This window comes from Physella acuta, unplaced genomic scaffold (genome assembly GCF_028476545.2).
Source record: "Physella acuta isolate Inbredline_101_S28 unplaced genomic scaffold, ASM2847654v3 ptg001258l, whole genome shotgun sequence".
Taxonomy (NCBI): domain Eukaryota; kingdom Metazoa; phylum Mollusca; class Gastropoda; family Physidae; genus Physella; species Physella acuta.
In genome coordinates, this window is record NW_026732773.1 from 1 (window position 1) to 70,739 (window position 70,739).

The 70,739-nt window shown below is 35.3% G+C and overlaps 7 protein-coding genes and 1 pseudogene across 10 annotated transcripts in view; 5 read left to right on the forward strand and 3 right to left on the reverse strand.

Moving 5' to 3' along the window:
* The first annotated feature begins 710 nt into the window (after positions 1-710).
* Positions 711-11,246, forward strand: LOC131957698 (carbonyl reductase [NADPH] 1-like). The gene is made up of 8 exons (XM_059322442.1): positions 711-731; positions 4,491-4,572; positions 4,786-4,964; positions 6,059-6,171; positions 7,193-7,321; positions 8,275-8,416; positions 8,831-8,894; positions 11,012-11,246. The coding sequence occupies exons 1-8, from the start codon at positions 711-713 to the stop codon at positions 11,110-11,112; spliced, it is 831 nt and encodes a 276-aa protein (XP_059178425.1). The 3' UTR covers positions 11,113-11,246.
* A 2,282-nt stretch (positions 11,247-13,528) lies between these two features.
* LOC131957699 (transmembrane protein 165) lies at positions 13,529-17,123 on the reverse strand. 3 transcript variants are annotated; one of them, XM_059322444.1, is made up of 7 exons: positions 17,067-17,123; positions 16,410-16,614; positions 15,912-16,010; positions 14,531-14,607; positions 14,092-14,226; positions 13,843-13,948; positions 13,529-13,696 (listed from the first exon to the last, which is right to left on the reverse strand). In XM_059322444.1, the coding sequence occupies exons 2-7, from the start codon at positions 16,582-16,584 to the stop codon at positions 13,626-13,628; spliced, it is 663 nt and encodes a 220-aa protein (XP_059178427.1). In that variant the 5' UTR covers positions 16,585-16,614; positions 17,067-17,123; the 3' UTR covers positions 13,529-13,625. The 3 variants fall into 3 exon arrangements, with proteins under 3 accessions (XP_059178427.1, XP_059178428.1, XP_059178426.1); XM_059322445.1 differs by having other exon boundaries at positions 17,049-17,098; XM_059322443.1 differs by lacking the exon at positions 17,067-17,123 and adding an exon at positions 16,935-16,995.
* A 1,642-nt stretch (positions 17,124-18,765) lies between these two features.
* Positions 18,766-22,360, forward strand: LOC131957702 (carbonyl reductase [NADPH] 1-like; annotated as a pseudogene).
* Positions 22,361-23,848: 1,488 nt separating this feature from the next.
* Positions 23,849-28,679, forward strand: LOC131957697 (carbonyl reductase [NADPH] 1). Its single transcript, XM_059322441.1, has 8 exons — positions 23,849-24,023; positions 25,410-25,491; positions 26,059-26,237; positions 26,524-26,636; positions 26,803-26,931; positions 27,124-27,265; positions 27,678-27,741; positions 28,325-28,679. Exons 1-8 carry the CDS (start codon positions 24,003-24,005, stop codon positions 28,423-28,425), a joined length of 831 nt encoding a protein of 276 aa, XP_059178424.1. The 5' UTR covers positions 23,849-24,002; the 3' UTR covers positions 28,426-28,679.
* An 8,053-nt stretch (positions 28,680-36,732) lies between these two features.
* Positions 36,733-39,612, forward strand: LOC131957701 (carbonyl reductase [NADPH] 1). The gene is made up of 8 exons (XM_059322446.1): positions 36,733-36,753; positions 37,005-37,086; positions 37,339-37,517; positions 37,898-38,010; positions 38,153-38,281; positions 38,437-38,578; positions 38,836-38,899; positions 39,230-39,612. Exons 1-8 carry the CDS (start codon positions 36,733-36,735, stop codon positions 39,328-39,330), a joined length of 831 nt encoding a protein of 276 aa, XP_059178429.1. The 3' UTR covers positions 39,331-39,612.
* A 2,028-nt stretch (positions 39,613-41,640) lies between these two features.
* Positions 41,641-52,934, forward strand: LOC131957703 (carbonyl reductase [NADPH] 3). Of its 2 annotated transcripts, none has more exons than XM_059322449.1 (8): positions 41,641-41,853; positions 45,748-45,829; positions 49,008-49,186; positions 50,002-50,111; positions 50,606-50,734; positions 50,943-51,084; positions 51,636-51,699; positions 52,346-52,934. In XM_059322449.1, exons 1-8 carry the CDS (start codon positions 41,833-41,835, stop codon positions 52,483-52,485), a joined length of 867 nt encoding a protein of 288 aa, XP_059178432.1. In that variant the 5' UTR covers positions 41,641-41,832; the 3' UTR covers positions 52,486-52,934. The 2 variants fall into 2 exon arrangements, with proteins under 2 accessions (XP_059178432.1, XP_059178430.1); XM_059322447.1 differs by having other exon boundaries at positions 49,008-49,185; positions 49,998-50,111.
* Positions 52,935-53,044: 110 nt separating this feature from the next.
* Positions 53,045-59,733, reverse strand: LOC131957704 (carbonyl reductase [NADPH] 1). Its single transcript, XM_059322450.1, has 9 exons — positions 59,583-59,733; positions 58,533-58,629; positions 58,216-58,297; positions 57,553-57,737; positions 57,295-57,407; positions 56,927-57,055; positions 56,279-56,420; positions 55,604-55,664; positions 53,045-54,592 (listed from the first exon to the last, which is right to left on the reverse strand). The coding sequence occupies exons 2-9, from the start codon at positions 58,551-58,553 to the stop codon at positions 54,489-54,491; spliced, it is 837 nt and encodes a 278-aa protein (XP_059178433.1). The 5' UTR covers positions 58,554-58,629; positions 59,583-59,733; the 3' UTR covers positions 53,045-54,488.
* A 1,220-nt stretch (positions 59,734-60,953) lies between these two features.
* Positions 60,954-70,739, reverse strand: part of LOC131957696 (uncharacterized) — a 13,183-nt gene continuing 3,397 nt past the window's right edge. The window contains exons 3-8 of the mRNA XM_059322440.1: positions 68,912-69,002; positions 67,726-67,888; positions 65,524-65,677; positions 64,601-64,777; positions 62,721-62,882; positions 60,954-61,735 (exon numbers count right to left, since the gene is read on the reverse strand). Of these exons, the coding sequence (XP_059178423.1) occupies positions 61,335-61,735; positions 62,721-62,882; positions 64,601-64,777; positions 65,524-65,677; positions 67,726-67,888; positions 68,912-69,002 (1,148 nt within the window). The 3' untranslated portion in view covers positions 60,954-61,334. The remainder of the gene's footprint in view (positions 61,736-62,720; positions 62,883-64,600; positions 64,778-65,523; positions 65,678-67,725; positions 67,889-68,911; positions 69,003-70,739) is intronic.

Below are 70,739 nucleotides of genomic sequence, written 5' to 3' on the forward strand. Positions count from 1 at the left end.
ATATATATAAATTGATTATATGTATATATATATATAACATCTCACTATATATATATATATATAGTGTTATATATATATTATATATAATATATATATATATATATATATATATATATATATATATATATTATATATATAATATATATATAACACTATATATATATATATATAGTGTTATATATATATATATATATATATATATATATATATATATATATATATATATATATATATATATATATATATATATATATATATTATATATATTATATATATATATATATATATATACATATATATATATATATATATATATATATATATATATATATATATATATATATATATATATATATATATATATATATATATATATATACATATGGCGCCTTTTCTTGACTCGGCGCTCCCCCTAACCCGAAAACCTGTATACGACTCTGATCCTCCTCCGCACAGTGTAATAATCAATTACATAAGAAATACATAACAGCTGACCCATAATTTCTTTTATTTATCGTAGCCAATTAATTCTTTTTCATGCGTCATACAAAGTCTCATTAGAATGTTAACTAGCGGTATGTGTTGAGACATTTGGCTTAACACAAAGACGTGAGTTGCGTGTCAAAGCAGTGTTAGTTTTTTAACTGCCGCTGACGCTATTGGAAGTTATAAGACTTGCGAGGTCGGTCTATTTACCGTATCAAGAAACTATGTGTAAACGTGTGGCTGTGGTTGAGTATCTTTTTTATAATCTATATATACAATTCTCTTCTTGGTGACGTTAAAAACAAGCTGTAAGCGAGCCTTGCAGTCCCCTCTCTCTCCTTCTCTCTAGGCATATCACATGGTCTGGCGAGCTGTGGTTCACGCTAAATGTTTACAATCGTAGAGCCGGGTTTAGTGACGGCTATTTGGGGCAGACAATTTAGTTTGAAATGATTTTAAACTTAGGGGAGGTAACTAAGAGGGGGCTGCTTTCAGGGGGTAGGGGTTGGGCGAAAGGAGGGGGGGGTATCGTCCTTAACGAGCTACTGATAGTGTTTTAAAGCAAATATTTTCAGTGGCAGCATTGGTACTGTCGAATTCACAAATTATGAATTACTGTAAAAGTAGAAAAAACAACAACTAAATAGCGGCGGGTCGGCTCGTTTATTTTAATTTTGATTATAATTAAAAATAGTTCCACATCCAGTATTAGCTTAGAACTGAGTGTAGATTTAGCAGTAATTGCATCTACATCAATTGGAGAAGTACTCCACTTTTGTCAATGTCCTTCTTCTTCGGCATTGGAGAGGATTTCCTACATAATTAAATATTACGCATTAATAGGTTATGCGCCATATATTATATGACTCCGACTTCAGCCTGAGAGTTTTTTCTCGCTTTGCTTTGTAAGTACAATCTGCAAGGCAGTAGTTGTATGATGGTGGAATTTTCTCTCCTACCCGGATGCTCTATGTCCCTAGCGAACGAGCCGTAACAAAAAAACAATAGTGGAGACCATTAGGCGATAGGATTATCAACCCTGATTTCCTTTCGGCAGCTTCTGCAACCGAAGCTGGTACCAAAATTGTTGCATGTCTTTCTTTTGGACTATATCAGCAAAGCTCGAGAGAGTGAGTTCTGTATTTAATGCCGTGTTAGTGTTACACTAGTGTTACTCGCCAGTCGGATTTCTCTAGACCAGAGGTCTCCAAACTACGGCCCGCGGGGTCCTCTCAACCGGCCCGCGGTTATTTTTTGTCCAAGGAAAAAAATGTTTCAGGTGGCTGAGGAACTTTGCCCAGAAAATTCAAAACAATTTGAAAATGTAGCTTAGGGTGCAAATACCATTGCCCGCCGTGTTACAGACAGTGGTGAAAACGTTGTGACTCAAATAGTGAAAAATGCAAGCAAGGTTCGCCATTTTTCAATTGCAATGGATGAGTCGCTAGACAGCTGTTCCTCCACTCAACCTAGTGTGCTCATTAGAGGTTTGGATGAAGACATGAAAATAACACACTAGTTTGCTTCGCTACATTGCATGTATGGCGCTGTTACCTGAGAGAATATACTCAATGAGTAAACAAATTGCTGATTATAACTAGGACTGTTACCTGAATTTTGATGGAGGAAAGTACATGATTGGCGTTAAGAAAGGCTTGGTTGGAAAAGCGAATGAGAAAAACATTCTACAACCAATGTCCCTGCACTGTATTATTTGCCATCAAGCTTTGTGTACTAAATGCATGGACTATAGCAGTGTACTGAATCATGTGATGAAGATGGCGAATTCAATAAGCTCACAACCATCGATCCGCCACCCCGAAGAGGTGCCTGGAAGAAACTCTGGCCCCCGAACTGATATTTGGTAGTTAATGCAGCCCTCGGGCTGAAAAGTTTGGAGACCCCTGCTCTAGACCTTAAATCTGAGATATGTAACTCAGATCGAACTTAGCGCTAAACAAAAGGGAAGTTTTATAAACTCTAGTTGTGTTCGCAACATTTTCTTGGGGTTAGCGTTGTACCTCAGGGTAGGCGTCTTACTTAAGGGTTGGCGTCTCCCCCCAGGGATGGTGTCTTACCCAAGGGCAGTAGCGTTACAAGGTAGGGGGAGCTCAGGGTCCGCACCAGGGGACATGTAGGACGTATCACCAATGCGAAAAATGGTAACATTTATTGTCAAAACCATGGTTAATCTTGAAAAAATAAAATAAAATGGCAGGCCGAAATAGTTGACATCAAACCCAAAATTATTGGAGGGTGGGGCGCCAAACTTAGTTACTGCACTAGGTGACACCAGACTTAGTGACGCCACAGTCTCAGAGTTGGCGTCTTACCACAGAGTTTGCGCCTTACTCCAGTGTTGGCGCCTTACTGTTGTCGTCTTACTCCAGTGTTGGCGTCTTACCGAAGGGTTGGCGTCTTACTCCAGGGTTGGCGTCTTACTGTTGGCGTCTTACTCCAGGGTTGGCGTCTTACTCCAATGTTGGCGTCTTACTCCAGTGTTGGCGTCTTACTGTTGGCGTCTTACTCCAGTGTTGTCGTCTTACTGTTGGCGTCTTACTTCAGTGTTGTCGTCTTACTGTTGGCGTCTTACTCCAGTGTTGTCGTCTTACTTTTGGCGTCTTACTCTAGGTTTGTCGTGGGATCGGCGTGGTCGAGTCGGTAAAGCTCATGGCTGCTAAACCGAAAAGTCTCGAGTTCCAACCCTCGTGCAGATGAGGCTCGTTAGCTGGGGACAGCAACTCTTCTAGGAGAGACAACTCCAAAATCAAACAACTGTTGCCTTGTAGTTTGTTCTTGGTTGGACAAATGCTATGGAAGCAAATCCAAAAAGAAAAACTGCCTGAAATTGGAGTCAATGGCCTCAATGGCGCATAACCAGATGACACGTATCCTTAATTGTGTTGGAAAGGTGTCCCTTCCAACACTAAAATTAAGAACCAAGAAGAAGAAAAAGAAGTAGGGTTGTCGTCTAAATCAGGGTTGACGACTTAGTGTTGGCGTCTTACTCCAGGGTTGGCGTCTTACTCCAGGGTTGGCATTTTTACTCCAAGTTTGGCGTCTTACTCCAGGGTTGGCGTCTTACTCCAGGGTTGGCGTGTTACTCCAGGGTTGGCGTCTTGCTCCGGGGTTGGCGTGTTACTCCAGGGTTGGCGTCTTGCTCCGGGGTTGGCGTCTTATTCCAGGGTTGGCGTCTTACTCCAGGGTTGGCAGTTTACTCCAAGGTTGGCGTCTTGCCCCAGGGTTGGCGTCTTACCCCTGGGTGGCGTCTTACCCCTGGGTGGCGTCTTACTCCAAGGGTGGCGTCTTACCCCTGGGTGGCGTCTTACCCCTGGGTGGCGTCTTACCCCTGGGTGGCGTCTTACCCCTGGGTGGCGTCTTACCCCTGGGTGGCGTCTTACCCCTGGGTGGCGTCTTACCCCTGGGTGGCGTCTTACCCCTGGGTGGCGTCTTACCCCTGGGTGGCGTCTTACCCCTGGGTGGCGTCTTACTCCAAGGGTGGCGTCTTACCCCTGGGTGGCGTCTTACCCCTGGGTGGCGTCTTACTCCAAGGGTGGCGTCTTACTCCAAGGGTGGCGTCTTACCCCTGGGTGGCGTCTTACCCCTGGGTGGCGTCTTACCCCTGGGTGGCGTCTTACCCCTGGGTGGCGTCTTACTCCAAGGGTGGCGTCTTACCCCTGGGTGGCGTCTTACCCCTGGGTGGCGTCTTACCCCTGGGTGGCGTCTTACTCCAAGGGTGGCGTCTTACCCCTGGGTGGCGTCTTACCCCTGGGTGGCGTCTTACCCCTGGGTGGCGTCTTACTCCAAGGGTGGCGTCTTACCCCTGGGTGGCGTCTTACTCCAGGGTTGGCGTCTTACTCCAAGGGTGGCTTCTTACTCCAGATTTGGCGTCTTACGCCAGGGTTGGCTTCCTATTCCAGGGAAGGCTTTTTACTCCAGGTTAAAGAATCTAATGCTAAACCACCTAATTTGTATTCACGGATCATTCAAACTCAACTCATCAGGTAACAGGTGCCAACAAAGGCATCGGTTTCGCTATCGTTCGAGCCTTGTGTACACACTTTGACGGGGATGTTTTACTTACCGGTAGGTTGAACTTATACAATAATGTTGGCGTACAACTAAAGATAACTAGGAGAATTTCACGTCATACATTGCCAGGAAAATTTTTGGATAATTTAAATCAATTATTTGAGATGTTTAAAAGTCTTTAAAAGCGTACTATTATTAAGAGGAGGTGAAACTTACATAAACGTGTTTGTATATATTTACGTTAGGCTTATTTTTATATTTCTACAGCTCGTAATGTAGAGCGTGGTACCAAGGCAGTTTCAGATTTGGAGAAAGAAAATCTGCATCCTAAATTCCACCAGCTGGACATAGATGACCATAACAGTGTTGTAAGAATTCGTGACTTTCTGAAAGAAAACTATGGAGGTCTGGATATTCTTGTAAACAATGCTGCAATTATGTACAAGGTTATTTTTTTTCTTTCTTCCTTTTACTTTCTCATATATACAAATTATAGAGAAAGTCTTGTAATCGTGCCAAAAAAAAAATCGAGATTTTTGCAAATCTCGGCGTTTTACAGCTCCCTGAGTCGGAAAAACATAGTTTTGCAATGTTGTCCGTATGTCATTGTGTTGGATGTGTGTGTGGATGTGTGTCTGTGGTTGTATGTCTGTAAACATGATAACTTGAGTACCGTTACAGCTAGGATGATGAAATTTCATATATAAGTATTATATCAAAATCGTAGATCCGTGTCAACTTTTGAGCGATTTCCGATAATCGAAAGTGGAACTTTTTCTACTTTGAATTTTTCAAAAGCCTATAACTTCAGCACTATTTCAGATAGATAAATGAAATTTCACATGTAAGTAAAATATCTAATTCTCTTACTTCTATCAAATTTGAGTAATTTATGTTGACCGGAAGTAGTAATTTTCGCTATTTCCGATTTCTCGAAAAACGACGGTGTATTTATAAAGTACTAATAATATTCCGCACTATTATGCACTTTTTATTTGGCGTTCACGTAGTGTGCCATTCTTTTTTCTACGAGATTTTATTCTTTCTAAAAAAGTTTAAGTATGTAAAATGGATTAAAATGCATGTCAATATCCCGAGTTGCCATCCCCTGTTGTTTCATATAAGAATATTCGAGAAAGTTTAGGGGAGATCACTCCCGGTTTATTTTTCTTGTGCACTAAGCGTTTTTAGTTTTTTGCATACAAGTTGATTTAATGTTTCTTTTAAATTACATACAAGATTATTTTATTCTTTTGTCATCGTATACAAACTTACATAAGATGGGTGGCTGTCTATTGAAATATTACATAACTTTATATGCGGTTGGAGGGAGATCTTTTTTTCCTTCTAATATATCAGTCTAATCGCTTACACAGGATGATAGAGTATTAAATTGTCTATTCAAATGTGGTTTCATTGCATGGGAAGGTAAATCTGTATATTGTGTTTTTTAAGGAGCTATGCCGTCTTATGACGATAGGGTTAGGAAAATTTACAACTGCGTGACTCCATTGATGGTTGAGATCTTTATCTTCTACAGCCAGAATCAACCGCTCCATTCTCTGAACAAGCTGATGTCACAACAAAGACGAACTTCTTCAACACATTAAATGTTTGTCACGTTCTCTTCCCTTTACTTCGGACACAAGCTCGGTCAGTGAAGTTAAAATCCACAGTTCAAACTAAATTATTATGAATTTTATTTTTATTTTTTGTTTTTACTGTTACACAATCGAGTTTGAAAACAATTAAATCAGTAGGAATATCTTAAAGCCTTGCGTCCGTTTATTTTCTAAACGTTGTGTGAAATTCAATAATTCAGCTTAAAATTAGCTTTTCCAAAAATATTCTACCCATTTTTGCGTCTGCCTGCTGCCCTGCCTCCTTAGCTACGCCACTGTTGACTCTACTCCAGCGTACTTTTCCTTCTGGATTTGCATCCATAGCAGTGTTTATTCCAGACTTTTTTCTCCGGGGGGGAGGTGGGGCACTTGAAATTTTTTTTTTTGGGGGGGGGGGGGGCGGTAGACTTTCTTCGGGGGGGGGGGGCGGACACTGTTAAAAGTATATATTTTCTATATAAATTATATAAATATCATTTCGTTCGGGGAGGGGCGGTAAAAAATTTGCCTGGAAGAAACTCTGATCCATAGGCTGCGTCCATTCCACACCAACAACAAAAAAACGACAAGGCATCAGTTGTTTAATTTTGGTATTTTCCATTCTAGACGAGCTGCTGTCCCCAGCTAACGAGGCTCATCAGCCGGGGGTTTCAAACTCGGTTAAGTTAGCAATCTTACATTATCCCGCCCTACCAGGCCGTCCCCCAATAGCAACCAATAACCGCGCATTCATCCTGACAACGAAGTACTAAATCGGTTCCCAGAAAAATGCCCAAACGGGAAAAAAATGCGCATTCGAAAACTGCGTTAATAGAAGAATGCGCAAATACAAACTAACTATACTGATGCTTTTTCATTATGTCATATTTCGCAGGGGAGTGGGGGGGGTGTTTTCCTATGCTACAAGTGGTCACTTTTTTTTATTTTAGATTTTCTTGCGCACATTTTTGTGGGCAGTTTTCCGTTGCGTATTTTGGAGACATTAACAATTCGTCAAGAAGTATTTCTGTTGCTTCCCATACATCGCTGAAATATTTTTCTCTCTGCAAAAGGGTAGTGAATGTGTCCAGTCTTAAGTCATACACGGCTCTGTCAATGTGTTCAGAGGAAGTTAAAGCCAAGTTCACTGCCCCTGATATCACTATGGATGAGCTGACCTCAATCATCCAGTCATTTGTTCGGTAAGGAAATTACAATGCCATGCCATGTATCTCTCTTTTTAACTTTATCGTATACGAAGTATAGAGAAAGTATTGTAATCGTGCAAACATAAAATCGAGATTTTTTCAAATCTCGACGATTTACACCTCCCTGAGTCGGAAAAACATAGTTTTGCAATCTTGTCCGTATGTCTATGTGTGTGTGTATGTGTATATGTGTGTGTGTCTGTAAACACGATAACTTGAGTACCGTTACAGCTATGCTGATGGAATTTCATATATAAGTATTATATCAACTTTGTAGATCCGTATAAACTTTTGAGCGATTTCCGATAACTCGAGTACTATTTCAGATAGATAAATGAAATTTCACATATAAGTAAAAGATCTAATTCTTTGCCTTCAATCAAATTTTGAGTAATTTCGGTTGACCGGAAGTAGTAATTTAGGCTATTTCCGATTTCTCAAAAAACGCATGTGAATTTATAAAGTACTAATAATATTTCGCACTATTATACACATTTTATTTGGCGTTCACTTGGTGTGCAATTTTTTATACTACGAGATTCTATTCTAATTTTAAAAGTTTAAGTAATTAAAAATGGATTTAAAATATTATCCATATCCCGAGTTGTCATCCCCCGTAGTGTTATATAAGAATATTCGAGAAAGTTTAGGGGAGATCACTCCCGGTTTATTTGTTAAAGTTAACGCAAAGGCTTTGTTTACGGTTGTTTTGTTTATTTTTTAAACATATTTTGCAAGAATGCGCCTACTTCTGTAAGATGTTATGTAATAATTTAAACGAAAAACTGGAATCCCCAAAGAAAGAGGAAAGTAGGTAGGCTAAAACAAACATGGGAATGGTTTTAACTCTCGGCAATTTCCTTTCACATCTTCTAATTAAATACGTAATAACGACGAACTGTGAAAACTAGTGATGGTAATTACAACTGTTTCATTTAATTCGTTAGTTTGGCTCAGGACAACAAACACCAACAGGCAGGTTTTGCTGACACAGCTTATGGCATGTCAAAGGTCGGTGTCACTGTCATGTCAATGATTCAACAGAGGGAACTGGACAAGAAAGGCTGTCAAGATATTGTTGTCAATGCGGTAGATATGAATCTTCTCCTGTCCATTTTTTCCCGAGGGCCTCAAATATACATGCTCCTTAGCACAATTGAAAGTAATCAGAAATCTTCAGAGTGCAATTTGGACACTGTAAAATACCCTTTCGGACTGCCCCATAGGGCAGGTGAAGTAGAGTTCCCCTATTTCAGTGACCCCAGCACATGAAGGGATAGTGAGGTCATCAATATTCACAGCCAATACTTCAACCCAGGATTCGAACTCGAGACTTTCGGGTTAGCAGTCGAATGCTCTACCTACCGACCACGCCGTCCAACAATCCGGCTACTGTAAGATGCTTATATTTGGGTGGTGTGGAGCATAGGGCCCCGGCTACTGTAAGATGCTTATATTTGGGTGGTGTCAGTTGAGTGAAATAGAAAATATTTGATGTTCCAGTGCACGCCTGGCTACGTGGCTACCGATATGACCAGCTACCAAGGAAACCTGACTATTGACCAAGGTAGCCTCCCATTTTCTCTAAAGACAGTACTCATGCTCTCTATATATCTATCTGTCTGTCTGTCTGTCTGTCTGTCTGTCTGTCTGTCTGCCTGCCTGCCTGCCTGCCTGCCTGTCTGTCTGTCTGTCTGTCTGTCTGTCTGTCTGTCTGTCTATCTATATACTACTAAAACTCAAGTTTGTTATACATGTTTGAATTTTTTTTTTTTTTTTTTTTTTGTCCGTTTGGTTACAGGAGAGAATCTGCACTATGTGTAGAGTTGTAAAAATGGTAATAAGGGAGAGAACAATTTTTGTTTTCAGACAGACTGTTAATCACAAATGTATTTAAAGACGTTAATTAATGTATTGATTTATTCATTGGTAGATTAACCACATTAATTATAAAAGTTTAAAACAATGGCTTTACTTTGAGGGAATAGTGACGTCACATGATTTATTTACTTATTACATCAACAATGGCGGCTTCCATCGAAGATTTTGTTGCCTCTATTCAGATGTATAAACCATTATTCAGCTAAATTTCTGTCGGCTATAGCTTTAATGATACGTCAGTTTGCTATTTTTATTACGTTCCAACACTTATATCAATTTTTAACTGTCCTTTTCATTTTAGTATACAATAAATTTCTCTAGACATGTAGATTCTAGATCTAGAATCTAAATATCAGCTGTCGAAGAAAGTTATTTATAGAACTAGATCTAGAATCTAGGTAACGTTTCCCTTTCAAACCTGACGGTCTATGGGGCAAGTGAAGTAGAGTTCACTTGTTTCTGTGACCTCGGCATATGAAGAGATAGTGTGGTCAGCACTATGCCCAGCCGCCTTTACTTTCCCTAACGTGAGTTAGGTACCCAGCAGAGTTGGGTGGACTCAGGGACGGTCTACTGACTTGAACCCGGATTCGAACTCGAGACTTACAGGTTAGCAGTCCAGCTCTCTCCCTTTAGAATCTAGGTCAAATTTTGTTGGTTTGACCCGAGAATCTAGGTCAAACCAACAAAATTTGTTAAAAATACAATCCATTTAAAATCAGAATACATTTTTGAGTTTCTTTATTAAACTATTTTAATCCTTAAATATTTGATATAAATCGTTGCTTTTTAGCTTCAAGAATGAAAGTGATTTATCTATCTAGGGTCTAGATCTAGATCTAGCAAGAGTTACGGCAAAAACAAGACTTAATCAAACCAGTCGTAGAATCTAGATAATACATATCTAGATCTAGATAATAATGAGTTTCTATACTAAACTATTTGCGACCTTCATTAATTTCTATAAATCTTTGTTTGTTTTGCTATGCAATTGGCTAATTTAAGATAAAATTTAATTTGAAAGTTACTAATCTAGATCTATAGGGCCTATGTGCGTAAATCGTTTCATAAGGAGACTCAAAGAATATAGCACAAGAAAACGTCAATGACGTCACGTGTCTAGATAGCTAAGTTGTTAGTGTAATAGGTTTCCATGCGGGACGCGTGGGTTCTAGACACATCATGTCATTGAAAAAAAAATTATGTCTTTTTGAATGTGGGGTCTGGTTATTTTGTGATGATAAGTGACAGACCTGATGTCAATTATGGATGACCCCCGAAACCCACAGTTATCTAACTAGATAACTGGTAAACTAGTATTCTACTAAAACTCAAGTTTGTTTAATTGTTTGAATATTTATTTTTTTTGTCTGTTTGTTCGTTTGGTTACAAGAGAGAATCTGCACTATGTGTAGAGCTGTAAAATAGTATGTAGGTAGAAAACAATTTTCTTTTTCAGACAGACTGTTAATCACAAATTAATTTAAAGACGTTAATTAATTTGTTGATTTATTCATTGATAGATTAACCACATTAGTTATAAAAGTTCAGAACAATTACTTTACTTAGAGTGAATAGTGACGTCACGTGATTTATTTACACCGAAATCGGTGTTTTTAAAAGATAAGTGACAGACGTGATTACATTTATGGATTACCCCCGAAACCCACAGTTATCTATCTAGATAACGTGTAGTCTAGTCTAAGACTAAAACTCTGATTAGCTGATTTAACTGAATATTGACCAAAGTAGTCTATCCGTTCAGGTAAGTGTAGCTGAAGGTGTACCTTTGTTTCCACACAGGTGCTGAAACACCTGTCTATTGTGCGCTGCTGCCTCCAAACATTGACAGCCCCAGGGGATTTTTTATTAGCGAAAAACAAGTTATGGAATGGAAGGCTTGAAAATCACATGAATCTGCCTTTTAATTAACATTGTTTATTTGTAAAGGATTTTTAGCGCAATTTCCATTCTGGAGAATTGCTTTTATTAACTCGTCTTTTCTGGGAATGGATGGATGTGTGTTCGCAGCTTTAAGTCGTATCTCCTCCCCAACGAAGCAATATCGAGGACTAGTTCCAAAAGCAAATTTGTTAAGCAAGTTTCGAGGATGATAGTGGGCCCAAAAAAATTCCGGAATTCCTTCCTGGATTTCACAGAAAAGCCAAAAAAAACTCGAAAAATGCAGTTTTTGGCCCATATCTCGGCAACCAGACCACTTAGCGACTTGAAACATTTACCAATCGATTCCTGCCATAATTTAGAACAATATTGCCGAAGAAAGTTTTCAAAAATATCCTTTCGTTCGGTCACAAATTTTAAAATTACATAAACACCTACAAACCGATCGTTCTCCTAGCTTGAACGCACCCCAGCATTATACGTCAGAGCTATTTTTAGATAACTTAAGGAAGTTGCGCTAAAATTGTCACTAGACTTTTTAATTAACTTGTTTTTTCAGGAAAGGGTTAATAAAAATATTTAAATTACTTTTGGTTTGAAATGTTCTTTTACAATTTCATTTATTTATTTGATTGGTATCATTTCAATTGTACGTATTTTAAGTGGGCGTAGCACAAAATGCCGACACCCAAAGGCCTACAGGGACACAAGGCCGACACCCAAAAGGCAAGCTGGACATAAAAGCCGAAAGAACAAAACACCGATATAGACTCGGCGTGGTCGAGTCGGTAAAGCTCATGGTCGCTAAACCGAAAAGTCTCGATTTCGAACCCTCGGGCAGATGCGGCTCGTTAGCTGGGGACAGCCACTCTTCTACGAGAGACAACTCCAAAATCAAACAACTGCTGCCTTGTAGTTTGTTCTTGGTTCGACAAAGGCTATGGAAACCAAAATTGGAAGATTGTGTACCAAATGTTGTTTCCTTGAGAATACAATTTACACTTCCGGTGTCCGTGGCTAGTTGAAAGGGAAATTTTCAAAAATTGAAATTAATTACAGGGGCGGAACTACTATACCGCCATACACCACAATGCGGCGGCGGACAAACTTTTCGATTTGCGCCCCCCCCCCCCCCCCCTCAAGATTTCGATTTGCACCCCCCTCGACCTTTCAATTTATTTTTCCAACCCAATTTGGCACCCCCTTAGGTCGGCGCCCGGGGACATTTGTCCCACCCCCCCCCCCCTCGCTACGCTACTGGGTCATCCTGTTCATATCCAAAATGACTATGATAAAAGTTAAAAGGGAAATGCAGGTTTTCTCAGTTGAAAAAAGAAAAGACATCTTGTAGTTACCCCCTGTGATGGCCACTACTGTCCCAACTCCAGTTTTGTGACACTCCTCCCCATGAGTATAGTATTTAGATAGACCTGTGTGATATACAGCTGGTTTCTGTTATCAATAGGGTAAAACTGTAACATAGATTTGTATTTTATCTGTAATTTTTATTTTCATTTTAATGAAAAAAACATTAAATTCCTTTTTCAAACCTGACGATCCTTGGCAAGTGAAGTAAAGTTCACCTGTTTCAGTGACCTTGGCATTGAGAAATTATAACAGGTTTACAAATTAAGTATGAATAAGTACAAAAATTATGGGATTCAAGAAAATAAAACATTTGATCACAATGAGTCTGATAATTTTGTTTTTCTATTGCTGTTTTGTTCATAAAAAATAATGTGGACATAAACTGTCGTAAAGCCACCGAACACATTATTGCACATACATTATGTTATAATGTAGAGTGTGACGTCAATGGTTAAAATAACAGTATGAACTTTTAACCTTATCAATGCTTTACTATAACCCAATGATTATGTACATTATATTGTAATGTGAATTGTAACATTAATGTTTAAAATAACAGTATGAACTTTTAACCCTATCAATGCTTTACTATAACGGCCACTATAACCCTATGATTATGTACATTAACTAGAACTTAAACTCCTAGCACTACCAAAAAAAAAAAGTGAAAAAAAATTGTTTTTCTGTCAACAAAAGTTGAATAATTAAATCAGTTTAAAACTGAGTTAAAATATTGAGTATCATGTAGTATCATGCCATTTCATATAGTATCATGCCATATGATGTAGTATCATGCCATATCATATAGTATCATGCCATATCATGTAGTATCATGCCATATCAATCATGTAGTATCATGCCATATCATGTAGTATCATGCCATATCAATCATGTAGTATCATGCCATATCAATCATGTAGTATCATGCCATATCATGTAGTATCATGCCATATCAATCATGTAGTATCATGCCATATCATGTAGTATCATGCCATATCATGCCATATCATGTAGTATCATGCCATATCATGTAGTATCATGCCATATCATGCCATATCATGTAGTATCATGCCATATCATGTAGTATCATGCCATATCATGTAGTATCATGCCATATCATGTAGTATTATGCAGGATCTGGATAAGCTCACTCTTCTGGTTCAGTCAAAAGGGAAGATACAGCAAAAAACAAAAACAACAGTCCTCCAAGTACAGTCACTGCAGATAAACATTGTGAACATCAAACAATAACCTAAATTATATTCATCATTTTATAAACATACTATTTAATTTTAGGAAAGTATTCATATGAAAGAAGTACTTGAATACTATTTTCCAAATATACAGATAACAACTGAATGTACCTGTTCTAACAGAAATCCTTTTTGCTATGAGACCACCACCTAAAACAGCCAGCCCTGTACACAGAGCATTGCCTATAAATGTACCCAGCAGCACACCACATAGGTTCTGCGGAGGAATATTTTTAATTTTTAACTTTCAAGTTTTAATTTTTGACCAACCTATAAATTATCAAACTACAATTTGAATAAAGGTTTAGTTCTTAAATAACAAAATTTTTAAAATTAAAAACTTTTTAAAAAAATGTGTACCTCTTTAACAGCCAAAATTATAGTTGTTATTTGTGATCGATCACCCCATTCAGCCATAAATGTCAATGTGAATGATTGAAGAAACACAGGTGATACAATCCCCTTCAAAAACATTACTGTGTCATTTTGTTTTTTCTAAATAAAAAAAGTTAATCATTATAAAAAAACAGGTAAAATACCTAAGGCCAATGTTCCTACTTAATTATGCCATGGCACAACTGCTTGGCTGTAAAGTGCAGAAATTTATAAAATACAGATAACCTTAAACAAGTAATAGAGTACTGTGAATACAAAATCAACATTGCACTGATACTTTTGCTTCTTCAAGGGAATTTCGCTTCATGTAAAATTTTGCCTAATGCCATGTAAGATAACTATTGAAAGTAAAATTTTGCCCAATGCCACATAAGATAACTATTGAAAGTAAAATTTACGGAACCTTCCTTTCATCTTCTTTAAGAACATCTTGCGCCTCTTGGTACTCCTCAGCTGCCTTGTTGGTTGACATGTGCAGGGCTGGAAGTTAAATGTTTAGAGCTGGTTACTTAAGTCATGTGCAGGGCTGGGAGTTAAATGTTTGGAGCTGGTTACTTAAGTCATGTGCAGGGCTGGGAGTTAAATGTTTGGAGCTGGTTACTTAAGACATGTGCAGGGCTGGAAGTTAAATGTTTAGAGCTGGTTACTTAAGTCATGTGCAGGGCTGGGAGTTAAATGTTTGGAGCTGGTTACTTAAGTCATGTGCAGGGCTGGGAGTTAAATGTTTGGAGCTGGTTACTTAAGACATGTGCAGGGCTGGAAGTTAAATGTTTGGAGCTGGTTACTTAAGACATGTGCAGGGCTGGAAGTGAAATGTTTAGAGCTGGTTACTTAAGACATGTGCAGGGCTGGAAGTTAAATGTTTGGAGCTGGTTACTTAAGATATATGCAGGGCTGGAAGTTAAATGTTTGGAGCTGGTTACTTAAGTCATGTGCAGGGCTGGAAGTTAAATGTTTGGAGCTGGTTACTTAAGTCATGTGCAGGGCTGGAAGTTAAATGTTTGGAGCTGGTTACTTAAGACATGTGCAGGGCTGGAAGTGAAATGTTTAGAGCTGGTTACTTAAGACATGTGCAGGGCTGGAAGTTAAATGTTTGGAGCTGGTTACTTAAGACATGTGCAGGGCTGGAAGTTAAATGTTTGGAGCTGGTTACTTAAGACATGTGCAGAGCTGGAAGTTAAATGTTTGGAGCTGGTTACTTAAGACATGTGCAGAGCTGGAAGTTAAATGTTTGGAGCTGGTTACTTAAGACATGTTTACAACTAGCATTTAATGCACCTGCTTTCAAACAGGTTTAGACATTTTTTAAACTTTTGAATTTAGCTATTTAAAAAAGATTTTAAAAAAGATAAAAATATTTTTAAAATAAAAAAAATACTTTAATTGATAATTAATGCATTACATTATGAAAAAAATTAATTCTAACTAATCGTACTAGTTTATCAAACACTTTATACATTTGTCATACATTGACAGTATAGAACTAGCTCTACAGTTTCTTATTCATTCATGTGTATTAAAGGGTCATCCATAAATGACATCACACTTCTATGGGGAGGGGGATTCAAATCTTTGAGATGATGTGTGATGAGAGCGGTAGGGGTCAAAAAGTGATGTCATATTTACATTTGGTGGTGGTAGGCTAAAAAATTACATCATTTTAGGGGAGGGGGTCTGGCTTTTTGTGATGACTGCAAGGGGGAAGATCATAGCTAGTTGGTATAAGTTTAACAAGTTACAGGCTAGTAGTACAAATCTACTTATGTACTTTTTTTTTACTTTACCTTCTTTTAACATCTTTGTTCCAAACAAACCAAAAAGTGCTGATGATATAAAATGGGTTACAGCCCCTGGAATCATTGTGGCAGCATATCCAATAGCAGCTAACAAAAATATTTTATTGTTATTGAATTATCTAACTTTATTCTTCTAGTTCTGTTATAAGGAATCTTTATTAAACTTTTTAAAACAATTAATAAATAAGTAGCCCTATAAAAAAAACTATTAATTTATAAAAATAACTTTACAACTTAAAACTGGTACTAAAATTATTTTCTAAAAATTTAATAAATATAATTTAAAAGATCAGGCTTTTAAAATTATGATTTAAAAAATATATTTATATAGGTATAATAAATCATAGTTGATCATTATTTTAATCACAATATATTTTCAATTATTTGGAAAGCTACAGGCCTCTAAATAATTTGAAAATATGTCTAAAAAATAAACTCACATACATTTTCAGTTTAAAATCAATAATGTAACTTAATATAACTTACTTGAAAAGGTCGTCATGAAAATCTGGGCGGCAAGGTTCCCCATTAGAACTGCTAGCCTGGAATGTTTCATTGCCATAATGGCTGCCAGAAAAAATGTGTTGTCTCCCAGTTCTGACACTATAATCACAGACATTGATCTCATAAAGCCATTTATGAAGGTTGATTCTGTATCCATGTTTGCTCTATGCTGCAAAATTTCTTATCCCTGAAATTTAGATCAGAGTCTACAATGATGTGAGTGTATCAGACCAAACTACTAGTGCAGCAAGGTAGGAAAGTTTTAATTTTTTTTTTATTCTGACCATGTAAAAAAATGTGCAATAAAACTATAAAAGAAAATGTTGCCAAGAGCTGTAATAAAATATTCCTGACCTTGTCAAAGAAAACATACATAAGTAGCATAAGAATAGCAACACATCAATAAACTTTGAATAGTAAATACACCAATAAAAAAATAAACAAACTATTTATAAATGTAGAGTATTGATAACAGAAAAATATTTTATTTGTTAAAATGTCACTAACTTGAATTTGAATAAAAATAGTTCTCTCCTTTAAATAACAAAAACATGAAACTAATACAGGGAGATAATCTCTTTGATAAGATAAAGTAAAATATCAACAACAAATCAGGCCTACCAGCCAGTGAAAACTTACAGGCCTAAAGAATTATAAATAATGATTCTGTCATTTCAATCTGAAATTAAAAAAAAAAAAAACTTGATTCTGTATAAGGCAAAAATACTTCTGAATAACAGGTGCTAAATAGATTTGCAAGATTAAATAAAACTAAACTGTTTGACTAGTCACATTTTTTAAAGCTTACAGCAGTTTCAAATTTTGTGAATGGATATTCACCATTATCAGCTGACCCATCTGTAGGGTAGGGATGAACTTTCTACTGGGTAAAGATAACAATCTTTTATGGACAATAACCTTGTCCACTACTAGGTTATTTACCCTAAGACATTATCTGTATTCTGAGAGCTGAATGCTGATCACTAAATTATTATGTATATTATAATTGAATCTTTTCATTTTTAACATTGTAGACTCTAATTTGAGTTAGTAGTATTGGTTCTCTGTTTTATTAAATTTTCACTAATAAAATCAGCACTTTTTTAAACAATAAAAAATTGCTTGCTTTAAATCCACATAATATAGGCCATAGGCCAACACTAACTATTAACCAGTGGCGTAGGCAGGGGGGGTTAGGGTATACCCCTCGGTATATAGAAAAAGTATGAGGGGGGGGGTGCAAATCAAAAGTTTGAGGGAGGGTGCAAATCGAAAGTTTGAGGGGGGGGGTGCAAATCGAAAGTTTGTCCCCGGGTAAAAATTGGAACCCCCCCTTGAGACGATCCTGGCTACGCCACTGCTATTAACTAACTAATAGTATAGATGTAGGACGGTTTATATATAACTATTATATAAAAAGATATATATATATAATAGATATATTATATTGTTTATTATACATAGTATAGATATCAATCACTGATGTGCTCAGATATAATCACAGTGTAGTCTCAGTGTAGAGTGTAGTGTGTAACTGGCAGTAACTGCCAATGAGTGTGTCAAACTCTGAAGCTGTTCTGGTTAAAAAAACAGTTATATGACTAACAAATAATTATTATTACTTTATTAGATTAACAGTTCTAGAATAATAGTAATAGTAGATCTACAATCTACATTCTTGTGACGTAAGTTGACGTAAAAATTAACAATACTAATAGTAGGCCCTATATTAAATTATTATTGATATAAAATGATAATGCGATATAATGCCTTTGCCTTTGTAGAATAAATATCTAGATCTAGATCTAGATCTAGATCTAGGATCTAATCAATATTTTTTTTTTGCATAGAAGAGGGGGCTAACGCTGAACTGATTTAAAAGCAAATGAGTCTAGATTTCTAGAATCAAAATTTAACTCGGAAAAAAAATACTTAAAACTTGGTTGTATATCCGGGTATCCGTAGCAACCAATGACATCGGATCGCCTTTTTAAAGTCATCTTATGTACACAATTATTATAAAATAATTATACGGCATAAGGGCTTATCGGATTTTGTCACACTTAGGATCGACATCCCCGTTGCCGTTATCAACTCATTTGAAGAATGTTACTAGACCTCTATTAGATCTAGATGAGGATATGAAAATTTACATTTTAATATGTAAAAAAGCCCCCCCCCCCCAACCCAAGGACAGATGGTCAGCTCGGAAGCCGCAGAAATCTAGATCTAGATCTAGATCTAGATCTAGATCTCAATTTTTAAGGAAATACGACACCCTCTGTTTAGCCTTTTTTATATAGATCCTAGATCTAGATCTATATAATCTATAATATTAATAGACCTAATGTAATATAATAAACGCTACAAAAAAGGCTAAGTTCGACAACAAAGAGGCCTAAGTTCGACAACAATCTTATAGTGTCACACACAGTCTACAACTACAATTCTACAGCAATTACTTTTATTTAAAGAATATTTTTTTCTTGCCTTATAAAAACAATTTGAATTAAAATTATAAAATGTCCATACGAGTTGCATTGGTAAAATTATAAAATATTATAGGCCTATTTAAAAAATAAATATAAATTTAGGCTAATTGATAGGCCTAGTTGATAATTGTTATTTTATTAGACATCTTCGTTTAGTCTAGGCCTATTATGTACTTAGTACTATTATTATTAAGTTACCAAGGATTGATGACTTAAAAAAAACAAAAAAAAAACAAAGATTGATGACTGACATTCTGACAAGTTGTCATCCTTAATAATAAATTGTAATGTTTTATATAGCAATGCAGGCCTAATTATTATTAATTAGGCCTAATTAGTCATATAAAAAAACATAATTTGTAGGCCTATTTCTCTTCTAATTAAATTAGATCAAGATTAGTAATAAATTAGTTGAATAGGCCTATATGTATGGAGTTAGTAATATTAGTGGACCTACAAGTACAGGTAATTTAGGCTTTTTAATTATATTTAACTTTAACATCACATTCTCCCCCCAAAATAGGTTACAGGTGCAAATAAAGGTATTGGCTATGCTATTGTCAGAGCTCTATGCAAACAATTCAATGGACAAGTTTTGCTTACAGGTATAAATAGAAACTATTTTTAAAATCTTAATACAGCTCCCAACCTTTCATTAGGCTTTATTTTAGAGTAGACAGGGTACCAGTTCCCCCCCCCCCCCCCCCAGAGTTTCTTCCAGGCAAAGCCCCCCCCCCCCCCGAACGAAATGAAATTTATATAATTTATATAGAAAATATATACTTTTAACAGTGTCCGCCCCCCCCCCCCCCGAAGAAAGTTTACCGCCGCCCCCCCCCCAAAGATTTCAAGTGCCCCCCCCCCCCTGGAGAAAAAAGTCTGGAAGAAACACTGCCCCCCCCCCCCCCCCTCACCCCATCCCCTGAAAGAATCAATGTCTTCAGTAGAAGAGTTCTAAATCACTACATTTTAGAAAAGCCAAACAAATTTATTGGTGAATAACTTTACAGCCATAAAGCTTTTTAAATTAGCAAGTAAATATTTCAATAATTTCTACAGCTCGAAACCCTGAACTTGGTACCAAGGCAGTTTCAGATTTGGAGAAAGAAAATCTGCATCCTAAATTCCACCAGCTGGACATAGATGACCATAACAGTGTTGTAAGAATTCGTGACTTTCTGAAAGAAAACTATGGAGGTCTGGACATTCTTGTAAATTGTAAACAATGCTGGCATTGCATACAAGGTAATTTTATTTTTGTTTATTGCAAATAAGGGAATTTCAGTTACTGTTTATTGCATATAAAATGATTTAATTTACTACAAATTTATTCTTTTTTTTAAATTCTGAAATAAAAGAGACTGGTGCCATGAAATTGGTAGGCTTATAGATTGTAATACTTTGCACAATGTCAGAATCAGATGTTGAGATGTAACAGTTGCATTTGTAAAGTGTAGTTTATTATAATTATAAATATTTTAGCCAAATTAGAAAATAAATTTAGAAAATCATTATGCCTACTGTAACTACTAAATTTTAAAATTAATAGGTGAGCGATATTTTTGTTTAATTTTAGGATGTTTTTTAAAATCAATTACAAGTTTATTTTTCAAAGCAAGGATCATCCGCACCATTTGCTGAACAAGCTGATGTTACAACAAAGACAAACTTCTTCAACACATTAAATGTTTGTCAGGTTCTCTTCCCATTACTTCGGCCACATGCTCGGTCAGTTATTTAAATCTGTTTTCTTTCTGAATATTTGAAGTTGTTTTTTATTTCATGTTGTGATTTTAAAGTTTACTGTCTTTAGACAGCATGATAGTTTTGAAAAACAATTTGTAGGGTTGTGAATGTGTCCAGCTTGGTGTCTCAGTGGGCTTTGTCTGAGTGTTCAGATGAGTACGAAGCAAGATTTACTGACCCTAACATCACTATGGATGAGCTGACCTCCATCATCAAAAAATTTGTTGAGTAAGGAAAAATTTCTATTCTTACAAAAATAATTGTAATCAATTTTTCTTTACACTGAAAAAAGTTAAAATACTAAACAAAATAAGCACCCACCCTTACATATTAAAAACTCCACACCACTAATGCAATGGGAGAAATGTAAAAAAACAAAAAACAAGCTGTACCATAAGGCATTTTACATAGGTGGCACCACTGGTTATATCTCCATAAACTTTTTTTCTGACTACTAGTGCAGCTCAAGACAATACACATCTACAGGCAGGTTTCCATTTTACTGCTTATGGCATGTCAAAGGTTGGTGTCACTGTCATGTCAATGATTCAACAGAGAGAACTGGACAAGAAAGGATGTCAAGATATTGTTGTCAATGCCGTAGGTGTCTATTTTAAAAACAAAAAATAAAAATATATATTAAAATTCAAGTGTTTTTTTTTTTAAATTATATATTGCAGTCTATACTACCCTATTAAAGTTATGTTTAGATTGGATTGAGATCAAAATAATTTATAACCTTTCTAATTACGATTTAGTTGGAGTAGATCTTGAATCAACATGCCATGTTATTAATGTAAAACAGCAATATCACATGTGCTGTAAATAGAATTGTACAGTCATTATGAGTACAGAGCTGCTTACATCTTTATGTTCCACATTTTTTATCTACAGTGTTAATTAATTCTTTCTTTGACTTGTTATTTTTACAACTAAAACACTTTTTGTAGAGATTTATTGTGAATGAGACTATTTAAACACTTTTTGTTTCAGTGCTGTCCTGGTTATGTTGCTACTGACATGTCAGGTCACACCGGAGCCCTCACAATTGATCAAGGTAAAGACTAGAATAGTGACTGTTTTAGAAAGGATAGTATAATTTTTTTTTAAATTATTTACTAACTGGAATATACATCTTTTATTTAAGGTATACACATTTTTAAATATCTTACTATAATTATAGTTCTTAAATTAAAAAAAAATTCTGTCAGCAGCATTTAATTTGACTTCATGTTAAAATGATTACAAGTGTTGTATAAAAATACCTGAGTTTGTTATTGTCTTTTACCAGGTGCTGAAACACCTGTCTACTGCGCTCTTCTACCTCCAAACATTGACAGCCCTAGAGGATGTTTTATTCGAGAGAAGAAAGTGTCTGAATGGAAAGCATGAAATCAGCTTTATAACCTAGAGAATTATTGTTAATTATTTAGAAACTGCCAAAATAACAAACAATATGCAGTCAATAGCTGATGTAAAATTTGTAATAATTACAAAACCAGTATTGAGAAATATTTATCACATAGGTTTTGTTCTTATGCTCTTAATGGAATACAGCCAATACATTTTGTAATTATAATAGAAATTATTGCTAGTAATTACTAGTATAACCTCTAGAAGAAACAGTGTTGTTGAATGGTTGAAGAAATGCTCATGGATCACCAATGCAGTACTCTAATGACCATTACACTTACAGTGGTGGTAAAAAAAATTATGATTTTATGAAAGAAAAGCATAAAGCCTTGGACATTCTTATAAACAATACAGGAATTAAATACAAGGTGATTTGATGTTTTTGTTTTTTGCATACTAGGCGATTTTCATTTGATTTTTTAAAATAGCATACACATTACAAGGATAGATTGTTTAGATTGTATGTTATGTATAATCTGTTGTAGTTGTTATATTTCTTTTACTTCCACTTTATACTTTGCCTACAATTATATGCCATAAAATGTTTGGTGCTAGTCTAATATTTTTAAATGTTTACAGTTAAGTGAACTATTATTATCTTTTGAATAATAAATTACTTGTTTTCCATCGATAAGATTTGTTTAATTGATTGTCTATAGAAAAGTTACATTCTCTTTTTTTAAAGACAATTTGACTTGGGAAATATGTAATTAGCCACAAAAAAGGCATATTATATATAAGATTTTATATTTAGACATATATATATATATATATATATATATATATATATATATATATATATATATATATATATATATATATATATAGGGCCTATATATATAAATATATAGGTAGATAGATATTATATCTATATATATTATAGATCTATATATAGATCTATTATATCTATATATGTAGATCTATGTCTATATATAGTATTAGTATTAAGGGTCCCTAAAAGTTTTCAGCAAGCTCAAGCTTTTGTCCATAACATTCAAATGTCTTCTTCTAGGTATTGTTACAGTAGCTTCTTGATTATTGTTAGCTTCATTTCTTTGCTGAGCGTAAGATCTCAGTTTCTTTCAGGCATCTCTTTGATGGGGGGGGGGGGGGGTGAGGCAAAACACGCCTGAATTCCAATGCTCCTGTCCTATATTTACAAACAGAATTTATTTACAAAAAATATACTTTAACCATTGTCCACCCCCTCTTCCCTGGAGATTTAAGTCCCCCCTAAAGTTTTAAGTGTCCGCCCCCTCTACTAAGAACAATTTTAAGGATCCCTAAAACTTGTCAGTAAGCTCAAGCTTTTGTCCATATCATTCACATGTCTTCTTCTATGTTACAAAGGGTTCCTGATTATCATTAGCCTCATTACTTTTTTCTTAGCTGATCGTGAGAATAAATCCCCTCCCATTATGGAAATATTGGGGAGGGTGGTACAAACGCCGACAACAAGACATTTTAGTTAGATCTAGTTCAAATTCAAATGCCGACCACAAGATAAGTGCATGCATTTCAGCTTCAATATTTTAGTTATTCATCGCTGAGCCTACTTGTTCTTGCTTGTTACATTTAATTTTTGTCCCCAAAAAAGGCACCATGAGCTAGAATTGCCTGCATGGGAAGCAGCCGCTCACCCGGGATACACCACTGATTACAGATATTTATAAGAAAGTTTTTTGCACTAAGCCGCACCGAGACTTCCAGGTGGAGGATCGCTGCGCTTGATTTCCCTAAACTCTGAACTAACAAAAGTTGGCCAGCGGCACTTTCCGTTTCGCCTTTTTATTATAATAAACTGAAAAAGGCCGGGATCAAGTCTAGTTCTGCTAAAAAGTCAGGCCGAAGTTCTGCGACACGACAAGCCTGGTGTTCTTTTAAGTTATTTTAAAAATAAATAGATCTAGATCTTCTAATCAAAATGTCCAAGCGTGTGGCACTGGTAAAATTATTTTTTTAAATTAATAATTAATAATTATTCATCTCTAAAAACTACTAAAAAGATTTCATTTTCTGCCTAACCTGCTTGCAGCATACTAAAATATTAAATAAATACTAATACTACTAGATCTAGATCTAGATCTATACTAACTATACTATACTAAATAGAATCTAGTAACTAAATACTAAATCTAAATACTAAATATATACTAGATCTAAGCTAGATCTAGATATAGTATAACAGAGTATAACTGTACTATTAGAATCTAGATCTTGAATTCTAGTACAGTACTAGATCTAGTAGTGAAGAGTTACCAGTAGGGCAGTAGAGTAACTGACTTACCAGTTACTGTACTCAACTGTACTGTATGTACTAGATCTATGATCTAGTATCTAGATCTAGTTAGTTAGTAGTTAGTTACTAGACTAGATCTAGATCTAGACCCAGTAGTTAGTTAGGTAGGCCTATTAACTATTAAATTATTAAAGTATTATCATTAACTATTGTGACTATTATTATCAGTGTTTCTTCCAGACTTTTTTCTCCGGGGGGGGGGGGGGGGGAGACACTGTTAAAAGTATATATTTTCTATATAAATTATATAAATTTCGTTTGGGGGGGGGGCGGTAAAAAATTTTCAGGGGGGGTTTGGCCCCTCAAAGAGATGCCTGGAAGAAACTCTGATTATTATGCTATTCATTTCAACCTATGCACCATGTCTTAATTACTTAGTCTTAGTTGACTCTAATAATAGTTAAAAGTACATAGACTAGAATTCTTACTAATTCTTACATAACATAAAACATCAAGTTGTTATTTTATTCATAGTAATTACTACTGACAGTCATAAACATGCAGTGGCGTAGGCAGGGGGGGTTAGGGGGGGGTCATAACCCCCCCATAGACCCCTCGGTATATATAAAAAGTATGAGGGGGGGGTGCAAATCAAAAGTTTGAGTGGGGGGTGCAAATCGAAAGTTTGAGGGGGGGGGGTGCAAATCGAAAGTTTGAGGGGGGGGGTGCAAATCAAAAGTTTGTTCCCCGGGTAAAAATTGGAACCCCCCCCCCCCCTTGAGACGATCCTGGCTATGCCACTGTAAACATGTATAGTATACTATAAGGGTGATTAATAGAATAGGTCTAGCCTAATTGAAATAATAATAATAAAAATAATAGAATAGAAACTTTGCTGTATGAAGTATATTTCTTATTTAATGATGTATGAAATAAAAGAAAAATTAGAACTAGACATCTAGTAGTTTGAGTTAGTCTTATATTATAGAGCCAAATAATACAATAATAGTGCATAGGAAGGCAGTTTTAATCTATAGTAATACTATTATTAGTCATTTGTTTAATTTTGATTTATCACTTGTCTTGAAATAGGTTACAGGCTCTAATAAAGGTATTGGGTTTGCTATTGTCAGAGCTTTATGCAAAAACTTTGATGGAGATGTTTTGCTTACAGGTATGAAAAAAAGCCTAGAATCTAGTCAGATCTAGATCCCATTCTTTAAAAAAAAATTCTTATTTATCCATATTGCCAGATAAGTCAACAAATTTTACTTTATTGTCTTAAGCAAAGTAGGCTTAAAATCCCTAATTATTTATTCCATTTTTATTATCTACTGGTTCATGAAGAAGAATACATATTTTTTTGTTATCCAGAAAACATTTTTAAAAACTTTACTTTTAGCTACTAAAACTTATTTTTAGACTTAAATATTCAGACTTTCAAAATTAAAATAAAGCCAAACAATTTAAAATTGCTATTGTTTTATAAAACACTTTTTTAAAATAAAAAACTTAAATTTTTTTTAAAAGTAAAAATAAATAAAACAAATGTCCTAAAAGGCCACTGTTAAAGACATGAGGCCTTAACCTAATACTTTTTAAAAATTATCACGGTAAAAAAAATAGACCCGAATCTTAAATTAAGCTATTTAAAACTAAAAAACTCTTGTATTAGTAGCCCATACATTTATATAACCCATTACAGAGTTCTTGCATGTAAATATTTTTATCATTACTACAGCTCGAAACCCTGAACTTGGTACCAAGGCAGTTTCAGATTTGGAGAAAGAAAATCTGCATCCTAAATTCCACCAGCTGGACATAGATGACCATAACAGTGTTGTAAGAATTCGTGACTTTCTGAAAGAAAACTATGGAGGTCTGGACATTCTTGTAAACAATGCTGGCATTGCTTACAAGGTAATTTTCCTTTTTGCTTATTGCGTTTAAAAATTTTGAATAATAAAGACTTAAGTTAAATAAATTAAGTTATCCTTCACATAACTATTTTCTGAATTAGGTCTTTGAGTATCAAATATTTCAGTTGTAAAGTTGCAACAGTTATAGAAACTCTAAATATTTTAGTATCTTTGGAAGAATTTTAAAAAATTACATTTGTCTTAAAATTCTTTAAAAAAAATAGTTTTGGTGTGTTTTCAGGATACACCTATACTGTATTTTAATTGCATATATTTATTTTTTACAGCAAGCATCAACCGCTCCATTCTCTGAACAAGCTGATGTCACAACAAAGACAAACTTCTTCAACACATTAAATGCTTGTCAGGTTCTCTTCCCCTTGCTTCGTCCACATGCTCGGTCAGTTATTTACAATTTGGAATCTGTTTTCCTTCTGAACTTTTTTAACCTTAAAATACATTAGGTCTATATTTTTTTTTTGGAGTCTATTTTAGTTCGATGTTTGCTTCCTTACACTAATCAGACTTGATTTCCATTAGAAACTTTTTAACATCATTTGCTTTAGGGTTGTGAATGTATCCAGTATGGTGTCTCAATGGGCTTTGTCCAAGTGTTCGGATGAGTACAAGGCAAGATTTACTGACCCTAACATCACTATGGATGAGCTGACCTCTATCATCAAAAAGTTTGTTGAGTAAGGAATTTTTTTATTCTGGCCAAAATAATTGTAATTTATTTCTTTCACTGACACAAGTAAAATAAGTTAACTAATGTTTTCCAAACACTGATGGGGATAAAGGAATGTAACAGGAAAGTTATATCCAATGGTGTAACGTGTCTGTTTAAATAGATGGTGGAGCTGATTTTTTTTTCTTCTCCTCATTAGTTTGGCTCAAGACAACAAACACCAGCAGGCAGGTTTTGCTGACACATCTTATGGCATGTCAAAGGTCGGTGTCACTGTCATGTCAATGATTCAACAGAGAGAACTGGACAAGAAAGGAAGTCAAGATATTGTTGTCAATGCGGTAGGTGTCTTTTTTTTTTATTCATATACAAAATCTAGTTAGATATATATTTATATTTTTGTTTTCAGTACTTTTTTGTTATATATTGACATCTATTCAGCCATTTTAAAATTATTCTTTTATTCAATGGGATCACAATGTTTGATCAAATTTTTTTAATTGGTTATTATTAAATTAGATTTTTGTTTATTTGTTTTCAATGTAAAAAAAAATGGAAATATGTGGTCTGTAAAAATAATTGTAATCATCATAAGACAAAGATAAAACACTTATTAAAAACCATCAGAATGAATTACAAATTTTCCATGTATTAATTATTATCTTGAGTAATACTTTCTTTGACTATTTAAACACTTGTTTTTGTTGTAGAGATATGTTGACAATCAGACTATTTAAACACTTTTTGTTTCAGTGCTGCCCTGGTTATGTTGCTACTGACATGTCTAGTCATAAGGGGACCCTCACTATTGATCAAGGTAAAGCCAGTACAATTGTGTTTTACAAAAGGAAATTTTAAATAATTTTTTTTTTAAAACAAATATATTGTCAATATGCAATGGAACATGCATGTTCTTCTATCCAGTATGTATAAACTTTTTAATATCTAATTAAATTAGGTTTTAAAATTTTAAAATACATTTCTGTCGGTGACATTTAACCCCTTTACCGTGGAAATTTTTTTTTTTTTTTTTTTTTTGGAAACCGTGTAATTGTTTTTTTTTTCACTTTCGTTTTCACATCACGTGATGACCTATTTTTATCATCCGCTGTTGAATTGGCTGTTAGATTAGCCTCCCTCTACATTGTTATTGATTTCCAATGCTATTTTCTTATCAAGACGAGTTAACTCGGGACACACGGCACACAGACGACTTTTTTATCTGAAGACTTGTTAACTCGTGATGTACGGTTAAGCACAAGATTTTATATGACGAGTTAACTCGTGACACACAGTAAAGGGGTTAATTTTCCAAACAAAATAGTTCCAACATAATTCACTCTGGCCTGGCTAATAAGTGATGTATGAAAATACCTGAGTTTGTTATTGTCTTTTATCAGGTGCTGAAACACCTGTCTACTGCGCACTCCTACCTCCAAACATTGACAGCCCCAGAGGATGTTTTATTAAAGAGAAGAAAGTGTCTGAATGGAAAGCATGAAAATCAGCTTTATAACCTACAGAATTATTGTTAATTATTTAGAATCTGCTGAAATACCAATGATACAATCTGGAGATGATTTTGTTAACTAATTAAAAATTACTTAAGTAATATTGTGAAATATATATCATTTAAATTTATGCTCATACTGTTAGCAAATAAATATAAATAAATTCATTTTTATAATTTTATTTATTATTATGCCAGCTGTATATCACTAATGATCTAGCTGTAATAATTTGTTTAATTTAACTGCTTATCCAGGTTTCTAAGTAACATGACCCCAATCAGGAGATAATAATTTTCTTGCTTGTTAAAATTTGATTTCTGTTTGAACCTTTGATAGCCATAACACAGTGACAACACTGTTGACTAAATACACCAGTTGAATTGACCAAAGTTTGCTAGTGACTTGGTACAGTTTGTTGGTGACATGCTACACACTCTATGAGCATATTTTAATTCTGCCTTACAAGTTCATGTTGTAAAAGCTTTTTATAATTTATTTGTTCATAAAAGTTTTAATCTTTTCAATTATTCTAATGTTTTCCAAATAAAATCTGTGATTATTAAAATTAAAGTGTTCAATCTTTTCATGATTTTAGAGCATCTGTGACAAGTAAAGTGTCTTAACTTTTTAATGAACCATATGTGTATGTTCACATTAAATATACTACTCCTGAAACTAATGTTCAGAGGTCAAGGTTACTACATTAGTACTACAACCCCAACTACCCAAGAACCAACACCTGACAATGACCCTAGCTATTTTCACCTGTTAAAACAAAACAATTACCTACAGCACATATACACAGGTAATTATTCAGCGTGTACACCATAATGTACCCATTCTAATGTTACTTTTTTGGGTTGTCTACTAACAATGTACAGTTCAAGTCAGGAAGAAGAAAACTATAGCATTAAATCTCTAGAGGTTGAATGATGCGCATTGTTGAATTGTAAGAGGAAACTATACTATGTAATAATGTTTGGTATGAATAATATTAAATATAATGCTTGATATAAAATAAGAGAGGAAGAAAAAGTGTGTATGTATGTAGGCCTACATGTGTATTCACACCTATCGTCATCATTCCTGCAGACCTCTTATGGGTCATCCATAAATGACGTCACACTCGTAGGGGGGGGGGGGGGGGGTCCGTAATTTTGTAACGATGTGAGGGGGAGGGGGTCAGATGTTGCGACGTCACATTTTTGCATTATAAAAAAGCAATGTTAGAAAACGAATTTTAGACGTTATTTCGCTATTTAGATAACTGTTTTAATAAATTTTAATAGTTTAGACAAAATTTTGGAAAAATATCGATGTTTTAAAAAAATTCAACTGCAATTTTGAGGGGGGGTTGTAGGTTGAGGTGTGACGTCATTTTAGGGGGGGGGTGGTCTGACTTTTTGTGACGACGTGTGACGGAGGGGAGGGGGGGAGGTAAAAATCGTCAAAAAAAGCGTGACGTCATTTATGGATGACCCCTTATAGAGCACACGGACACATCACACCTCTCTATAGTCTCTAGAGTGTAGACCTACTCTGGTTTGGGCAATTTCTCTCAGAAAGGTCCATGACGTTCCAGCTGATTATACTTAACTGATAACAAATCTTTCTCAAGTTTGTTTAGCCTCCTCACTTTACTTTCTCCATGAGGATTTCAGTGTAATGCCTATTGTTTGTTGGTTTGCTCAATGTTAGTCTAAACCTACCCCATTTGCCCATAGTTCAGTCGCGAATTCCAGATTTTTTTCCTTCTCGTAATCCAATCCATGACTCAAGGAGATCATCATTTGGATAAATCATTCAGTCTAGTTTTACTTGCGGTTTCACTGAAAGATAGACGGCTCGTTAACCTATTGTAAGTTGTCTGGCTGATGGAGTCCGTGAAATTTTGGGGTGATGCTGATGAATGTGGAACGATTCCATAGTGGTCCATCAAACTCCTTCTGAAAACCACACATGTTCTGCTAACCTCCCACCCTGCTTGTTCCAATCTTAACTTACTAAGTTAAAGATGTGATTTTTTCCGAATTTCGTCGGATTTCCCCGCTAATATACTTAAGTTAAAGTTAATCCTATATATTTTATAGCAAAATATTTTAAAAATGTTTTTTAAAATGTTAACGTTCCTTGAAGGCAATGTTGCCTATATCTCACGAACCCCATTTCTTTACAGTTAATTTTGCATGCGGGTAATTTAAGCATGATTTCCGGAGGGGAGGGGGGTAGACGCTATTCGCCCCCCCCCCCCCCTGGAACGAAATATAATTTATAAAGAAAATATATACATTTACTTATCATCGCAGAGGGTTTGTCTTAGTTTTGTTGTAGCCTAACGGCTCACGAAGGGGCTCACTGATAATGTTGGCATCATCATCATAGGGACGCAACCAGACCAGTGTTTCTTCCAGACTTTTTTCTCCGGGGGGGGGGGGCACTTGAAATTTTCGGGGGGGGCGGTAAACTTTCTTCGGGGGGGGCGAACACTGTTAAAAGTATATATTTTCTATATAAATTATATAAATTTAATTCCGTTCGGGGGGGGGGGGGGGGCGGTAAAAATTTATCGGGGGGGCTTCGCCCCCCCCCCCCCGAAGAGATGCCTGGAAGAAACTCTGAACCAGACCATCAGTTTTGGGCGATTCCACCAAGTTGGGCCCATGCCATTCTGACTGCTTCTGCTTCACTGACAGCAGACCTTTTCCACGTTAGATTTGGCCTATGTAATAGATTGAAATAATTGTGAGGTCAAGGGAACTCACTCTTCTGTATTAGTTATATTTATTATATTGTTATCTTGAGTGATGTCCCTTACATGTTGTTATCTATATATAGTTCTCTCTCGCCACCTGCTTCCTCTCTCTTTGCAACATGGCGTCTGTACATAATAAAGACTGTTATATACAACCACAGGCTTCTGTCGTCAATCTATTATAACTGGCGACGAAGGATAAACATCGACTAGAAAGAGCACCTACTTACGCAAAAAAGAGGTTTGCTAGAGCTTATTAGCTAATTATTTCTAGAATTATGGCGCTGTATGGCCAAATAAAAGAATTTGATGCGAATGATGAAATCATTCAAGATTACCTAGAGAGGTTAAGCTTTTACCTAGAAGCTAACGACGTGACGATAGAAGCCAAAAAGAGAGCTGTTTTGTTAACAGTCATAGGGCCTCAACAATTTAGGCTACTAAAAGACTTATGCACACCAGCTAGTCTAACTACCAAGAGCTTTAACGAGCTGAGCAAATTGCTAACAGACCACCATGCGCCTACCCCATCAAAGTTTCTATGTCGAGCTAGATTTGACAGTAGGACTCGTCAACCAAACGAGTCAATATCAGAATATGTTGCTGCTTTACGTCATTTAAGTAGATTTTGTGAATTTGGAGAAACGCTGTCTGACAGACTGTGTGAAAAGTTTGTGACAGGTGTAAACAGCCCTGATATTCAAAGAAAGTTGCTGCTCGAGTCAGATCTAAAATTGGAAAAAGCAATACAACTTGCAATGTCATTCCAGCAGTCATCAGATGCGGCGAGATCTTTAGCACCTTCAGAGATCCATGCAGTAAACAGCAGGTTAGTCAATAAACATCAACCCCATCAGAGCATTCCAACTTATGCTAAACAGCCTGCTCGTTCAAATCCTAGATCTAAATCTAGTAATAATTATCAAAAATGTCATCGATGCAAAGGTCCCCATGCATCTCATCGGTGCAAGTTCAAGTTAGCAACTTGTTATAAGTGCGGTAAGCAAGGTCACATTGCCAAGGCCTGCTTTGCAAAGTCTTCGTCTGTTGCTAAATCTAGCCAGTCAAGACAGTACCGCAACCAAAAGCAGCACTATGTTAACTCTCACCAAGACTACCTAACCCAACCAATGAACCACTCTACCTGTGAAAATGCTCAAACTGATTTGCAGCCGGATTTCAACCTGTTCTCTGTGAAATCAATAAGTCATGCTCCCATCAATGTACCAGTTTATATCAACGGTAAGAGCATCAGCTTCCAACTTGACACTGGAGCATCTCTAACAGTCATAACAAAGAAAGATTTTGACGCTGCCACAGGAGGATCAGTGTCTCTACAGCCGTGTCACAAGTGTCTAACAACATACACTGGTGACAATGTTCCGGTAATAGGAGAGTGTATGGTTCATGTAAGTTATAATGGTCAAAGTGTTAAACTTCCTCTTCTTGTGGTTGAAGGAAATGGACCGCCATTACTAGGTAGGAACTGGTTAAGTGATCTTAAGTTAAATTGGGAGAGTATTTGTTCATTGAAGAATGTAAAAGAATCTAGTCTTACTTCACTAGATAAAGTTATATCTGAAAATAAATGTGTTTTTGGTAATTCAGGTTTACTAAATGATAGAACAGTGAAGTTAAGCATTAAAGACACAAATCCAAGATACTGCAAAGCTAGAGTTCCACCTTATGCAATGAGGAACAAAATTGAAAATGAGCTAAGTAGATTGGCATCTAATGGCATTATAAAGAAGGTAGACTATTCCGATTGGGCGACGCCCATTGTGCCAGTGTTAAAGAAGGATGGTTCTATAAGAATTTGTGGAGATTATAAAACTACACTGAATAAGCAAATAGAGCTAAATAGGTACACTATACCTAACATTGAGGAAATTTCTTTGAATTTGGCAGGAGACAAATTCACTGAATTAGACTTTAGTCATGCTTACACTCAACTAGAACTGCATCCAGATTCAAAAGTCTATACGACAATAAACACACATAAAGGACTCTACCAATATGAAAGACTATGTTTTGGCATATCATCCAGCCCTGGAATTTTCCAGGCTGTCATGGACAGTATTTTTAAGGATATTCCAAATGTTTGTGTGTACTTTGACAATGTGTACATAACTGGTAAGAATGACACTGAACATCTTAAAACACTTGATAAAGTCTTGAAAATTGTTGGTGAAAAAGGTTTAAAGATAAACAAAGATAAATGTCAATTCATGTTGACAGAAATTAGTTTTCTTGGTTATATATTAAGCAAACAAGGCATCAGACCTCAACCTGAGAAAACAAAAGCCATTAAAGAAGCACCCAAACCTGAAAATACCCAACAACTAAGAGCTTTTTTGGGCTTAATAAATTACTATGGAAAGTTCATAGGAAATCTGGTAAACTATCACCACTGTACAAGCTGCTACAGAAAAATGCAACTTGGCACTGGGGTAAACAACAAGAAGCTGCTTTTAATACAGCAAAAGAGGCTTTGTCTGCTGACACCTTACTAACTCACTATGACCCAGGGAAAAGACTTATATTAACATGTGATGCTTCACCAGATGGTGTAGGAGCAGTCTTGTCCCACATGGATGAGAAGGGTGACAGACCCATTGCTTTTGCCAGTAGATCTTTGAATCAGGCTGAGAAAAATTATTCTCAGTTAGATAGGGAAGGCTTAGGCATCATTTTTGGTGTTAAGAAATTTCATAAGTTTCTGTTTGGTAGGAAGTTCACCATCTTTACAGATCATAAACCATTGCTAGGTTTATTTGGAGAAAACAAAACCCTACCTGAGCATGCCTCACCAAGAATTCAAAGATGGGCTATCACACTAACTGCATACAATTATGAATTGAGATACAAACCTGGATCTGAGAATAGTGCAGATAGTCTTAGTAGATAATCTTTAAAAAACCAAAGCCTGAGCTATGTACCAGAAGATGTATTTGTTCTCTTCACTATCATGGATAACTCCAATATAAATGTGAATGATATTAAAAGAGAAACACAAAAAGATGAGTGCTTAATAAAAGTATATGAGTACTGTAAGAATGGTTGGCCTGAAGAGTCTGTGAATGATGACTTAAGGCCATATTAAATAAGAAATAAAAACCTTTGTGAAAATAATATAAAAGATGGAGAAGATGCAGTCCATTATCAGTCAGAGTTGCCTAAACAAAGTATTTGTAACTTAATAAATGATTATGGTGATATGGCAATTTCAAATGTTTTAAAGAGAATACATTAGTAAGAAGGAATGTGATCATCAAACAACTTTGCTAACATCATTAGCACTTACAGAAACTAAAAGGGTAACATCAAAAGAAGAAAAAGATTTTTGCCATTTAATACACCCACTTCAAATACTGGATCACAGTTGCAAAGTGATATTGTCCAGGATATTACTTTAAACAGTATTTTTGGTTACCAGGAAAGCACTATCAGATTACCTGAGAAAATTGATCAATCAAAGAAATCTATGTCAGTCAAGGATCTGAATAATAGCATAATACTTTCAGATGCCAATTAAAAAATTAAATCATGACAAACATTCATTGAAAGAGAATTTGGTATTAATGATAATGTGTATCTAAGAAATTATGGGAGAAAGGAAAAATGGATACCAGGTCAAATTGTTCAATGTACAGGACCTGTGCCTTATAAAGTTAAAAATAACTTGTGCAGATAATAAGTGTGAATCTGTCAATCCCACCAAGTCTGATCAGTTCACACCAACTCAGTTGTTCCACAACCAAGTTCTGTTGATATGAGTGAACCAAGTTGTCTAGAGTCAGAAAATGTAAATTCTGGAGTTAATGATTTAAATCCTAGACCTCCTGAGATAGAGAATCCAGATGGTCAGAATCTTGAGTCACCAAATCAGAAGCCACTGAGAAGGTCAAGCAGGACAATCAAAGTCCCAAATAAGTTAGACCTATGATTTTAAAGGTCAAAAGGACTTTGACATCATTGTTTTGTATCTTGATTATGTTGTGGCATATTGTGCATTGTTTGTAAGGATGTAATCTACCATAATGTTCATGTTACAATATAATTGGTGATTTTAGGATACTATCAATTGTTCTATTGAGAGATGTGTTATTGTGTTCTAAGGGTAAAGGGATGTAATAGATTGAAATAATTGTGAGGTCAAGGGAACTCACTCTTCTGTATTAGTTATATTTATTATATTGTTATCTTGAGTGATGTCCCTTACATGTTGTTATCTATATATAGTTCTCTCTCGCCACCTGCTTCCTCTCTCTTTGCAACATGGCGTCTGTACATAATAAAGACTGTTATATACAACCACAGGCTTCTGTCGTCAATCTATTATAGCCTACTACTTTCTAGTTGGAGATTCCAATCTAGGGCCTGTCTGACTGGTGATGGTGCTAGTTGGTTTACGCAGGGCGTGTCCAATCCATCCCCAGGTGTGCTTTTGGCCACACACAAAAGAATAGCTACGTCACTGCTTGTGGAACATAGGGCGTCCACCGTAACCTTCTGTTTTGTTGTGTCCCATGCTGTTGATTTTACAGTCTCCCAATACATCCATGCTGTCTTCAGTTCGCCAAGAAGACGCCGCCTCCCAGTCTGTCGGTGGCGCCCTCTCTTTTGATTTCCTTGGGGATTATACTCGAGCGCCTAGCTAGTCACATTTAGGCTTGTTTTAGCGCATTGAAATTTAATGCAAATGTCATCGCTTTGGGTCGTTCCCTTCCCCTCCCCTAGACACATTTTTTTTTAAATCAATAGAAAATTATTGCAAATGTCATAGTGATTCGACAGTCACCCCCCCCCCCCCCCAACACACTTTACCGACTTTTGAACTAATGGAATGAAAAATAATTGCAAATGTCATCGTGATTTGACAGTCGACCGCCCTCCCCCCCCCCCCCCTCGACATTTTGAACTCATTGAAAATAATTGCAAATGTCACCGTGTTTCATCGTAGATGGCGGTACTTCAAATACATTTTATATGCCTATTAAACTAAATCTTACTTTCTTAGATGGAAGTTCTACAAATGTGTGTAGTGAGTGGGGGGGGGGGGGAGGGGTAGGGTAGGGTTATATGAATTGATACGGACTCCTTTGACAGTGCCTGTGAAAACGTCGGGTAAAAAATGTCACAATTTTATGTTTATTTATGATTTTAATTAAGTCTATAGCATAGAGTAGACATAGAAGATCTTTGCTCAATCCGTAAAGAAATTGCATGGCCCGATATATATCCTGTTTTCAAAATAATGTAATTGTAACTATTATAATTATAAGTAAAAATGTGTTTCAGTATCATAATAATACTCAACACATTATAGATTTATATTTGACATTTAAAAAAAAATCCCAACTTAACAATACAACACTCCACTTTTAGACCTAGGCCTACTTTCTTTTTCACATGTTTACATACCAAGTGTAAAACAGGCTAAAGTTCGAAGAAACTTGCTTAAATAGCAGTAGTACGCTACACGTCGTAGAGTAATTCTAAATTTTATACTGTTGGCTAAACGAGTGTTCAAAATTAAATTAAAATGTCGAAACGCGTAGCAGTGGTAAAGTTAACTTAGTGAATTTGTAGACAGGATATTATATATATCTAGATCTAATGAAGTTGGCACTTATTTAGTTTAGTTTAGTTAAATCATTTAAAAATATAAGCATCATGAATCATTGTATGATGCAGGCGGCAGTATAATTAATTAATGTACAATTCCCTAACACTACTAACTAGATTCTAAGTTTATTGAATTGATTGACGATTAAATTATGTAATCAATATTAATTATATGTTATTATGATCTAGGTTACTGGTTCAAATAAAGGTATTGGTTTTGCCATTGTCAGAGCATTGTGCAAGAACTTTGATGGTGATGTTGTGCTTACAGGTAAGAAAAAGGCCAATTTGGCAGTACTGTGTAAAAAGTTTTTATATTTTCACATTTTCAAACCAGATCTAAATCTAAATTTAGAGTAAATCTAGTTTATTATTTTATGGCTAATTACTAATCAGAGCTATTTCTACTTGATCTAAATTTAAAACAAGCTAAAATAAATTTCAGTAATAATTAAGTTTTAGACTTTGGACCAAAAAAATTGAGTTTGCAAGACAAATAATTTCAAGTTGATTATTTCTTCAGCTCGAAACCCTGAACTTGGTAAACAAGCAGTTTCAGATTTGGAGAAAGAAAATCTGCATCCTAAATTCCACCAGCTGGACATAGATGACCATAACAGTGTTGTAAGAATTCGTGACTTTCTGAAAGAAAACTATGGAGGTCTGGACATTCTTGTTAACAATGCTGGCATTGCATACAAGGTGATTTTTTTTTGTTCATTGCTTACTAAGTGATTTGATTTATAAGATCTTTTTTTTTTTAATCTGGAATAAAATAAATTTATAATATTATAAAGTTTGCTTTAATACCTTGCTTTAAAACCTATCATTATTTATGGATAAAGTACCGGAACCCACAATAAATAATTGTTTTATTGTAGCATAACTTCTAATTTGCCTTTAAATTCTAAAGAAGTAGTTAAGTCAAGTTGTGTTTATTTTTTATCAGCGTGGTGTTTTCATGTGGAGTGGGATTTCTAGAAATGTTATACGGTTAGAGGTGGGGGGTAGTCTATGGAAATGTTATATAACACTGTGTATCAGGTAGGGGACATTATTAAAAATCCCTAATTTTTTCACAGCAAGCATCCACTGTTCCATTCGCTGAACAAGCTGAGGTATCAACAAAGACAAACTTCTTCAACACATTAAATGTTTGTCAGGTTCTCTTCCCTTTGCTTCGGCCACATGCTAGGTCAGTTTTTTTAAACTTCAGGAATTTTTTTTTTTCGTAGAATTTTTTTAAGCTTAAAATTTGTATGCATGTTTTGAAGATTTGTGATTCTACTTCTTTGAGTTATCCTGATATTTATTTAACTTTCAAACTTTTACTTTAGGGTTGTGAATTTGTCCAGCTATGGTTCTCAGATGGCTTTATCTAAGTGCTCCAATGAATACAAGGCTAAATTTACTGATCCTAATCTCTCTATGGATGAGCTGAAATCTATCATCAAAAAATTTGTTGAGTAAGGAAAAAAATTCTATTTGTGCCATAATATTTATAAATTTGTATACATTAAAGCAAGTGAAAATATTAAACAGTGTGTAGGGCCTATTTTAAAATATCCACAAAACTTAACGAACATGTTCTCAATTAATTTTTTCCTCTTCTCTCCATTAGCTTGGCTAAAGACAACAAACACCAGCAGGCAGGTTTCCCTGACTCAGCTTACGGCATGTCAAAGATTGGTGTCACTGTCATGTCAATAATTCAACAGAGAGAACTGGACAAGAAAGGCTGTCAAGATATTGTTGTCAATGCTGTAGGTTCCTATTATTTTAGCCTTGACGTCTTAATTCAGTCTTTAAAGTTGGTTTTTTAAAAATATTTGGATTAAACAGCTTGATAATTAAATTTATCAAATTTCCAACTTAAAAGTGATATTTTTTTTACAAATTTTAAAATAGAAAAGTAGAAAATTTATATTTTATATACATTAAGATGAGTCATAAGTAAATAATATTTGCATGTCTTGGTGACTAATGGTTGTTTTGACTGTTTAAACAATTTTTGTTCCAGTGTTGTCCCGGTTACGTTGCCACTGAGATGACCAGCTATAAAGGAACTCTCACAGTTGACCAAGGTAAAATTCAATTTATTACACTTCATTATGTTTTCCTGTTTGTGCCCAAGACACATGGGACAGATGAAGCAGAGAATCTGTTTCAATTACCTTATAAATGAAGGAATTATGTGGTCAGCACTATTCCCAACCACCTTAGTTTCCCTAACACAAGTCAGGTATCAGGGGGTGGACTCAGGGGTGACCTGAATCCCTGATTTGAACTCGTTCTTTTTGGGTTAGCAGTCGTAATCTCTACTATCAGACCACACCATCCTTATTACACTTTAATATATGAAAATGCCTGTACATGGGTATAACTGTGATTTACCTGATATTTTTTGTCCACAGGAGCTGAAACACCTGTGTATTGTGCTCTTCTACCTGCAAACATTGACAGCCCCAGGGGACTTTTTATCAGGGAGAAGAAAGTTTCTGAATGGAAAGCATGAAAATCAAGTTCTCAAACTAGGACGTTTTTGTCATACAAGGCTGAAAAAATAATTCTGTAATTTTAAACTGTAAATTAAAATTTGTTTTAATTAAGATGAAGATTGGCAAAATACATGACTAATGATAGTTCTCATGCACTTTGACAGTGACAAATAACAAATTCACCTTGTATGTTAATAAAATATGTATTCACTTTCCAGCTAATGTCAGTAATAAAGGTAAAAACTATTGACATTTGGAAACTTTAAAGAGACACTTTTTAAAGTTTCTGTTCACAAAAATTATATTTTTTTGGTCTTGAGTGTCATTGTCATTGTTAATTCTTTTTAAATTACAAAGAAATCAAGCTTCAAAAATGTGTTAACACAGGCACAGTCCAAGTTGTGGTTTAACACCTGATGATGAGTCACCCCAGCAGTTACAGGTACCCAGCATAAAATGAGTGGGGTCACAAAAGTCAATCAGGCTTTATGCTGCTGGTCACTTAATCACTTCCTAATGACCTGGACACGAAAACGGACACTGTTACTGAACTAGTTCTAAGTACCTCACAGAGTAGGGCTCTGAATGGCTGTGATATGATTTAAACAGCTAAATGAGGTTCATTTATACCTCTGTTTAAATAGTAAACAATTAGATTATAGACATATTTTTAAGTTGTAGTACTATTCTAACAGGCAGTTACTATGTTGTTACTAAATCTACTGTAAGAATGACATAATAATCTGCTGTTTGAAATTTGATGTTTACATCTTATAATTACTTTTTTTTTTAAATAAATGTAATAAAAGTAATAAATAATATGTGTTCTCCCATTTTTTATGCTGTATGCTTGTTTTGCTATGTTACAAAGCCAAATAATACTATGATACTTTCTGTTTTACAAAAGTATTAACATATTAGAAGCAGGGTATAATGTATTAAAAAATGTGCGCTGCGCGGATTTAGGATGGCAGGAATAGAAAGATATTCGGCCTACATATGGTATGTCAATCTTTACACAAACCACAAACACACCCTGATTAAAACACGAAATCTTTTCAACGCACCAAAAATTTGTGCAATGTCATCATGATTCAGAATATTTTTTTCCCGCCAAGCTTGACCTAGAAAAAAATGTCGCATCGATCAATTTCACGTCTGCTACTGAGTCACTAGGTACATTGGAAGTTAATCTCGACTATAGGTTGGTCTGTTCCAATATTAATCTCAAGAACCCCCCCCCCCCCCCTTAAACAAATTGTAAAAACGAAAAAATTAGAAGTCAAAGTGCTGCTGTCGTGTTTGTCGACTTTTTCCCTCACCCACTAAAAAAACCTGGTCACTGACAACGCCTGTTAAATAAAATGACAGTCTAGCACTAATTTTAGATAATAGACATAAGCCTTCATACGTGATTAAATTATTTGCACCAAATTTAGTGCTTTGGTTATCCATCTAGAATCTAGTTGACCTATACATCGATCAACCCGTTTATTGCTGGATCGATTTTTAACATTTTTTTGCAAGTCACGGTTCTCAAATTCATCGATAAGTCTAATCTTGACCAAAACGCGCTAAATATTTAAACAAAGTTCTTGTTGAAAAATAAATAAATATGGGGTTGTGCCGTCAATTAAGGGTGGGGTCTGAAATTTCGGGACGAAGTCTGACTACGGTCGTTGGGGAGAGGGGGGGGGGGTAAAATTTGTTTTATGTAGCCAAATAAGCGTAAGTTTCACAACCATTCTCCCTTCTCTAAAACTATTAAAACACACTGTGTTGCGATGCACAAATAAACCACCTATTATAACTTGTATTTGTGTGTGTAATTATGTCTCTCAGATCTTTATGAAACATTTTTTAGTTCCCTAAAATGCGTACAATCAAATAAAATTTAGACTAGATCTAGATTACTATGAACGCAAAAACATAACTAAGTTCTACTAAATGATGGTGTTCAGTGGCGTAGCGAGGTCGGGTGTCACCAGGTGCGGCACTTAATGGTATCGCCCCCCCCCCCCCCCTAGAGGCGTAGCGACTCTTCCCGGGGACAAACTTTCAATTTTTGATTTGTACCCCCCCCCCTCAAACTTTCGATTTGCACCCCCCCTCTCAAATTTTTCTCTATATATTTTACTATTTTTTGCCTTGGTGTCACCCTCCTAAATGGTGTCACCCGGTGCGGTCCGCACCCCCCCCCCCTCGCTACGCCTCTGATGGTGTTATTTATCAGTGGTAGGCTGGGCGTTCATAATCATTTAACGCTCTGACTTAATCACTTAGGCCTAGAATCTGCATGTATCATGTATATCTAGTCTAGATCTAGATCTAGTTAGGGCCAGTAACTCTGACCAAAACATTCAAAAGCATTCGAGTTTATCTTTCGAATATAAGCAGGACTAACTGCGGTCTAGATATCGATATCAGGTAGATTTTACTTGGTGTTGGTGCCGTGAAGCCTTTAAATTCTCTGAATTAAGGGATTAAATAGTTGCAGATATAAGCGTTAAGAGTTAGTAATGAGCAAAAAAGTAGCCGTGGTAAGTGATTCACATTTTTAACACTTTAACTTTAACAAATCTTCAGTTTGCACTCATTTAACCTACTTTTTCAGTGTAGTAATACTCTAGAAAGGTCAAGGGTTAAAGTGCAGCAGGTTAATTTAAGTAAAAAAAATCTTGCTAAACATAAGTTATCGCCTTTTAATGTTTTATCCACTTATTATAATTAAATTAAAAGATGTAAACTATGTCAACCGGCCAATGTACTTGTGATTGTCTTTAATTCATAATTGTTCTTGCGGTGATCTCACCAGTGACGTATGTATCAGCCTATAACAGTAGATGAAGAACTATGTATTTTATTTATTTACTAGCGTACCACTTGTACCAGTCCCCGCGCGTTGCCGCCAGAGTTTCTTCCAGGCATCTCGTCGGGGAGGGCAGAGCCCCCCCCCCCCCCCCGAAGAAAGTCTACCGCCCCCCCCCCCCCCCGAACGAAATGAAATTTATATAGAAAATGTATACTTTTAACAGTGTCCTCCCCCCCCCCCCCCGGAGAAAAAAAGTCTGGAAGAAACACTGGTTGCCGCGGGGATAGAAGTAAGTCTGACGAAATATATAAGAAGTGTTTGATGAATGCGTTACCAATCCTATGTTCTTAGACGCGTGACCTTGTTTTCTAAAACTGAGTTATTTAAATGTAAACAATGCCTGCGCTTGGATCATAAATATCGGGACACAAGTTTACCTACACTACCGCATGAAAACATTGAGTGTACGTTAATCACTTGCCGAAATAATGAGTTCGATCACACATCGGAGACCACCCATGTGTCAGGGACGTAGAGGGGCGCTCTCGGGAGCCCCCGATTACACTACCGCAGAGGCGCCATAGTGCTCGCAGGGCAACCTGAATATAGTAGTCCCTTACCCGCTATGTATGAAACACGATTAACGGATGCCAAGTGCTAACATAGCCGCTATGAAACTCTGGGCGCCAAATTGTGTATTGACGAAAATCGCCCCCTCCCGGGTGCCGCTCATATCGAATTTTAATTATTTTGTTAACAGAAACCTTCCCGGGAGTATTCTCATCAACTCCTTAAAGTTTCATAGCACTCGAGTAAACAGTGTCAGACCGCATTCGACTTTTATTTTTTATATGCCGTATAAAGAGAAAAAAATCGCACCCTCCCGGGGCGCCGCCCTTGCGAAATTAAAAGTTTTTTTGTGTGCAGAAACCTCCCCTGAAGTGTTCTAATCAACTCCCCAAAGTTTAATGGCGATTGGATGATGGTGTCAAACCGCAATCGACTTTTATTTTTTATATACCGTATTTTGAGAAAAAACAAATCTCGCCCTGCCGGGGCGCCACCCCTGCGAATATTGAAATTTTAATTTTTGGAATAAACCTCCCCAGGAGTATTCTCAACAACTTTCCAAAGTTTCATTGGGATCAGATGAAAGATGTAGCAAAGCGTAAAAGACAAACAAACAAACAAACACACACACACACACACATACATTGTTTTTATATAGATAGATTTATGCCACACATGTTGCGGTTATTACCAGCGTCACGAGTATGCCGGTCTCGTCTGAAATAAGACATATAAATAGAAATGATTTCATTAGCGTTTAGATTATATCTCTGTATTGTTAATCAAGCTGCTAGTTCTAAACCATATTCTGTATGATATATGAACATGTAGATCCTCATAGGCCGAGAACTTATGTAAACATATTCTTGTATTTAATGTCACATAACCAGAAGAAAGTACAGCCCCCCCCCCCCAACGAAATGGAATTTATATAAAATACATACTTTAACCAGTGTCTGTCCCCGAAAATGTTAAGTGTCCCCCCCCCGTCCGGAAAAAAAGTCTGGAATAAACACTGCACACTACACATAGCTATCCTCGTCTGCTCATAACGGCAGTCTAAATCCAACAAACATTATATAACAAACTAACAAGCTAAAGGAATCATTTATATATATATATATATATATATATATATATATATATATATATATATATATATATATATATATATATCTAATATATAAAGCTCAGTTCTGTATGTAAAACATATGTTTGTCGTTGGTCTTCGATGGATTTAAGTGTTAGATAATTAAAGTCCTTACAGTCTACATTTATGAGTTAAAAAATTAATATTGAAAGTTTTGGGAAATAATTTTCATTTATCAAACTGAAAGTAATAATTTTCGGCATGTTTATTAAACACAAGTTTTAAAAAAATATCATCTTTTACAACAATTCTAATTATGTCTTTATTTAGTCCTATAGCACTTACTTCCCTTTGTTAAATTAGGAAAACACAATTACTTCCCTTTATAAAACCATTGCATTTTGTGGAAAATAATTTAATTTTTAATTACTTTGTTTTGGTGTTGGGAAAAAAAAATAATTACATAATTAGCGGGGATTGATCAAGTGCAAATGTTGTAGGTATTTTCCGGATAAGCTTGGAGTATTATAATTGTTCATCAAATTGAAACAGGCGCGTTCGTTTAAGTGAGTGCAAAAGACTATGAATAAGTTGGGGTACTATAGTCGTTCATTAAGCTAAAACAGGTGATTCCGCCCCGGGCGTTTATGTTCGCGTTAGTGTTTTCTTTGTGTTTAGGTGGGTTTGCGTTAGTGGTTGCGTTTTGATTTGGTTCGTTTTTGTTCTTTCTTTTTTCGTTTTTGTTTGTGTTTTTTTCTTTGGGTTTGTATTTGTGTTTTTGGTTGGTTTTGTGTTTGGATTTGGTTTGTTTTCGTTTGCTTTTTCGTTGTTTTTTTGTGTTGGTATTGGTGTTTGTGGTTGTGGTTGGGTATGTTGTTAGGTTTTTGTTTTCGTTTGCTTTTTTGTTTGTTTTTTCTTTGTGTTTGTATTGGTGTTTGTGGTTGTGGTTGGGTTTGTTGTTAGGTTTTTGTTTTCGTTTGTATTTGTAATTGTGTTAGCGTTATGTTTGCGTTTTGTTGTTTTGGTTTTGGTTGGTTGTGGTTTGGGTGGGCAATGCCGGGTTTATGATGATTACTAAACACACAGGTAATGGTCTTTAACAGAAAGGTTTTTCACAGAAGCCAGAGCAGGGCCTGGCCGGGACGGCTAGTATATATATATATATATATATATGACTGCACGGTTTTGTTTTAAATTATAGCCCATCCCCATAGTCACACATCGCTACAAAAAGCCTAAAATGACGTCACACATCAGCATACTACTCTCTTCAAAAGTAAAATTAAAAAAAAATAATTTAACATCGATTTCTTTTTAAACTATTTACTGCTTTCATTCAACATTATATGATTAATTTTCTATTACTATTTACGAAAAAAAAATCTCCAATTTGCTTTTTAAATTAAAAAAGAAAATAACCATTAATACTTTTTTTCCCAGTTATAAATTTGCGCGTTCACCTATATAAAAATACCTTTTTTTCAACGTTTTGTGTCTATGTTATGTTTATTGAACGTTTGAACAAGAGTTGGTCAGCGAGTGATCGGCCCTTAGCAAATATTCGCTGTTATCAATTATTTTTACGAACCTGAAGATTCGTTGTTTGACTAGCCCTAGTCTAATAAAAACTAGTCCCTACTGTTTTTGTTGTTGTCGGTATTGATGTTAGTTGTTGTTTTTGTTGTTGTCGGTATTGATGTTTGTTGTTGTTTTTGTCGGTATTGATGTTAGTTGTTGTTTTTGTTGTTGTCGGTATTGATGTTTGTTGTTGTTTTTGTCGGTATTGATGTTCGTTGTTGTCGGTATCGATGTTTGTTGTTGTTTTTGTTGTTGTCGGTATTGATGTGTATTGTTGTTTTTGTTGTTGTAGGTATCGATGTTTGATGTTGTTTTTGTTGTTGTCGGTATCGATGTTTGTTGTTGTTTTTGTTGTTGTAAAATTAATTCTTCTACTCCCCACAGGTGACGGGGGCTAATCGGGGCATAGGGCTGGGAATAGTGCGAACTCTGTGTAGCCAGTTTGACGGGGATGTGTTTCTTACAGGTAAAGTAGTTCAAACAGCTGACCAACTATCTATATCAGTGTCAGTGGTTCTTAACCATTTTGTGTACCGACCCCAACAGCTTCTTATATCATTTGGCATTTATTTTACTGGTGTACAATTTGAATCGTGCATCAACATAATTTCCCCCCCCCCCCCGTTGTGTTTATCGCTTAGAATTAATCTAACTCGATAAAGAATATTTTGCTTTGTAATAAACACATTTTTTGTTTGGTGTCACCCCTACCCCTCATCCGGAGGTGTACATTTGTATTTAAAAGTAAATGCGGCCCATTTTTTTTATTTTTTTAATATTTTTTTTTAATACTTTTATTTGCAATTAAACAAGTACATCAACATCAAATTTTTTAACATAATTTTGAACATCAAATGAAAACGAAAGGTTTTGCAAATGTACATAATGAATATTTACATGATGTCATGTATTTGATTATAAAAAAAAATTGCAAAGGATGACAGTAAAAGGGGTGAAGGTCAAATGAAAGTTGGGTGGGTAGAGGAAAGGAAATTTTTCAGAGAGAGTCAATGGGACAGTGAAGCATTTTCTATGTAGGGAAACAAATTAAGTTTACTAGTTGAAAGGTGTTGTAGTGGTCGCATTGAGTTTTCAAAAGGTTGCAGTGTGAAAGATGAGGGGAAAGAGACAAGATTTAGAACTTTAAATAAGTTCTGGATATTGGTGTTGCTGTGGGTGGTGGGGTCGTTGGAACAGTTAAAGGGATTGTGGGGTTATCATTCGGGGTACTCAATATCAGAAGGAATAAATAAGTCAAGCGTCTCAGATTAATAAATAACTTCCAATGATGAGTATCTTAACTTCTATACATCAAAAATGTAACTGGGCTATTGGTTTTCAGTAAAAATTAAAACACAGAACAAATGATGATTCTAAAATCAATTAAATGTAAAGGCTAAAAAAAGTATAATAACATTTTCTATAAATATATTTTTTATAAATAAATAAAAATTCACATTTTTTTCAATCACTATTCAATCAATTTACATTTTAAACTAATCTTTGAAACTTAGTAATAGGTGTTTTCCCTTGGACTTCTTAATGTTTAAATGGGAAGTAACTAATATTTATTGTAAGACCATTCCAACTATTTATTTTCAACAATAAACACTGAGCATGGCTCCTAATTAATCTTTCTGTAGGCACCGAGCCCCACCAACTTCGTAAACTCGTTCACCGAACCCTTCTTAATATTAAAAATAAAATATGATTTTCAAAACATAAGTATATGTTTTACTCAGTGGCGTAGCGAGGTCGGGTATCACCCGGTGCGGCACGTAATGGCGCCACCCCCCCCCCCCCCAGAGGCGTAGCGACCCGGGAACAAACTCTCAATTTTCGATTTGCACCCCCCCCCCTCAAACATTCGATTTGCACCTCTTAAAAGACTATTTAACACTCGAATTAATCACTTAATTAAGTGGAATTATCATTTTTCTCTATATATTTTGCTATTTTTTGCCTTGGTGTCACCCCCCCCCCCTAAGTGGTGTCACCCAGTGCGGTCCGCACCCCCTGCCCCCCCCTCGCTATGCCTCTGGTTTTACTGGTACCCAAAATGAACATTAGACTTTCTTCGGGGGGGGGGGGAGGTCTGAACCTCCCCGAAGAGATTGTTGTAAGAAACACTGCATGCATTTGAATCCATTTTGTACATATTAGTCCGACCATGTTTTATGTACAGGACATAGTATGAAAGGATTAAAATATTAAGAAAGAAATCACACGACATATCACCATGACAGTCACAAGACGACTACTAGGCCACGATATACAAGTAAAAAGTTGGTTCGTCACAGCACGAATACACACGATCAACGCGCGCCTGTGTAGGTGGCGTTGACACGATTCGTGACGTATGTGTGTTCAGGGTTTTTACCATATAGAAATATCACGATACCGATACGTGTTATCCCGCTCTGGGGTATTTGAACTGTCATCGGCCGCTAGTTCTATCGTCCGCACTGACAAAATCATATCCTAATCAAATTTCATATGCGTCGAGTGTGTCTATCATCCACACAAAATTAAAACGGTAAGATAGTGAATACTTTGTATAACATGGGTAGGTCCCTATGCACACCACTTAAACGTTTTCTTAGTTGATTAACAGATAGAAACGTACATAGCCCTAATTTAAGTTTACCTTGGCCTTGGACAAGATATCACCCAAAATATTATTACATATATCTTATCATAAGTGGTCTTCCTTAGCTTAAGTCATACACTGTGTGTGTGTATGGGGGTGGGGGGGTGCTAATTTTTCTAACTTGTTACCGAGTGTTATGAATGGGGAAGTGGGGGATGTACGAATAAGAAATATTACATATACTTTTTAAAAAAAAATCAATAATGAAATATTTTTTTTTGGTTTGTCTTATTATTTGGCTATTATAGAAAAAAGGCGAATTTTTCATTACTCCAATCGCGGTGTGTACAAAGTGTAGTTAGGTTGTAAGTCTTGGGAGGTCGTAAATTGTAAAAGTAATCAGCAAAAATTATTATTTAAGCCAGGTGTCTCCAAACTACGGCCCGCGGAGATCATTTTGTCCACGGAAAAAAACATTTGTTGTTGATGGCTGAGGAACTTTGTCCAGAAAAATCAAAGACATGCCTGGAAGAAACCGGCCCCCGAACTGAAATTTTATAGTTAATGCGGCCCTCGGACTGAAAAGTTTGGAGACCCCTGATTTAAGCTATAGAGGATCATCTATTTGCTAATTAATGATTTTTATAAAGTGATATTAGCAAAATATTACACAATATTTTTAATTTCTGACAGTGACCTTTAAAAAATTATAAGTTAAAAAAAATTGACAATGACTTTAAAAAGTGCTTTGTGACAAAAGTTTGACCATTACTTTAAAACGTAATATGTGACAGAAATTTGATTTTGACTTTAAAAGTGAAATGTGACAAACATGATTATGACCTTAAAAACTGATTTTTGACAAACATGTGACCTTGATTTTAAAAAGTGTTATGTGACAAATATGACTGTGACCTTAAAAATTTGTGGCAAAAAAGTCACAATGACTTGAAAAAAATGATATGTGACAACAATTTGACAATGACTTTAAAAAGTGATATGTGACAAACATGACCGTGACCATATAAAGTGATATGTGACAAAAATTTGCCAGCAAGAGATGAAGTGAAAGGCCGTGCAGCTGTAGAGGAGCTGGAGAGGGAGGGTTTGAAGCCCAAGTTTCACCCGCTGGACATCAGTGACCATAGCAGTATAAAACAACTCAGGGACTTCCTGTTGAAGAATTATGGTGGATTGGATGTTTTAGTCAACAATGCTGGTATAGCATTGAAGGTATGCAGATAAACCATTCTTGATTAGTGCTGAATCTATCAGTCAATTATGGCTAACATATTATGATTTTGTATAATCCTGAATATATATACATACATATATATATACATATATATATATATATATATATATACATATATATATATATATATATATATATATATATATATATATATATATATATATATATATATATATATATATATATATATATATATATTTATATTTATATTTATATTTATACATGTATACATATATATATATATATATATATATATATATATATATATATATATATATATATATATATATATATATATATATATATATATGTATATATATATATATAATTTTAGAAATGAAAAAAAACAGATCAATATTACTAAATTAGGAACGCAGAAGAACAAGTAGAAGATCAATATAATATATTACAACTAATTAAATAGGCTAACTTATGAATGTCTGGAAAAAAAAATTCTGTAAATCTGTAAAATAATATTCATCATGAATATGTTAAATATTGTTAATCATAATAAAAACTGATAAATCTCATGCATTCTTAAAAATATTTGGATTTTGACCTTTTATAAGTAGCATTAGTTAACATTAAAATAAACTAACCAAAAAGCCAACAATATTAGATAAAAAATTGTAAAATTTGTTTTTAGTTAATAAATAAGAATCAATGTTATTTATTTCACTTTATGAGTAGGTACTTCATCAAATGAACAAATTAATCATCATAAAATTGTTCTTTTTATATTGCATGTATATCTATATTGTATATTACTAATCTATCATTACCCTTAACGGAGGATACAAGCTTATCTTTTGCTGAGAGGGTAGAAAAAACTGTCCAAGTCAACTATTTTGACAATCTGGCATGCAGCAATATTTTGATGCCAATCTTGAGATCTAATGCTAGGTAAGCTAATGCTAGGTTGGTATCTAGATTCTAGTGAAGTTGGTTTTCTAGGCTTCAAACTACCACTACCTTGGTAGGTGTAGTAGAGTTACCCAAAAACAAATGGGGTGATCACAATTAAAGAAGTGAATAGGTGATGCATCATATGTCCTTTTCTTTCGTTAGAACGATCAGTTTTTAAAAGAAATATTGAATTATTAACTACATATTGTGTCCATTTGGAGAGATGTTTTAAAATATTTTTTAAACATGGTTCTTCCTACATTTGTACACATTAATAATCAGTTAACGTTTGGTTATCTCCCTTGAAAATATAGCAAATAAATTTTTCTTAAAAAACTGAATACAATAATTTAGATTTTGGTCAACAATTTAAAAAAGAGTTAATAACCAGCTGATTGATTTTTAAACTTTGAATTTAATTTTTGCTTTTACATAGCAATAAAGTATTGACTTTTGTTAACAATTAATAAGAAAATTGATATAATGTACAGAGTTTGTAATATATCAAGTATGGCATCCAGTATGGCCGTACAACAGTGTTCACCAGAGATTGTGGCCAGACTTACCAAACCAGACCTCGAGATTGAAGAGCTCTCAGCAATCATGAACCAGTTTATTCAGTAAGCGAAAGTTTAGTCCTTAATGTTCTCATTGATTAAAACATAACTCTGATTAAATGAGTCTATTATCAGACATTTGTATCTTCAATCATCTGAAATATTTATTCAAAATTAATGAATTTTCAAGAAAGAAAGTTAATTTATACTTTAACAATATGAGATTTCAAACATTTGATAGAGGGGAATGAACTCTGTTTTAAAAATTTAGAGCGGCAAAGGACGACACATTTTTACAGCAAGGTTTCCCCCAAGATTCGTACGGCTTTCCTAAGATTGGGCTGACAGTCATGACAGCCATTCACCAATGGGAACTGGATAAACAGGGGAGGGAAGACATCTTGGTGAACGCTGTAAGAAACATATTGTAATTTTTTTCTGTTTTTTTTAAATACATAATCATGAAGGATGTCACTTATTTCAAGATGTTATGAATTTATAAATTTTGTTTATTCTAATCAGATATTTTTTGAGTACAGTTGGGTACTGACCGTTTAAGCTTGCAGACTCTAAAATTGATAAGCCTGAATGAAAACTCATTTTTTTTTCTTATTGATGTTTATTATGAATGAACCATATTTTCTAAAGTTGTTTAATCTATAACGAGGTTCAATTAATCAAGCTATCAGACTGGGCTGTTACAGAAGTCTAGTGAAAAATATTTTTTGTTTTAAACTCTTTTACCTAAACTGATCTGACTTTTCACTTAACTAGCCTAGACAAAGCCTTATAGGGCTGGTTAGTAGGTCAATAAACAGTTCTATGGCTCATGCAGGTTTTATTGAGCCTTAGAACTGGTTGGTGATTTACTTACCAGCCCTATAATGTACAGCATCATTGTTTGTGAACAAAATTAAGTCCAGGGAATGGCTTCAATTAATTATGTTAATATTTTTTTTCTTAGTGCACACCAGGATATGTCAGTACTGACATGACAAAACATCGCGGTGGGCTGTCAGTGGCTGAAGGTAAAAATGTGTTTATTTTATGACATATCCCGTCCTCAATTTACCTGGTTACTGGTACCTTTCAACTAAAACCATCTGTTAGGATTGTAGAAAACTGAAAGTTTCTGTCAGGAAAGTGGGAAACTAAAATATTTATACAAAAAATTATTCTGAGCACATCCAGCTTATTTTTATAATGATAAATTCCAAACATTTAAAAAAAATTATATTAAAAAGCAATTTTTGGAGCTTTCCACAGTTTCAGGTTAAATCTTTCAGCTAATATTGTCAGCCATGTCCAGTAAAATAAAAGGTGGCCGGGCACGGTAATGGCCACACAGTCCCATCCTTTCCTATGCCCACAACTGTGTTATAAATAGTCCTGTTTTCAACCAAAAATACATGTGGATAAAAAAATAGAAACCAAAAATAAATATGTATAAAATATAAACAAAAAATAAATGTGTATAAAATATAAACAAAAAATAAATGTGTATAAAATATAAACAAAAAATAAGTGTGTATAAAATATAAACAAAAAAAAGTGTGTATAAAATATAAACCAAAAATAAATGTGTATAAAATATAAACAAAAAATAAGTGTGTATAAAATATAAACAAAAAAAGTGTGTATAAAATATACATATGTACACCTGTTGTATTGCAGGTGTTGTGACACCTATGTACTGCATCACCCTACCTGCTGGCACCACCAGCCCCAGAGGTCAGATGTTACGTGACAAAGTTCCCGTGGACTGGGTCAACTTTAAAATAGAGATGCCAAGCTGGTACAAAGAGGAGAAGTGATCCAACCAAGCGCTTGATGGATTCAGAGTTACCCTAGTTGTATGTTAAATCATCATTTTAAAGATTTATTATTATTAACACTTTTCCTTTTCTAATGTCTTTCATGGTTGTAGTTTCAATGAATGATAAAGTGGCTTTAACTCTGAAGGTTACGACAGGCCAAAAAATATCAGTGTTCACCAATCTCCTGGTTATACAACAAACTTGAAATCTATGCCTAAAGCTGTATTTAGTACACAATTTAGTACACAGTTTATGGACTGAAATGTATAATGAAGATAAAACATGTAACATCCTTATTTTTAAAATTTTATTGTTTTGGTTTGAAGTGGATCACAGCTACAATTAAAATATTGTGCACTCTACATAATCTTGTAATAAAATAAAAAATATTTTTAAAAAATGTAAAAGAAATAGATGACTTGAAATTTTTAAAACTTTAAATAAGACATGTTTCTTTCTTTGTATGTATAAAGCACCAATATAAAATGTAGAATCATAAAAATGTAACACTACCATAAAACATTTATTTCACAAAGCTAGATTTGTACACAGAAACAAAATTAAGGGGAAGCAATACAAATAAAAATATTTTGACTACTTCATTCAAATGTGTGCATTTTCTTTCTTATAGATCTTTAAATATGACTAAAATATAAAAATAGAATGGAATGATCAACCAAATAATTAGACAACTAAGCCAACGCTAATGAGGTAAATAAAATGTAACCAATATCACAAGGTCTAATAATAAAGGTGAAACTAAAAGTGTAAAACAAAGGTGGATCACATGTGTGCAACATAAATCAACTAAAATAGCTAACATCTATCTCAGAGGTAAAGTTTTGCATTACTTTTGATGTTGTCAAACATCGTGACAACACAGCAGACAGGTAAAATAATACTGCTGTCCTCTCTAAATAAATGACTTATAATTAATTAAAAAATTACAACACACGTCATTATTAACGAAATGTAAAATTTTAAAATATTCAACATTTAAAAAGCTGCAAACAAAAATGTGAGCAAAGTTGAGCAAAGTAAATAAAAAAGCCAATTTCTATCCAACTCATGTGAAAGTTTGAAAAAAATGAAACGAAAGACTAATATGCAGGTTAATAAAAAAAACTTCTGCATTTGTATCTTGAAATAGCAAATCAATACACAACAAAAAAATGTGAGAGTCAAACAAATTGAGATTGTGATCCAACATATGTATAAATTTACATACATAAATTAGTATAACCTGGCTATGGTTTTTAACAATTTCTTTGTAGTGACAAAATAGAGGCCTAATCAGGAAATTAAAAATGTAATAATTCATTTAAAAAGTGTGTAGAAGCTCCAAATGTCAAAGAACTTGTGACTAACAAAAAAAATGCAATGAATACAAACCAAAACAGTAAATAGCCAACAATGTCACAAAGGCAATCAGTTAAGATTACAAAACAACTTAATTTAACGATGATTCTACAAAAAACTAGATAAAATTTGCCATAAAAAAAATGTCACACTTTTACAAGATGAGACAATAGCTTTACATATACGAGAGGTGATTTTTGTGACAATATTTAATCTTATTTTGTTTTAGAAATACTTTATCCACCTAAACACTGAGTGTAAGAGTCTTAAATTACAATAGAAAATTTTTTTTTTGCAAGGTGGCATCTTAGATATCAACAGCTGGCTTTGTTAGCAACATTAGGTGTCACCTGCAAGGGTTGCTGTTCTTTAATATACAATAGAAATACAATTATTCATTGCCTGAATAGGCAAATAACCATTTTATTATGTGACATTATTTTATGGTCCTTTCTAAAATTAGGCATTGTTGAGCATTAAGTAAGGCACTATAACTGCAAAGTTTTGATAACATATAGCATAGATTATAATCAAGAAATTTATGTTAAGTAATTAATAATACTAAATGCTTCCAAAGATCCAGTGAAGCCTTGGTTTAATACTGCATAGTTATGAGAAGTGTGAGGCCAACAAGCTCTTGTTTAAACTTTCAACCAATCATAAACTCTTTTGTTCATGATGAACTTTCCCCTGGGACTCTCCACATCTGGAGGTAACAAACAGCAGTACAGAGGGGTTGAGGCTCCTGAGGAAGATTTTAGAAGTAAAAACTAACAGCTGGTTACATCTATGAAAACATGGCCTGAGAACTTGGAACAGTTCAAATTAATAATCGTATAAATGTTAACAGTTATTAAAAAAAGATTATGTGCATGATATTGATTTGAATACTAACAAGATTAATTTTTTATATCAAAACAGAAAATATTAATGGACACCACCGAGTTGACGAGAATCCTTCCGTAATGTTGTTGACATGGATTAAAAATGTGCTTTTTTAGATTTAGGACAGTAAAAATAATAAAAAATAAAAACTTAAGCCTAAGCCTAAAATTAATTTAGAAATTTAATATTTTTAGAATCAATGCTTTAAAAGTTGCAGATCCAGAGAACTTGAAAATAATTTGTTGAGTTTAAGGATACATTTCTATTTATTTTCATCAAGCCTAAGTTATAACCCAATGTTTCACTTTCGTAAGACAAACATTGATTGGCTGTACAGGAACTCCGTGATCGATTTCTGACTTTATAGTTTTTTTTTGTTTACAAAACTTTGCAGATCAAGTTTTTAAATAACAATGCAAATTTAAACCCCATGACCTAGTTTTTCTTTTGTTAGCTTACAATGTGTACAATAAAATTTATGGCGGCCTATCGAATAGCAGAATGCCATTGTTTGTGTTGCCATTACATGTGAAAACCAAATTGTTTTTGCTTTTTTTTAAATTTTTATTTAGTTACCGAAAATATTAAAAACATCAAATATATCCAATCTTTAGTAAAGTAGGAAAAAAACCAGACAGACAGACAGGATTTTATAACCATTTTAATTGTAACTACTCCGTGCATGATTTTTAAATTAATTTATGGGCCTATCAAATACCTTTGAGACTTTTCTCGTTGGACTCCATTCATAGAAAACAAGATTTTACCTTTTCATGTTGTTATTTTTAAAGTGTATTGACAGAGACTTGCATAAGTAAATTTGATTGGCGCCTGCCTGTTAAAAATCTGATTTAACCCTATGTTCACTGACCTTGGTCTATTGGCATCCCTGCTCCACCTGTCATGTCAGTACTGACCAGTCCTACGTCACACTGAAGTGAAACAGGTAGACAAGAAACAGAAAATAACAACCATACTTACTCTCAATATAAAAATAAAAAGAAAAGTTCCCTTTTTGAACCTGACAGTCCATGGGGCAAGTGTAGTAGAGTTCATCTGTTTCTGTGACCTCAGCATATAAAGGGATGGTGTGGTCAGAAACTATGACCAGCCGCCTTTACTTTCCCTAATGTTGTGTTAGGTACCCATCAGAGCTGAGTGGACCCAAGGACAATCTATTGACTTAAACCGAGATGCAAGCTTATAAAACTTTGGGGTTAGCACCACACCATCCCATCTTAATATAGGCCTACATAACTAAATATTAATTAAAATTGTTTTCATATCTAATCATCTTTTTAAAAAATATTTCTTTTTATCAAGTCTATCAAAGTAATTTTATTTAGATGATTGTATTTTAAATAAACATTCATTATAATAGTAATCATTTTAGTTATCTAAAAACTAATGTCCAACAAGCTAGAAATATTAAACTTTTACAAAAAAAACCATTAAACAGCTACATGTCCTAGTCTTGAAGACTAAAACTAAAACCAAATTCCTGGTCTAAAATGTTTGGTAGTACTGAATCGCCCAAAAGACTTACAGCATTGACAACAATATCCTCAGCACCTCTGTCATCAAACTCTTTCTGCTGCAGTGGAGTCATTAAGCTGACTCCAATCTTAGAGACGCCATAAGGAGAAATATCAAAGCCCTGTTCTTTCAACTGGTTCTTCTGGGCGGCACTGTAGAAATCAATAAATGGAAACACATTCAGTATATGATCAGCAGGCTTGAGTAACGCATAAAATATATTCTCCGCAGAGAAACTCATAAAATATATTCTCCACAGAGAAATTCATTCACAGACACATTATCAAGGACTGAATATTTTTTTTTATCCATGATTGAGTACTTTAAATTTGTGTTTATTTTAAAGTAATTAGTCAGTGTTAATTTATTTTGATTTTTTAATTAAATATATATTAATGCATTACTTTATGTATAATGTTGTGGTTCTCAAACTCATTACCCTCTGTACCCCTAGTCAGGCAGTGGTTTAAATAAACTCTGCAGACACAATGTCTACTAATAATCTCATATTGTATTGTTCATCTGTTTGAAAATCCCCTGCCCTATCCCCACAATACACGGAGTAAACAGTGCGCAAGGAATCCATCACTAGCATCCTGTCTTGACATGAGACTAACAAACACCAACACATCATGCAGATAAATAAAAAAAAACTCACTCAATGAATTGCTGCACCAGCGCTGTCACCCCATCCATAGTGATGTCAGGATTCCTGACTTTGGCCTTCAACTCCTCCGAGTATTCAGACAAAGAGAATTCACAGTTGATGCTAGACACATTGCACACTCTGATGGGAAAAAAAGGCATTTTTCCAGCAGAAAATTTAAAGATTTGTTTGTACGCTAATTTCATAAAGTAAAGTCATGTAAAAAAATTTCCAGATAAAAGCATTTATGCACTTTAAAGTAGTCTAAATAACCCCTACCCTTTTATCAGCTATTAGCCTGCACACAATTACAAAATGCAATTTTTTTTAAATTAAAAGAAGTGAAACATTCTAATTTGATACTTTAATGTTGACCCAACCTGGCATGTGGCCTCAGTAATGGGAACAGCACCTGGCAAACATCTAGAGTACCAAAATAGTTGACCTTGCAAACCTCTTGAGCTTCTTGTGCAATAGGGGGAGAGGGAGTACTCTAAAAGGTTTCAACAGATAATTATGGTTAAAATTTTCTGATTCTGTTTTTAATAAACACACAGATGGAATGTCTAGTGTTAAAAACAAACAAGGAACGTCATAAAAAGGGTTTAAATTTTTATGAGTCTTAATAACATACTGACATTAAATTCATAAGCGATGGCTGCGTTGTTGACAAGGATGTCCAGGCCTCCGTAGTTCTGTTGCAGGAAGTCCCTGAGCCTGACAATGCTCTTGTGGTCTGTGATATCCAGCTGGTGGAACTTTGGCTGCAGATCTTCTTTCTCAAGTTCAGCTACAGCAGCCTTCCCTCTGCCTTCATCCCGAGCTGAAGTAAATAAAGGACAAAATTACTGATTTAAATAAAAAGAGTATCATTTTTATGACAAAATTACTGATTTAAATAAAAAGAGTATCATTTTTATGACAAAATTACTGATTTAAAAGAGTATCATTTTTATGACAAAATTACTGATTTAAAAGAGTATCATTTTTATGACAAAATTACTCATTTAAAAAGAGTATCATTTTTATGACAAAATTACTGATTTAAAAAGAGTATCATTTTTATGACAAAATTACTGATTTAAAAGAGTATCATTTTTATGACAAAATTACTCATTTAAAAAGAGTATCATTTTTATGACAAAATTACTGATTTAAAAGAGTATCATTTTTATGACAAAATTACTGATTTAAAAGAGTATCATTTTTGTGTGTATTTTATGAATATTTATTTTGTAGTAGGATCAAATTTTGTGTTTGTGTTTAGATTAAAACTAAAACAAAGAATATTTTTTACCTACCAGTAAGGATTACATCCCCTTCAAAGGCCTTACACAGTCCACGGGTAATTCCGAATCCCAGACCTTTGTTGGCTCCAGTAACCTGGCAACAAAATAGTGTGGAACTTCATTAAAAAATGTCTAACATGTAATCTCAAAATATTATTTTATTTTTATTCAGTTAAAATAAAAAAAACAGTAAAGGGAGGGGAGAGATATCAAAACAAAAATGCTATACTATATGGATGGGGGTGTCACCCTCAGTATCCACTCCAAGTCACATCCAAGCCAGTGACACTACTGTCTAGGCCCTAAGACACTAAATATAAAATACTCACCACAGCAACTTTTGTAGACATGATCAAACTTTTTCCTGGTAAATTGTACTGTGTCCCCTGTTGGTTCGATGTTGGTTATTTATAAAAGTTGTCAAACCTAATGATAATTGATAATAGAGTAATTATAAATCTAATTCTAATCTGTTGTGGGTTGGGTTTGGGTTTGTAATTTTCGGATGACCATGTGATAAGGGGGTGGGGGGTATCTTTCTAATAGTGTGATATGTGTGATATCAGACTTTTGCATTTTATACATTAAGTAATGAAAGAAACTGAAATTCTTGATAGAATTAGTATCTTAGATACTAGATACTATCTAGTATCTAAGTTAAAGTATAGGCCTACTATATTTAATATTTCTATTAGGATCTATTACTATTAGTAGTATTAAGTATAGTTAACTATAGTATATAATAATATACTATATAGTATATAGGCTACTAGATGTAGTATAGACCTATTTATATAATATTATATATTTAAAAACTTAATTGATAGTATTATAGTCTAAGTATATATGTATAATAGTGTAGGTCTATAGTACTATAGTTGATAGCAGTAGTGACTGAGTAGTGAGTACTGAAGTGGTAAACTCAGTGGTAGGTAATAACATTATTTTTTTTTATAGTTTTAATTTAAATAATTTTATAGGCCTACAAACTAACAAACTAGCTGGACTGCTAACCCTAACCCGTAAGTCTCGAGTTCGAATCCGGGTTCAAGTCAGTAGAGTGAGTAGACCGTCCTTGAGTCCACCCAACTCTGATGGGTACCTGACTCACGTTAGGGAAAGTAAATGCGGCTGGGCATAGTGCTGACCACAGTATCTCTTCATATGCTGAGGTCACAGAAACAAGTGAACTCCACTTGACTTGCCCCATTGACCGTAAGGTTTGAAAGGGAAACTTTACTTTACTTTTTTACAAACTAACAAACTTACTAGAGTCTGGTAGACCTATTAACTTTAGTTAGAACTAGATCTAGATCTAATAGTTAGTAAGAATATTAGATTAAGAAGAGTTAAATAATAAAATCTAGAACATAGCCTACCGGATACTTTAAACCAAAAGTTAGTCATAGAAACGTGGGTGGATGCTAGCAATGTATTATGCACCAAACTACCAAAACAAACTGTGCCCTTGACCTTCAACAAAAACTCGACCCAGTTTACCTGTTGCTCAACATTACACAGATTGCCTCAAAAAGGTGTGATGTTAAATGACTACATTCTATATTGTAGTTAACTCCCTTGAATGTCCTTTATTGAGGTTAAAGTAACAAGTTATGCAAATTTTAAATACTCTTGCTTTTTTAAAGTTCTCCCCATCCTTTAATTAAAAGGAATATAATTTAAATTTATAGTCTAGTCTAGACTCTAGAAAATAAGAATACTAAAAATCAAGATCTAGAATCTAGATCTAGATCTAGATTCTAGCTAGATCATAAAGTCTTTACTTTTAGGCCTATGGTAACACTATGGTTCTTTATTATTTATTGAAGAATCATAAAGTTTTCTTGAGAAAACAGCGAATTTCAGAATTTGTCCCGTGGTTGTTTTTTCTTCAGGTACTGTTTAAGGCCTCATTATTTATGTTTTAATCTAATATAAATCTCCATATGCCTATATTTTCTTAATCGTGACATTTCTGGCGGTTAGCCTATGTTGTTTAGTTAACACTTGTACTAATAATAATTGGCAGAGAAATATTACCACCATTAACCAAGAGAGGCTACTCTAATATTTTATCTTAAAAAATATTTTCAATGTTACCCCCCTGTTTTCTTTAATATAAATAAAAAAAATATTAGAAGTTTTATTTTTTTCTTGATTGGAATCCTGTAAAAAAAAAAAAAAGAAAAAAAAAAAAACAATATAAACTACATACACGAATGAAGGTTTAATAATTTAATCAAATTTTAAATAATACTGAACAAATAATTTGCTGTAGTTGTGAAAAGATGCTAAATGTAATCTACAATAATTATAATAATACCTACAATTATACATAAAGCATAAAATGCATGAAATTAAACACATATTATTTAAAGTCATGTTATTATCACAGCCCTTTTGATATTTATTATTTAAAAAAACAAAAATAAAAATAATCATCTGAAGCTATGTACATAAATTCAAAATTCCCAGGTATCATTTGCTTCGTAAATAATTAAATGTCATGTACATCAACAGTCTTTAACAAACAAGAAAAAAAATTACACAAAATAAATAAATTGTATCTTCATGCGTACACTGAATCATGTACAAGCAAGAATCTAATGCAGCAATTCAAAATATTTTAAAACATTAATTAAAATAATTTAATTGGCACATTAAAATATTTACTTTTACAAGATATTTGTGAGAGCAATTTTCTTTTTAAAACTCAGAATTGTTTTGATATATATTTTTTATATATTTGTAGTGCTGCAAAACAGACTTAAAAATTCTTTAAATAAAATGTAGGTGGTTTAATATAACAATTTAATACCTTTTTAAAAATAAATTACAATGTTAAAAAATGAACAGACATAAAAATCAATTTTGAGATAAATAATTTTGGCATTGAAGATTTGGATTCTATCAATGCATTCAAGTGCCATTTGAATAGATTTATTATTTTATAATAGGAAACTCTTTGTGTATTTACACTTTTCAATACTGTAATATCTCTATTTGGTGGAGAAAGTAAATAGACTAGAGGTATTTTTTTTGGCATTGAATTATAGAATATTTACTGTAGTTTGAAATAGCTTGAAATATATCTTTAAAAAAAGTAAAAAAAATAGAATGAAGTGTTAAATCTACGACAGATAGGCAGGGGGTGTGTAAGGTACTGAAATGGGCGTGTCTGGCATCTGGGTCTGGAAAGGGGACTGTTGGGGCATCATTATGGGGGTCTCTGCTGGCACGCTTGGCCGAAGTTTGGTCGGTGACCCCCTCCTTGTGCTGACACTAGACTGTAGCCTTGACTGGCCCCTGGGTCTGTCTGAAGGGGTGGGGAGCACACTCCGGCTGGTCATCTGGCCGGCGGTGTAGGGGTTGTAGGGGTTTGATGCCTGGCTGGGGGTGGGGGACCTGTGGGAGAAAGGTGACCCCCGGGACTTGGGAGGGGGAGTTGGGCACACTGGTCTGTCTATTGCTGGCACAAGGGGGGTCTGGTTGATGTTGTATTCTTCCAGAAGTTTCCCGATTAGCTCTTTGTCTGTTGGGATAAGAATAATTGGTTTAATAATTGGCATTTCAAATTCAATTGGATCATTTAGAAACATTAAGAAAATGAAACAGCCTGTAAGTCTGATCACCCTTCTCACTTTTTTGTCTCACCACCCTGCTCACCTTTTGTCTCACCAACCCAGAGGCGTAGCGACCCTTCCCGGCGCCCGGGGACAAACTTTTCGATTTGCACCCCCCCCCCCCCCCTCAAGATTTTGATTTACACCCCCCCCCCCCCCTCAAACTTTCAATTTGAACCCCCATAAACCTTTCAATTTATTTTGCCAACCCATTTTGGCGCCCCCTAAAGTCGGCGCCCGGGGACATATGTCCCCCCCACCCCCCCCCCTCACCTTTAAGTCTCACCAACCCAACCTACTCACCTTTAAGTCTCGCCAACCCAACCTACTCACCTCTAAGTCTCACCAACCCAACCTACTCACCTTTAAGTCTCACCAACCCAACCTACTCACCTTTAAGTCTCGCCAACCCAACCTACTCACCTTTAAGTCTCACCACCCCAACCTGCTCACCTATCTCACCAACCCAACCTACTCACCTTTAAGTCTCACACGCCAACCTGCTCACCTTTAAGTCTCGCCAACCCAACCTGCTCACCTTTAAGTCTCGCCAACCCAACCTACTCACCTTTAAGTCTCGCCAACCCAACCTACTCACCTTTATTACTCGCCAACCCAACCTACTCACCTTTAAGTCTCGCCAACCCAACCTACTCACCTTTAAGTCTCACCACCCCAACCTGCTCACCTATCTCAAAACCCAACCTACTCACCTTTAAGTCTCACCACCCCAACCTACTCACCTATCTCACCAACCCAACCTACTCACCTTTAAGTCTCACCACCCCAAGCCTCACCACCATGCTCATCATCTGGTCTCACCACCACAGTTCACCTCTTAGTCTCACCACCCCAACCTACTCACCTCTAAGTGTCACCACCCCATGTACTCACCCTGCCCTGTACTCTGCTGATAGTGTTTCCTCAAAGCCTCGACCCCCAGTTTTTTGCCTACGTCCCTTATCTGCTCAATGACAGGCCCAGCGTTATCGTTGTAGTGCCTGTCGTAGGTTGTCCGCCCGTTGATGCCAATCAGACGCTTGTTGGCTGTGGGGACTAAACAAACACAACAATAAACAAACAAATAAATAAACAAATGCATTAATAAACAATACAAAATTAAACAAACATATTAATACACGAACAAACACATAAACAAACACGTTCTTTTCTGTCATACAATTTGTTTTGAATAAGCCTGGTACGTTTTGTTTTTTAATGATTGGAAACACACGGTGACGCTATGGTAAAGTTTTCTCCGACACATGAGAATGTGAGATGGTATTTTCCCGTGACGGATAAGAATGGTGTTTGTCTGTGAGTAATTGGTTCCCTGTGACCAGTGGCGTCACTAGGTCGGGTGCCACCAGGTGCGATTGTATCGGGCGTCGCCCCCCTCTGCGGAAGACTATATACCTAAACAATTGGAAAAATTTTTTTTTTTTTTTTGACGTCACACCCCTGGATGGTGTCACCCGGTGCGGTTCGCACCCCCGCCCCGCCTTTTGACGCTACTACCTGAGACTATTTTGTCGTCTAGGGATAACTAAATCAAGACACCATCCTGCTTGCAACACCACTGACCACAGCAGTAGACTCAACAAAAATTTTAGTTTTTAGAGTGGCTACATTTTTCTCTAGCTATGCTACATTTTTCTGTAGCTATGCTACATTTTTCTGTAGATATGCTACATTTTTCTGTAGCTATGCTACATTTTTCTGTAGCTATGCTACATTTTTCTGTAGCTATGCTACATTTTTCTGTAGCTATACAACACTTTAGAGCATCAGACAGGAATTTTAAAATTATTTTTTTACACAAAGAAATCAATAAATCGATGGTTTTAAAGTGTTCAGGAAAATAGGCACTTTGTAGATCAATAGAATCGATGATGTGACTTGTTAGCTTGAGGCACAAGAGTTTGTAATTGTGTGGCTATTGTGTGGCTATTGTGTGGCTATCGTGTGGTTATTGTGTGGTTATTGTGTGGTTATTGTGTGGTTATTGTGTGGTTATTGTGTGGCTATTGTGTGGCTATTGTGTGGCTATTGTGTGGCTATTGTGTGGTTATTGTGTGGCTATTGTGTGGCTATTGTGTGGCTATTGTGTGGTTATTAAACACAGTATAATGAAAGAGAACAATTTGTAAGGAGAAAATTCATGTGCGAAAAGTTGTCGATAAATGACCTCACACAACTGGGTGTGAAAAGGGGAGGGGGTAGTTTTAACTCTTGCAACGGTTGACTAAGTCCGGGGGGAAATGTTCTACTGGGCGGGGAGGGGGGGGATAATTGACAGGGGTAATTACTCGGGGGATGTCCGGGGGTAATTGGGGGGGGGGGGGTAATGCCCTGTTCCCATTTTTACATGTATGCCTATGTTTATATTTACGAAGGGAACAGAATTAGACGAGAGGAACATACAAATGATGTCCAAAACCTTTGAGGGGGGGGGGGGGTTCGACTTGTTTAATGATGTGTAGATGGGGGGGGGGGGGGTTGTTCTGATAGTGTGAGTCATACTTATGTGTTGTTGAGGGTGGGTGGGGAGATCAATATTATTTTTTAAGGTCTCATTGCTTATGCATAATCTCTAATCTCTCGACAGGTAAGTACCTTCAAATTTACTTTGATGTTTAGGACAAATATATTTTAAAACAATATTTTAAGTAAAATCCAAATAATTTTTTAAATCTATCACTACCTTCGAGGAAATTTATTAAGGACAATCCAAATAATTTAAAAACCTATAAATATCTCTAGCCAAGACTCACCGACTGCTAACGCTGGGACGTGTTTCTGACCGTTACTGCCGTAGCGGGTAACTGGAACAACCAACTGCTGCTGCTGAAATGGCGTCTGGTATGATGTACGCTGGTTTGATTCCATCCCATACGGCACATTTTCCCGCCAATTGCTGGGCAGGTTGAATGCAGACTTGACCTGAAAACCTGCAGACGGCAGAAATGACGCAGCTGGTCAGGAAAATGTTTTTAAAGAAAGATTAAAGCCATCAATAGAAGAGATTGAAAGATGTAGACGTAAGAAAAGGGACGGTTAACTCAATGCTAAAACCATGCACAATTTAAATTACTTGGAAAAGTTTCACTTCACTAAGGGGTTAATCCGATTGGAGCTCAGTCGTGGTTGTCACGTGTATGGCGGCGCACGTGTATGTGGCATGGATTAGTGGAACATGGGCGAGGGGGAATATGGGATTATCTCACAGCTCATTTTTGGGATAATCGATCAGCTCACCATGTTGGATTATCTTACACTCACCCTTTGGGATTATTTTCCAGCTAACATAATGGGATTATCTCCCAGCTCATGTAGTGGGATTATCTACGAGCTAATGTGGGATTATCTACAACTCATCTTGTGGTATATTCTACCACCTCACCTTTAAGCGATTATTTGCCACCTCACCTTGTGAAATTATTTCCAAACTTATGTGAGATTATCTACTAGGGAATCTTGTGGAGTTATCGACAAGCTAATCTTGTGGGATATTATACCAATTTTGGGATAATCTACTGCTCACCTTGTGGGATTATCTACCACCTCACTTTGTGGGATTATCTACAAGCTAATCTTGTGGGATATTTTTACCACCTTACTTTGTGGTGGGATTACCTCCAAGCTTATCTTGTAGGATTATCCCCTAGCTCACCATGCGAGATTATCTAGCACTGACCTTGCGGAATGCCCAGATAATCCGTCTGGTAGGTGGAGTGACAGAGCCGTCTGGTGATCTGATTCAGCTTCTCATTGGTCAGTTCCTCCGACACAGCCTCGTTCTGGACGTTGTTTTTGTGGTAGTTGTGGGGCAGTCGCCACACCATGAAGGACTGATGACGTAATCATCTCATTAGAACATAACGTTTTTAATGTAATGATGCATCATTATTTTATACACCTATAAATAAAACCGTGGGGCGCTATATTTTGTAAAGGGAAAAATGAAAATGTGTAGGCCCATCTCTAAATATAAATTGCCTGCAAAAACTTGAATGTGCGCTATTTATATTTCACTAATCAATAAATACATCGGTACTCAAATACTGCTAAAAGTTGAAACTATTATTAGAACTATGTATTTGTAAATGAAATACGTTAATTACTAAAATTTTATGATCGACCAATGTACAGGTGTCTTTACTTTCCCTAACATGAGTCAGGTACCCATCAGGGCTGGGTGGACTCAGGAACGTCCTATGGACTCAAGCCACAGATCCGAACTTGAGTCTTGCGAGTTAGCATTCTTACTCCCTACCGCCCCACCACGCCGTTCTATTAGCTACTGTAAGACTATGTAGCAATCAGTAATTAATTGTTTCAAGAAAAATTAAAAATCTAATTTTTTCAAAGTTCATGTTACGTTGTATTGACATTGGATCTTGACCTACGTGTCAAGTTTGAAAGAAATCGGTTCGGTAAAATTGTGTGAAATTTTGTTCCAGTTCAAGCTACCACCCATGCCAGACAAAGACAGACATGACGGTCGAGGAATCAAGTTCTATCACTCCTTATAAAAACTAGCTAACAGAACTTTTGTTTCGTCAAAAGGAAGCATAAAAAGTTTCATGTTAAGCGCTGAGTGAAGTGAGAGTAATATAAATACGAATGATCGGTTCGGTAATTTTAAGTTTGGACATCGGGCAGTTAAAATTCCTCTCCCTCCCTCCCCCACCGCATTGTAGAAGTTTGGATCAGTCAGTTATTGTAGCTAATTATATTTATAGCGACGATATGTTAGTTGTGTGATTAAATATGAATTTTCCCCACCATTATCTTTACATTTTCATCAAGAGAGACAACTTCGCGTTATATTCACAAAGTCTGTAACATGAAAAACAGCGGGTAGACAAATCAGTTTGTAAAGCGGATATTATTTTTTTTTAATCTAAAAATACACATACACATGTATTTTGCGAACATATATTAAACTTTCTTCATCTTTTTGAAAAATTTGGCTAAATATTCCAACAGTGTCTAAAATAGAAACACAATAACGTAATTTTAAAGTTTTAACTTTTAAGTGAAAGTTAAGTTGTATTCAATTGGATCAGTAAATAATAGCAGTTTGTTGACACCAAATTCTCAACAACTATCCTCCCACTGTTATTTCGGGGCCACCCACACTATTTAACAAATAACTTTTTAGTTATTCATACTAAACCCTGATTCAAATACTCTGACTTGCAAAATTGTGACGAGGGTTGGCCTAATTGAGTTTGTACCTAGACTATATCAGGACGGAAACTGTATCTTCCCTAGAATGTTTCGCTTAACAGAGCATTTCTCTTTCCCTCCCTCCCCCCCCCCCTCCCCATACTGACTCTCATTGAACTGCTCAGCTAAAATAAAGGCTGATACTTGGTCGTCAAACAAACAAAACGAGTTTCATTCTCTAATGATTATTTTAATTTACGTTTAAGTCATTAATATTGTCTTCATTACATCGTGTGTGGCGTTATTTATGGACGACCGTAATAGAGAAAATTCCACATAGTTATTAGTATTGTTTAGTATTGTTTAATTAGTCTAATTAACATAGTTAAATTAGTCTAATTAACATTGTTAAATGCGTGTAATTAACATAAGTATAATTAACATAGTCGAATTATTATAATTATTATAATTAACATAGTTAAATTATTTTAATTAACATAGTAAAATTATTTTAATTAACATAGTTAAATTAGTTTAAGTAACATAGTTAAATTAGTTTAATTAACATTGTCAAATGCGTGTAATTAACATAGTCAAATTAGTATAATTAACATAGTTAAATTAGTTTAAGTAACACAGTTAAATTATTTTAATTAACATAGTTAAATTATTTTAATTAACATAGTTACATTAGTTTAATGAACAAGGTAAGGTTGAAGGCTACCTGAGTAGGGTGGGGTCGATTGTTTCTCTGACCGGAAGCGGTGCCAGCCCTCTCTGGACTTGACGGCCTCTGGGACTTCTTGCAGAACTCCACGTCATAGGTTGTCGGGCCAGGGGGTTGGGACTTGGGGACGGTGGTGGCATATCCGCCGGATGTCATGGGGCTGGGGGAGTAGAGCGGGCAGTGTCTTAAGGGGGGAGTACAGCGGTCAGTGTCTTACAAGGGGGAGTACAGCGGTCAGTGTCTTACAAGGGGGAGTATAGCGGTCAGTGTCACACAAGGGGGAGTACAGCGGTCAGTGTCTTACAAGGGGGTTAATTATGATAGGGGGCATACAAGGGGGATAATTTATGATAGGGGGCATACAAGGAAGATAATTTATGATAGGGGGCATACAAGGGGGATAATTTATGATAGGGGCATACAAGGGGGATAATTTATGATAGGGGCATACAAGGGGGATAATTTATGATATGGGGCATACAAGGGGGATAATTTATGATAGGGGCATTCAAGGGGGATAATTTATGATAGGGGGCATACAAGGGGGATAATTTATGATAGGGGCACACAAGGGTGATAATTTATGGATGGGTGTCATACAAGGGGGATAATTTATGATTGGGGGCATACAAGGGGGATAATTTATGAATGGTGTCATACAAGGAGGATAATTTATAATTGGGGGCATACAAGGGGGATAACTTATGGCTGGGGGTCATACAAGGGGGATAATGTATGGCTGGGTTCGTAGAAAGGGATAATTTATGATTGGGATCTTACAAGGGGGATAACTTATAGCTGGGTGTCAAACTTGTGGCTTAATGATAATCAAGGGAGGTTAGTTACGAAGAGGGAAATTATAATAAATACATAAAAACGTTTATAATTACAAGCTTTTATAAATGCACTAAAAGAAAGCGCAGTGCAGGGGGAATAACATACATAGTTTGTATAAATTTCGATATTTTAACACACGTAAAATGAAACCATACTTTAAAAAACTGATATAGTAAAAATTCTAAATTTTTAAAAAAGGATAAGAAAGAAAAAATCTCTTAACTTAATACACAAAGTAGGTGGACCAAAACAATTAGATGTAAAAAAAAATCGTATGGCATAACTTACGAAAAGGTATAAAGTAATGGCAAGCCAGTCATAGCAGACACATTAGGCAGCAACTTACCGAATAGCCCAGACACCAAAGTCTGATTTTGGCGGGAAATCCCTTTCATATGACGTAGAGTAGGGATTCAAGGCAGACGTCTCTTTGTGTCCTGGGTCAAGCGTATACACAATTAATGGATTAACAATATTCAAATTAGTTATTTAACGGAAACATAAAATATTTAAATTAGTATTTAACAGATATTTAACAATATTTAAATCAGTTATTTAACGGAAAGGAACTCGGATTAAAATATGTACATTTTACTGAGCCTTTTTTCTCTCTCAAAATTCGAGTTAATGACGTAACATTGTGTATATTTTTAAGCATGCAATAAATCAATAATCGTTCAAAAGACACCAGTCACATCTGATCAATAACAAATTATATATGCATAATTGATTTAAAATGAGCCAGGTTAGGTAACGTAAGCTTCTTTGTGTTTTGAAACAGAATTTTATAGCGACACACATTAAATTTAATCGATGATTGAGGCTTTTTTAAAAACATTGTGTAATGACGTGCTTTGTGGGGGATGTGTATTATGTGGAGATGTAAGACGTATAGGGACGTCTGTTATGTGGGGACGTCTGTTATGTGGTGACGTCTGTTATGTGGTGACGTCTGTTATGTGGTGACGTCTGTTATGTGGTGACGTCTGTTATGTGGTGACGTCTGTTATGTGGGGACTTAAGGCTTCACTGACGTTAGATTGTAGGTGTATGTGTTTTGTTGGATGGCTGTGTGAAACACGTGAACTCGCCTTCTCAAGAACATCGATGTCCATGTTAGTGGCGGCGTGGTCTAGTGGTAGAGCACAGGCTTATCAACTCTCAGGTCAGGGAATCACCCCTCGACACCCCTCCTCCCCTCCCCTCGAAATTGAAGTGCCCAGAGGAATTAAAACTCAAAGCCTTTCAATATTGTCATATTATCATACAAGTACTCGGAGACTTATAAGGCTTAAGCTAAAAGTTTTTTTTTTCATTTCTTTACATGGCACAACATAGCATTCATAGGTAACTTTAAATAATCAAGGACGACTGGGGGGGGGGGGATAGTTGTATAAGTATAATGGTAAATGGTGGAGGTCTGAGATATATTTGTGTGAGGTATGGGTTATGATAAGGGACTGTGTTCAGAATAGCATGCGTTGTCGGAAGTGTGGATGGTGTGAATGTGTGTGTGTGTGTGTGTATGTGAGTTTGAGATTTAGTATGCGTTCGTGCGTGATTTATTGAGAGTGGGGGCGAGTTGCTTATGTGTGAGTGATGTTTGTGTGCGTATGTGTATGTGTGTGTGCAAGAAAGAGAGAAAGGTTTTAGTTTCCTTTCAATTTTTTAATAACGTATAGTCAGAGATCGATCGGTTTATTGTATGCGTATGGGGGTGGGTGGGGTGGAGGGGGGTAAGACACGGTTGCACTGATCCCGGTGTGAAGTTACCTAACCCTCGGATTATCTTCACGCTTGAGCGAACGAACACGGACTATCACAACTTCAAACCGACATGCTAATTAGTCACGTGATACGGCCTCTACGCCACCGCCCTGAAGCAGTTCATGTTACGGGTGTGACAGCTTTCATTGAGGCGCTCCGTGGCTATCTTTCAATTATTAATCGCCATACACCATTCCACGCTGCGATAGGCGCCGCACGCCGATAATCTCGATTGAAACCTTGCCGATATTTCTTTATTATGGTAGGGCGGCACTGGACAAGTGAATGCATTGATTGGCGAGGGGGTGGGTGGGTGCGGATTTGAAGGGAAGGTTGAATGGAATATGTGTACATATCTTGTACATGGGTGTGTACAAATATTGTACATGAGTGTGTACACAGGCTAA

Excerpts from the sequence above, each read along its gene's own strand:
- LOC131957703 (XM_059322447.1), top strand. The coding sequence starts at position 41,833 with ATGAGCAAAAAAGTAGCCGTG. Across the intron at positions 49,186-49,997 it reads AATGCTGGTATAGCATTGAA|GGAGGATACAAGCTTATCTT; the intron begins GGTATGCAGATA and ends ATTACCCTTAAC. Across the intron at positions 50,735-50,942 it reads ATCATGAACCAGTTTATTCA|AGCGGCAAAGGACGACACAT; the intron begins GTAAGCGAAAGT and ends TTAAAAATTTAG.
- LOC131957701 (XM_059322446.1), top strand. The coding sequence starts at position 36,733 with ATGTCGAAACGCGTAGCAGTG. Across the intron at positions 37,087-37,338 it reads TGGTGATGTTGTGCTTACAG|CTCGAAACCCTGAACTTGGT; the intron begins GTAAGAAAAAGG and ends TTATTTCTTCAG. Across the intron at positions 38,579-38,835 it reads AAGATATTGTTGTCAATGCT|TGTTGTCCCGGTTACGTTGC; the intron begins GTAGGTTCCTAT and ends TTTTTGTTCCAG.
- LOC131957697 (XM_059322441.1), top strand. The coding sequence starts at position 24,003 with ATGTCCAAGCGTGTGGCACTG. Across the intron at positions 26,637-26,802 it reads TTGCTTCGTCCACATGCTCG|GGTTGTGAATGTATCCAGTA; the intron begins GTCAGTTATTTA and ends CATTTGCTTTAG. Across the intron at positions 27,266-27,677 it reads AAGATATTGTTGTCAATGCG|TGCTGCCCTGGTTATGTTGC; the intron begins GTAGGTGTCTTT and ends TTTTTGTTTCAG.
- LOC131957704 (XM_059322450.1), bottom strand. The coding sequence starts at position 58,553 with ATGTCTACAAAAGTTGCTGTG. Across the intron at positions 57,408-57,552 it reads CCATCGCTTATGAATTTAAT|AGTACTCCCTCTCCCCCTAT; the intron begins GTCAGTATGTTA and ends GAAACCTTTTAG. Across the intron at positions 56,421-56,926 it reads CTGGTGCAGCAATTCATTGA|TGCCGCCCAGAAGAACCAGT; the intron begins GTGAGTTTTTTT and ends TGATTTCTACAG.
- LOC131957699 (XM_059322444.1), bottom strand. The coding sequence starts at position 16,584 with ATGGATACAGAATCAACCTTCATAAATGGCTTTATGAGATCAATGTCT. Across the intron at positions 16,011-16,409 it reads TTTCATGACGACCTTTTCAA|CTGCTATTGGATATGCTGCC; the intron begins GTAAGTTATATT and ends TATTTTTGTTAG. Across the intron at positions 13,949-14,091 it reads TAATTTTGGCTGTTAAAGAG|AACCTATGTGGTGTGCTGCT; the intron begins GTACACATTTTT and ends ATTCCTCCGCAG.
- LOC131957698 (XM_059322442.1), top strand. The coding sequence starts at position 711 with ATGTGTAAACGTGTGGCTGTG. Across the intron at positions 7,322-8,274 it reads ATCATCCAGTCATTTGTTCG|TTTGGCTCAGGACAACAAAC; the intron begins GTAAGGAAATTA and ends TTAATTCGTTAG. Across the intron at positions 8,895-11,011 it reads AAACCTGACTATTGACCAAG|GTGCTGAAACACCTGTCTAT; the intron begins GTAGCCTCCCAT and ends GTTTCCACACAG.